Consider the following 52,500-nt stretch of genomic DNA (forward strand, 5'->3'; position numbering starts at 1 on the left):
TGACCCAGTCTTCTGTCCAAGTGTTGTATACTGGCATGTTGTGGTGTTTGCCATTCCAATGGTGCGTGGAGGTAAGATGAGTTTTAATATCAATCACAAGGCAGATATTGGTAATATTGGTAAACGCACGTGTAGCTGGAGGCAGAAAATGTGGCTCTTGGGATAGCATGAAAAACGTAGAATTGTAAGCTATCATTGACAGTCGCATGTAGCGAACAACGGACCAGCGAGGAGCACCAGGTGACTCGCATTTAAAGCTCTCTGATTAGCAATCAGAGGCACGTGGGTCTCGACATTACTAATCAGAGGCAGGTGCGTACAATCAAGGCTCCTAGCAACTAAACGTAACCAAGGAGCCCTGAAAACAGAAACTAAATCACAAACATAGAACTAGAGGCTAACCTAAGGAATCATTAGAACAAAAACAAGAGAGTACATGGCACAATTATAAATGTTTCCAAAATGTACCTCGAACAAAAAGCAGCTGCCTCGTGGACAAGTAAGTACTGATTTTAAATTATGGTTTTTTTCATTATTGAATCTTCTGACCAGCGTGAGAAAGCTACTGGTATTTTTTTCTTTTCTTTGAGGAAGCAGCCAAATTGGACAGAAGACTGGAACCATGGTGACGGTTTCCGGGACAACAGTATGCCACACGGTTAGCAACACTGCTAGACATTTACGTCATAATATGACGGCTATTTTTAAAAGACATCAAACTGTATTTTATATGGCTGCCGTTATTTTTAGTTTAACCTGTTTGTTGCTGTCATGTTTTTTAGTGACTTTGAAGAAGTTTTAGATCATAGTTTCATTAACTTTTCTGCTGTTTTTGTGTGTGTTAAAAGTGTGCTTTTGTCATAGATTGCTTGTTTTCTGTCTTCCAAAAACACATTTTATGTATTAGTTGTCATTACATTTAAAAGCAAATATATCATATCAGAGGCGGACTTACCTATGTCATGGCTGTCTTGAGTTTGAAATAATTTCTACAACTCTTATTTTTTTGTGATAGAGTGATTGGAACACATACTTGTTGGTTCCAAAAAAAACATTCAGGGAGTTTTTTTTGTTAATGAATTTATTATGGTTCTACTGAAAATGTGACCAAATCTTCTGGGTCAAAAGTATACATCTTGCAATGTTAATATTTGCTTACATGTCCCTTGGCAAGTTTCACTGCAATAAGGCGCTTTTGGTAGCCATCCACAAGCTTCTGGTTGAATTTTTGACCACTCCTCTTGACAAAATTGGTGCAGTTCAGCTAAATGTGTTGGTTTTCTGACATGGACTTGTTTCTTCAGCATTGTCCACACGTTTAAGTCAGGACTTTGGGAAGGCCATTCTAAATTAATTCTAGCCTGATTTAGCCATTCCTTTACCACTTTTTTAGTGTGTTTGGGGTCATTGTCCTGTTGTAACACCCAACTGCGCCCAAGACCCAACCTCTGGGCTTTTTCATTGTCCCATTTACTCTCTGTAAAGCACCAGTTCCATTGGCAGCAAAACAGGCCCAGAGCATGATACTTCCACCACCATGCTTGACGGTAGGTATGGTGTTCCTGAGATTAAAGGCCTCACCTTTTTCTCCTCCAAACATATTGCTGGGTATTGTGGCCAAACAGCTCAATTTTTGTTAATCTGACATCACATGGACAAAGATAAGACCTTCTGGGGGAAAGTTATATGGTCAGATGAAACAAAAATGTGTCTTTAACAATTTTGACAAAATAATAGTATGAGAAATGACACAATATGTTACTGCATACGTCAGCAGATTAAATTAGGAGCCTTTGTTTGTTTACTTACTACTAAAAGACAAGTTGTCTTGTATGTTCACTATTTTATTTAAGGACAAACTTGCAATAAAAAACATGTTTAATGTACCATAAGATTTTTTGTTAAAATAAAGCCAATAACACAATTTTTCGTGGTCCCCTTTATTTAGAAAAGTATTGAAAAGTACCGCAAAGTATCAAAATAATTTTGGTACCGGTACCAAAACATTGGTATGGGGACAACAATAGCTCATAGACTGGGAGGGGTCAGAACTAGTCGAGATGCTGGCCCCAAAACCCCAACTATTAATACTGTAACAAGAAGAATGTCCATTGAATAGAATTTTGTGGACCCCTTTATATAGAAAAGTATCAAAATAAGTTGGTACCCGTACCGGTACCAAAATATTGGTATCGGGACAACACACATTTATTTATATACACTACCATTCAAAAGTTTGGGGTCCTTCAAAAATAAGGACAAGCACTGTACTTTTCAATGAAGATAACTTTAATCTAGTCTTAACTTTAAAGAAATACACTCTATACATTGCTAAAGTGGTAAATGACTTTTCTAGCTGCAAATGTGTGGTTTTTGGTGCAATATCTACATAGGTGTATAGAGGCCCATTTCCAGCAACTATCACTCCAGTGTTCTAATGGTACAATGTGTTTGCTCATTGGCTCAGAAGGCTAATTGATGATTAGAAAACCCTTGTGCAATCATGTTCACACATCTGAAAACAGTTTAGCTCGTTACAGAAGCTACAAAACTGACCTTCCTTTGAGCAGATTGAGTTTCTGGAGCATCACATTTGTGGGGTCAATTAAACGCTCAAAATGGCCAGAAAAAGAGAACTTTCATCTGAAATTCGACAGTCTATTGTTGATCTTAGAAATGAAGGCTATTCCACAAAATTGTTTGGGTGACCCCAAACTTTTGAACGGTAGTGTATATATATATATATATATGAATATGTAGACAGCCTTTATAAGATAATAATTGGCTGAACAGCATACCAAGCCACAAACTAGTATTCATGCAAGATACTGACTGTGTTGAATTTCTCCCGCATTATACCAAAGCATTGTTTAATAATGTGCACTGTGACCCCTGTGAAATGAGTTCTCAGGAATGTGAAAGGCATACATAGTGTATGCACCTAAAGTGAAAGCAACTGAGTCCGTTTTTGGATGGGGAATAAATGATTGACATTCTCTTTTCTCCACCGCTTTTATTGGGTTGTCTGAGGGTGGAAACGGATCGTGAATCAGAAGTGACAACATTGTTTTTTCCTCATGGTTGCCAGGCACAAACGTTGAGATGTGCACGCATCTGTCATCAGCCCACATCTGAAAGTGTGTTCACTAACCTGTTAAGACTCCATTTTTGCCATGAGAAAAATCAAGTAAAAAAAATGGCAATATTAAATGCGAGAAAATGAATAGCATGCAATTATAGTACCACATAGAAATGTTCAAAGATGTACTTAATGGATACATGCATTGTCAAGTTCAGTGCTTTTAATTAGGGTTGTAGAAAGAGTTATGACAACTGCTGTGTTGAGATATACACAGCAAAAATAACCAAACGCATAAAACGAACAGTTGGAAAGATTCTCGCTTCGTCTGCATAAAAATATGTTTAAATAAATAAACAATGTGTTAGAATATTATAGGATATATACACTTCATTCCACACATTTGCCTTGAACTTCATTAGACTTCAATTGAAGTACACACACACGTCATTTGCGGCCTTTTCTCTGCCTGCCCTAAAGTCAATAATCCAAAATGTATTGACTTTGGACTGACTCGCGACTGCACGACACCAAGGCCGCGGAACAGAGACACGCGGCAAGCTTACACACACACACATGCATCCACAAAAAATATACGCCAAACACACATACCCCACCCCCCTCCAACGCCCTTGACGCGAATCCCTTAGGGGTGATGGACGTATGGGCAGCGCCTGAAGAGCTGCAGCCTGCCACCGTGGCCCCCACACCCTCCCCTCTGTTGCTAGTCTCGAGATGTACCTTGTAATATGTATATGTACTTTGCTATGGAGGTTTTTTCCCACTCCAGACTGGGGGGCCCAGTCTAGATTGTATTTTTTTACTCATCCTTCCCCAGCGTTGACCTTTTTCCCATCTTTTACGGGACGCCTTGTGGCGACCCATCAGCGTTCCGGCTCTGTAACCCTGTACACTGTTTGTTTGTCTAATCTTGAACGGGTTTGTGCTGAAAACAAAGTTTTGTTGTACTTGTGCAATGACAATAAAGACCTACCTACCTACCTGCCTGCTGTCACTATGTATTGTTTTGGAGACTGTGGATAATGCATATGTTTAAGAGCTATTTCTTTATTCATAATCATGTTTGAATCAGCTCATATTTTTTTCCTTAATTTTACTCTGTATACTAGTTTCTCTTTGTCTTCAGATTGCCTATTTAGACAGGGTCGTAAACCATCAGGAATGTGAACACAACCCCCAAGTCTCTCTTCTTATCAGAGTTGAGAGGAGGGGGGGGGGGGAGATGGGGGCTTTCTTTGTGTGAAAAGAGTTGCTTTTTCCTGTGGAATTCCAGATCAACTTGGGCTGCGCATTCGTATGTGTTGTTCGAGGCTGGTCTCTATTCTCAAATATTTGACAATTTATTACAAAATACCTATACTGTGCTGGGTGGTACCTCTGAGTCAGTTTATATGTCATCTGAGGAACTTGGGACTGACCAGCGTTTTACATCCCACTTGGAGGAACATCTGGTCAAACGCAACAATTCATTGATGTGTGTTTTGCTATGGCTAATCCATTAAAAAGAATAATGTCTACAAACGTGTACCCCCAAGAAACCTCAAACTGTCTTCAATAGCTAAATAATTGTACAAAGGTCAAAGTCTTGAAAAAGAGAAACTAACCACAGATATTAATATTTTAATTTAATATAATAATTTTAATTAGCTACTCATTCTTTTGATTAAAAAGTATTATTTTCGATAGCTTTGGACTCGCCGCCACCGTCGTAGACCTTGGACAATGGATTCATTGACCTAATGGACTTATCTGCCCTTTTCCTAGTGAAGAATTCTTCATCGGACTTACCCAAAAGAAGTACGGTTGAGAGTGTCCTTACCAGCTCAATCCCGGTCTGGTATGGAAACTGCACTGCTAAGGACAGGAAGACACTCCAGCGAGTGATTGAAACTGCTCAGTACATAGGAGCAGCCTTCCCCTCACTACCGGACATGTACTCTACCAGGGCCACCAGGAGAGCACACAACATCATAAAGGACAGTACACAACCCCAGCACAGTCTCTTCAGCCTCCTACCATCAGGCAGACGATACAGGAGCCTGAAATCCAGGACTACGAGACTGGCAAACAGTTTCTACCCACAGGCCATCAGGCTTGTGAATGCTAACTTGTGAATGCTAGCTTCCCCCCTCCCCCATTTTACTTTTATCTTTTTGAACAAAAGACACTACCATGACCACGCCCGAACTGTGAACCATCACTGTAGACACTTTTCACCTTTGATCACTAAAGACACTTTTAACTGCTGTTGTGACCCAAGGTCACCTCCATATTTATACTGTTGACTGTCAATCAGAATGTGCAATAATGTAATGTTACTTACTGTGCCTTGTATATACATTTTTATTTTTATTTTTATTTTAGCTAAGTACCGTGTGACTTGTTGAAGGGTGGACTAGCAAAGTAAGATTTTCATTGTACGGCAAACTGTCTGTTTAACTGTGCATATGACAATAAACAATCTTGAATCTTGAATCTTTTGACAGAAACTTGTTCGTGGAGACGCCCGCTTTTAATGCTTATGCACGCACTCGACAGACTTTTGCGGGAGTGAGACCAACGCTGTAACATTTACCTGTGATCTGTTTTTTATAAATGCTTGTGAAATCTTCCAGAAGACCAGACTTCTGACTCGTCAACAAAACAACGCGAATAGGAGCTGTAACACATGTAAGGAATATAAAAAGTATTTGTTCTAAATGTAATTATTATTATTATTATTTTTCAGTTCCTTGCTGTTTCACATCTGACAACGGCCTATTTTAGTCCGGAGGTTGAGTCTTGGGCGCAGTTGCGTGTTCCAACAGGACGATGACCCCAAACACACGTCAAAAGTGTCCTGAAGAATTTGGAGGTAATCTTCCTTTTTCATTGTCCCATTTACTCTCTGTAAAGCACCAGTTCCATTGGCAGCAAAACAGGCCCAGAGCATAATACTGCCATCACCATGCTTGACAGTAGGCCTGGTGTTCCTGGGATTAAAGGCCTTACCTATTCTCCCCCAAACATATTGCTGGGTATTGTGGCCAAACAGCTAAATTTTTGTTTCATCTGACATCACATAAGACCTTCTGGAGGAAAGTTATGTTATGTGGAACTGGTGAACAGTGAAACTTGCCAAGGGACATGTAACCAAATATTAACATTGCTGTATGTATACTTTTGACCCAGCAGATTTGGTCACATTTTCAGTAGACCCATAATAAATTCATAAAAGAACCAAAATTCATGAATGTTTTTGTGACCAACAAGTATGTGCTCCAATCCACAAAAAAAAAGAGTTGTACAAGTTATTGGAAATTCAAGACAGCCATGACATTATGTTCTTTACAAGTGTATGTCAACTTTTGACCACGACTGTATTTTAAGGGGAAGCATCGCTCCTCTTGCAGTCTTAGACCATCATCACTGTCCCAAGCAGGTCTCCAAAGTGAACAGCCTCTGGCATGTCGGCAAGTCAGATCCGTAACTTCGGGACATGATTGGCTCCGAGCGGGCGGGGTGCAAAGTGGGTCTGGGTGCGTGCCACTGTTGGAAGAGCCGCTGCCTGCTCCCACCAGCCACCAAAACCACAGTGCGTGTGATGTGGCCACGCTGGGGGCCACGCCTCGGTCTTACCGTCAACACCGGCCCATTCTCGTGAAATTGTCACTTTACATAAAATTGCTACTTTATTTTCATGATGTTAAGACCATATTCAAGTAGTTCTTTGGCTTTAATATTTTAAGGTTTTAAAATGTAATGGCTTTTTAAGGCACCAAGGGCAGCAAAATATGCCACTTAAATGAACATTGTAAATGCTAACTTCTCTATTAATTAATTTATACATGTTTCTATTTTAATTCATCTTTTTTTAGCACTGCATAATGTTTTTATTATGGTACAGTGTTTTTTTTATTTTTTTTATGTAACATTATTGTATCACAAACACTAGTGCTCAAACAACAGGAGCGTCCAGCCAAGTCGAACACTAATGATGCAGGGGGATGCGAGGTTGCTATGGCAACAGCCGTGATGCTATTCTCCTGATTGCTAGCCAGTCGAGTCAGCTCTTATTTTAAATTCAAATTCAAACGTATTGTCTTGGAGTGAGTGTATTCTGACCCAGTGCATTTCAAACCAAGCACTACACGGATTAGACTCACACCCGTATCTCTCTCTCTCTCACACACACACACACAGACACACACAGACACACACAGACACACACATCTGCATGCATGTAGACACATTGACAGGTCATACAGAGCATCAGTGATTAGACCCAAATGGACTGACAGCATCTGTTTGTGATGCCATCTGCTGCAGGCTGACATTGTCTCCAGTGAACAGACTGAAGGAACATGTCAGGTGAGTGTTGCGTAACACGGCTGCTGCTTTGGGCACAAACATGCACGCTCACTTCTTTGTCCTATAAAAATAGTCTCGGAAGCCGCATCTTACTTACTTCTTGATATATACCCTCTTATTTTTTCTCAGCCGATTAGCTATGGTAATTGGATCCAGTGACTGATGCAGCATTTGTCTCTTTTTCATTATGTAGTTTATATTCATTGCACATTTCAAATCACATTTTGTCAGTCATTAACTTGCAAATAATCGTGATTAATCGCAGACAGATATGTTGTTGTTTTTTTATCTTTAATAAGTATGCCTTAGACCAGGGTAGTCAAACTCGTTTTCATTGAGGGGCCACATCGCAGTTAGGGTTGCCCTCAAAGGGCTGCATTTAACAATGAGTAATATATGAATAAACATGTATATATATAATGCATTATCAATACATATTTTTACATGAGCCGCAAACAAAAAAAATATTAAAATTTTACTTTAAAAACTGGCAGCTCAGTCACCAGAATTTTACAGTAAAAGCAGTGGTTTTTTTACAGCACATAAAAAATTTTAATAAATAAAATGGAATGGAAAAACAATACCACTGTTTTAAGCGGTAAAATTCAAGCAACAGAGCTGCTAGTTTTTGTTTTTTTTATCGTAAAATCTTGTTGTTTTAATGTTTTTTGTTTTTGTTTTTTTTGTGTTTACTGTATATGGAAAAAACAGTACCAACGTTGATTTAACGGTAAAAAAAAACCTCAGTCGGCACAATTCAACCGTAAAATCTATTGTCAATTTTACAGTCTACAATTTGATTGATAATTTGTTTTGAAATTAAAGTCAAGCAGATATTTAAGTACATTTATAATAAATACTTTATTTATCTTTATTTATAAAGATAAATACATGACAAAGCCCATTCAACAGTTTAGTAATGTAACGCTTTTTAAAAAAAAAAAAAAAAAAAAGGGAGACAAAGCCCATTCAACAGTTTAGTAACGTAACGCTTTTTAAAAAAAAACAAAAAAATAAATAAAAATCCTTGACCGTGATTTTCATCACCAGGGCACGCCTTTGAGGTGACAAATTGGGAGTAAAAGATTGATGCTTTGCAACTTGAGGTGCAGGGAATATACTGTGTAAGCACTTTCAAGTGTGTTGCATGCATTTCGGGGAAGGAGGACAACATTCTCTCACCAGCAGCAGCAGAGTTCCACTATCTAGTCAGATAGTGCTGACGCCACCTTAATCACTCGTCTTGAGAACTGTGTGGGCATTAAGGGCGCCGCCCTCAACTGGTTCCGGTCGTACCTAACCGACAGGAGTTTTTGTGTAAAAATAGACAGTTTTATGTCTTCCACAGCTCCTTTACCACATGGGGTTCCCCAGGGCTCAATCCTTGCCCCAATCTTATTTGCGCTTTACCTTCTCCCCCTTGGTTCTATATTTAGGAAGTACGATATTGCATTTCATTTTTATGCCGATGATTGCCAGATTTATTTTCCCGTGGCACAAAATAACACGGTTCAACGTCTTATTGACATCGACATCAAAGCCTGGCTTTCAGCTAACTTCCTGAGCCTAAATGAAGACAAAACAGAAGTTATGTTGTTCGGTCCAAGTCGCTCTCCCTCCCCCAACGTTGACCTCGGCACTCTGACCCCGTATCTCAGCGACTGTGTCACAAACCTGGGGGTAAAGTTCGACTCAGATTTTAAATTCGAAAAACAAATCAGCAGCGTCGTTCAAAAAAGCTTTTATCAATTACGCCAAATAGCGAAAGTGAAACCGCTTCTATCAGGACATGATCTCGAGAAATTAATCCACGCCTTTATCTCGACTCGTCTTGACTACTGCAATGCCCTGTATGTAGGCATTAGCCAGGCCTCCCTCGCCCGCCTGCAGCTCGTGCAGAACTCTGCTGCTCGTCTGCTAACACAGACCGGCAGACGTGAGCACATCACCCCTATATTAGCGTCCCTTCACTGGCTCCCTGTGCGTTACCAAATCAATTTTAAACTCCTTTTATTTGTTTTTAAATGTCTAAACAACCTCGCGCCAACATATCTCTCCGACCTCCTTCAGCCTTACTGGCCCACCCGATCCCTAAGCTCAGCCGATCAGCTGCTACTGACGGTCCGAGACACAAGGCTGAAGCTTAGAGGTGACAGAGCTTTCGCCGTTGCTGCTCCCAAGCTCTGGAACGACCTACCTCTTAGTGTTAGACAAGCCTCCTCTCTTCCTGTTTTTAAATCTCTCTTAAAAACATACTTTTATTCCATGGCTTTTAACACTGAGTGATATCCATCCTGCAATGGCGCCCCATAGTACACCTGCTGTGAACCTGTTTTTATGTTTTATTTATTTTATTTATTTTATTTATTTAATTTATTTATTTATTTATTTATTTATTTATTTTTTATTGTGTTCTGTGTGTGTTGTGTTGTGTTTGCTCGGTTCTCGTATTATCTTTTAACCTGCCCATTGTACCGCACTTTGGCTACCCCTGTGGTAAATTTTAAATGTGCTTTATAAATAAAGTTGATTTGATTTGATTTGATTTATTTTAACAAAAAATATTTTTTGGAAAACATGATAATAGAATATTTAGATTTTGATAATATTGAATTTGAAAAGATATGCAATTGTATGCAGTACGTGATTTTAATGTCAAAAGGGAAAGAACACATTTATTTAGTAAGAAAAGATTCAGCATTTTATTAACGCATATTATTTCCAGGCTTTCGCGGGCCACATAAAATAATGCGGCGGGCCAGTTTTGGCCCCCGGGCCTTGAGTTTGACACCTATGCCTTTAGATTGATATTTTTAAAATTTTAATACTATCAACATGGGACTAAAAAAATTTGCTTTCTTTAAACATTCTGATTTGTTAAACATCTCAACACAAAATGGCCACAAACACTCTTTTACAGACATGCACAGACACACTGTCTCTCATACGAACAAACTCACTCTCTCACTTAGGGCTGGGCGATAAAACGATACCAATATATCGTTGTGTTGACAATCCTTTTCTGCCTTGATAGCTGAGGGGATTGAAATCAGAGGAAGGCTACATTTGAAAAAAAAAAAATGTGTACATTATATATTTTTTTCTCCTGTTCCTTATTTTAGATAGGTTATAAACATTTGTATAATTATCGATATCGAGGGATATAAACTAGAGATGCTTTAAAATGTAGTATCGGAAATTATCGGTATCGTTTTTTTTATTATCGGCATCGGTTTTTTTTTTTTTTTTTATTTATTTATTTTTCCTCAGTCTTCATGACATGCGACTGGTTTGATTTTATTTTATTAATCAGTCCCAGCATCGGGGCTGTTGCCACCCATTTGGCAATTGCTGTGGAAAATAGGGATGTACAGATCGATCGGCCAACGATCAGTATCAGCCCATTTTCGTACATGAGCGTCGTTGCCAATTGATGCCCTTCAATGCCGATTATCACGTTAAGCGCACATCATGAAAATAACAGTGTCGTTGAAGGAAATTAGCGTTAACTCGTTATTATCTGGTTAAGTTTGACGGCCCTAATTAGAGTAAGTACAGAATAGCGATATAAACACATTCTCCTGATGTTGCTATAGGACTCCTTTTCTTTCTGGGGGCATGGTATCGTTAGCCTCTCGTTTGGCATTTGAACAGCCTGGTGGGTGGAATTGTCCCACATAGCTGTATTTTCATTGGTTCATTTGGCAGGACGTACTTCTGTAGATCTACGCTGCTTGAAGCGTCTCCCAGAAAGATACAATTGTATTTCATAATCAGTCAATCCAGGTTTATCTATATAGCCCTTAATCACAGGAGCCTTGAGGGGCTGCACGAACCACAATGACATCACTGATCTGAACCCACATCGGGGCAGGGAAAAAACTCCAAACCCAAAATGGGAAAAAACAGAAACCTTTGATGTACTTGGATGTGTTTGGTGCCCCAAAACCACTTACTTGTATTTGTTGTATCTTCTTTTGAAAGTTGCATTCATCTATTACTCTTTTTGGTCTTGATGCACTCCATGTTGTAGCATAAGTCCTTAATTGTAATGGAAATGGAAGATTTTATAATAATATTAAGTGAATAAACTACTTTCAGGGGCAAAGTTTTATCCATTATAACACTTTTGAACGCCTTAATGAATGGAGGGGGTACTGGAAGGTGTTTGCAAAGCACTACTGTGGTATTGCATAATGTAAAAATATTGATTTATCAGGTCAATAATGTGGTAAAGTAAGTTCCATTTTTGGTTCTATGGCAGGGGTGTCAAACTCATTTTAGATCGGGGGCCACATGGAGAAAAATCTACTCCCAAGTGGGCCGGACTGGCATGATAACTTAAAAACAAAGACAACTTCAGATTGTTTTTTTTTGTTTAAAAATAGAACAAGCACATTCTGAAAATGTACAAATCATGATGTTGTTGGGGTTTTTTTTACACTTACATGTTGCGGTTAATAGTACTCTATCTTTATTTGTCGTTATTTATATTTTCTGAATAAATTTTGTGATAATGTTCATCAGTCAACTCATTGGTGTTAATTTTCAATCTATCAAGATAAAAAAATTATATCAAAATAAAATTAGAGTATGTTATTTATGTAGTTTGATCATTTCCCTCGACTGATGCATTAACATCATGTGGTTTATTTTGTACATATGTAGCATAATCTACAAAGATACAAAGAATTGCTATTGTGACATCTAGTGGACACATTTAGAACAGCAGTTTCTTTCATGCAAAGTTTCAGGTACATTTTTATACTTAACAAACTCATCCCCCGGGCCAGATAAAACCTGTTCGCGGGCTTGATCCGGCCATTGGGCCGTATGTATGACACCCCTATTCTATGGTCATCATCACACTTTTCCTTATCCATGTATCCTTCTGTGGCTGCAAAACGAAAAACAATAGCAGAATTGTGGATAGGGCTGCAATGGTTAATCGATTAATTCCTTTAGAATAAGATTGGGCTGTCAACCTTAAAGTGTTAATTCATGTGATTCGTAAAAATAAATGATAGCGTTACCAAACATGAATGATGATTAATCACTTCCAGAAGACGCCCACATTTGTTACAAAGACTGAGATCACGATGAGAGGCGGCCAATTTTACTTCAAAACACAACTTTGGATGAAACTAAGGCAGCTTGTTGGTATTGCAGCGACAAACGTTTTAAAGCATCTTAAAGCGAAACACGTATTTGAGGGTGGCGCTGACAGTATGGTCAAACCTCTTAGCGACTTCTTTTGTACACAACTACTAGCGACAAATATAATGACTTTTCCCGGTGATATTGGAAACTTTTTTGTGTCTAGGACGGGTGCTGCTGGTCAGCTGGTGCTGCTGCGCCGATAGCTACGTGCTATCATGAATGCTGGCTATATGGACAAGAAGTAGAGGAGTATGCTACGCTGGCAAAGTTTACTGATTCAACGTTGTCAACAAAAGTAGCACAGTTAAGTTAAACATATGTCTTTGACCAAGTCCTGCAGAAGATGTCATTCATATCAGCACTGCTGATCTGACATACACTATATTGCCAAAAGTATTTGGCCACCCATCCAAATGATCAGAATCAGGTGTGCTAATCACTTGGCCCGGCCACAGGTGTATAAAATCAAGCACTTAGGCATGGAGACTGTTTCTACAAACATTTGTGAAAGAATGGGCCGCTCTCAGTGATTTCCAGCGTGGAACTGTCATAGGATGCCACCTGTGCAACAAATCCAGTCGTGAAATTTCCTCACTCCTAAATATTCCAAACTCAACTGTCTGCTTTTTTACAAGAAAAATGGAAGAGTTTGAGAACAACAGCAACTCAGCCACCAAGTGGTAGGCCACGTAAACTGACAGAGAGTGGTCAGCGGATGCTGAAGCGCATAGTGCAAAGACTTTCTGCACAGTCAGTTGCTACAGAGCTCCAAACTTCATGTGACCTTCCAATTAGCCCACGTACAGTACGCAGAGAGCTTCGTGGAATGGGTTTCCATGGCCGAGCAGCTGCATTTAAGCCATACATCACCAAGTCCAATGCAAAGTGTCGGATGCAGTGGTGTAAAGCATGTCGCTACTGGACTCTAGAGACACCTTCTCTGGAGTGATGAATCGCGCATTTCCATCTGGCAATCTGATGGACGAGTCTGGGTGGAGGAGGAATTATGGTGGGGTTGTTTTTCAGGAGGTTGTGATTGGCCCCTTAGTTCCAGTGAAAGGAAGTTTGAATGCTCCAGGATACCAAAACATTTTGGACAATTCCATGTTCCCAACCTTGCGGGAACAGTTTGGAGCGGGCCCCTTCCTCTTCCAACATGAAGCAAGGTCCATAAAGACATGCATGACCAAGTCTGGTGTGGATGAACTTGACTGGCCTGCACAGAGTCTTGACCTGAACCCGATAGAACACCTTTGGGATGAATTAGAACGGAGACTGAGAGCCAGGCCTTCTCCACCAACATCAGTGTGTGACCTCACCAATGCACTTTTGGAAGAATGGTCGACAATTCCTATAAACACACTCCGCAACCTTGCGGACAGCCTTCCCAGAAGAGGTGAAGCTGTAAAAGCTGCACGAGGTGGACCGACATCATATTGAACCCTACGGGTTAGGAATGGAATGGCACTTCAAGTTTATATGTGAGTCAAGGCAGGTGGCCAAATACTTTTGGCAATATAGTGTATCTTGAAGAGGCACAATTACAGCAAGGATAAACCAACTGTACTACACAAACAAGAGCATCAACTTGCAACTACAGACTGAATGTGGATGTATTTTACTTCCTGGAGACAGTTGGACATCTGTAAGTCATCACAACGAGCTGGGGTCACATTGCACCAAAACAAGAGATCAGCATTGTCATCTGAACAAGGTAAACACACTTGTTTGTTTCAACAACTACTTAAACTAAAGAAGAGTAAATGGTGCACACTGTTAAGTTGTTTATGAGTGTGTTTACTACATTACCGATTAGTAACTTTACCTTGTTTGCAAAAGTATTGCAAACTGCAAATGCTTTCAAAATGTGCACTTCATTTTGATTTTACTCATTTTAAACAAATCAATGACTTGCATTCAGTAAAACATTTAAAAACGCTCTTGTATGACATTCTGACTACTAAATTGCTTTTGTACCCAAATATTGGGGTATTTCCTCCAGCAAATTGTATTAATGCAAGCATATAATAACCAGTGATTAATCATGATTAATCTGATTTGAAAAACTAATCACTCGAAAAAAAGCTTTGATTTATATTCTGTTGCTTTGATTGCTTGAGTGTAACTAATATAAATTAATAAAATTCAAACCACACGGCAAAGCTCGGAACTTTAAGGATGCGAACATGGTTTCCGGCCGGCCACTATAATAGAGCGAACATGAGAGCGGTGGTGTGTGTGGCTGGCGGCAAACAGCAGATAGTTTTTTTTAGGGGAGGAGAATTTTTAGTAGAGCACACATGTTAAAAGTTTCAAGTTTAATTTTCAATGTTGTTGATTTGCATGTATTAAAGGAAAGTCATGGGTAGCAGAAAAATGTTGGTGTAGTTCAAGTAGTTTCTCCAAAATATACATTAAGGCTAAAAAGTGTGGTTTATCTGATTACTCGATTAATTGTTCTAATCGGTAGTTGACTGGATTACTAAAATAATCGATAGCTGCAGCCCTAATTGTGGAGATGCTCAATGTGACATCATGCGAGTTTTGAGACACCTTTTTCCAGAGAACCTTGATTGAACTCCCAATTGTACGACTTTTGATACATACAGGTTTCAAGATGTTATCCTTCCAAGCCATTAAAGGCACTTCCTCCCTTATCTTCTTCCCTGAGTGGCCAGTTTGTCTGTTTCCCGCCGTTCTGTCTGCATTGATATCATGGTAAAAACAATTATGTTAAGAGAAACCACACAGAGAGCTGCAAGGTGCAGAAAATTGGTCTCTCCGGATTCAAAGTTCAGCTTTATGGCTATATGTTCACTTAGGGGACCCTTCGTACGGACTTATAGTACGTGTTTAAAATGCTGAACTTTTGTTCTACATGATACGGATGTGCAGTATCGTGTGTGTTTTTAGGCTAACCTTGGTTTAATTTGAATGTCATTGCTCAGTCTCACAAACGGTCAGATACGAGAACTTCACGGGATTTGCACGAAATCTTGAACATTTCTCACGTCATAACTTCCATGTATGGCATCTTGCTTGATTCAGAGGGATGTAAGAATTGTGTTCACTCATCAATGGGAAAATGTTTGTTTTGTTTTTTTCCGGGTGAGCTAAAGACCTGGGGCCGTACTTATCAAGCTTCTTAGAGTGCCATTTTACACTTAAGTCCTGAGAATTTGCGAAATTTAGTCCTACTCTCAAACTTAAGAATAAAAGCTTTTTATCAACGTTCTTAAGTCTAAGAATCACTCCTACTCTCCACGATATTTAAGAGACCTTCAGAGGTGTCTTAAGTGGTTAGGAGTTGCCAGCAGGGGATGGCACTGAGGCGAGAGAGACGTGCGCGAACATTCAGGGAGCGGAACGTTGTTCTGGATTTGTTTGATGACGAGCAGCTGATCAAACGGTATCGTTTAGACAGAGCGGGTATTATTTTTGTCACAGATTTAATACTTTTCGATTCCATGTTGATTTCTGCATGTGGCTGCAGTGGGCTAGTATATATAGAGCCACCCACACCAGTTTCAAATTAGTTGCCTAATTAATGAATTGGAAAGAAAATGTTATGACAGTAGCGTATGTGTATGGCCGTGAGGTGAGTGACGTCAGTGAGTGTGTGGGCGAGAAAAGAGAAGAGAGGGAGCGGTAGCGTGAGTGCCGGCGGGGACTAGTTTGTTTTGTATTATTTTGTAGTTTATTGTCAAAATATACACTCCCATTGTCCACTTAAATATTTCCAAGATATTTCTTTATTCTTAGACAACGGATTCCCTTCCGTGATTGGTCATTTCTATGGACACAGAAATGACGTCACCTAAAATTCCATTTACGGCACATAGTAATGTCGTAATTCAGCTCTGAGTGTGACACTTAAGATTCAGTCCTACACTTCGCTGAAAGTGTGAGTAAGACGCTTGATAACTAACTTTTAAGTGCAGCTTTCAGCGAATAATTTATTTACTCTTCAGTCAACTCTTAGCAGACTTCTTAGGAGTAATTCTGAGAAGCTTGATAAGTACGGCCCCTGGCTTACAGTCACGGCTGTTTTATGAACAAAGCACGGTTCGACGCTGCGTTATCTTAATCAATTCATCCAATTATATCCACTGTTAACTTTGTTGACTAATATATTTATCCGTTCGATTTCATCAATTACTTTTTTTACCCTACCAAAAACGACACAAAACGTAACTGTCAAAGAAAATGCACGTTGATAAGCTGTGACGGAATGATTAACACTTTTGTCAATGTCACAAAAATGTTGACAAAAACGATATCCACTCCTGCGTAATTTTGTCGTGTCTTATCAATATATCCGACTCAGCTTTTTTAGCTGTGCACGGAATAGTGGGTGCGACGGGTGAGTTACAGAAGCGATCCAATCAGATCTTGGGATCCGGCCAAGAGGAGAAGAGTGCAGATTTGCCTTGTACTATACACAACCTTGACATGTATGAAATATAGGATTGCCAGTGTTGGGTTAGTTACTGAAAACCAGTAACTAGTTACAGTTACTAGTTACTTTATTTCAAAAGTAACTCAGTTACTAACTCAGTTACTAACACCAAAAAGTAATGCGTTACTGGGAAAAGTCACTAATTAGTTACTTTTTTTTTCTTCTTCTTTTTTTTTTTAAAGCTCCCATTATTGCCCTTTTAGCCTTCATTTCAGTACTGTTATTGCACTGGAGAATAATACAATCTGTTGATCAACTTGACATGCATTTGCATCTCTGAACTCTGTTAACCAATGTGGTCTACATACAACACACAAAGACACAGATATGTTTCAAAGGGCCAATTTATTTCAGGCCAGAACAAATTGACAAAACTATTTTAAATAGCTGCAACATAACATACATAAGTAACAAACAGCATAATTTTTTTTAATTTTTTTTTACAGCATAACAACAACATAGCTGTAAACCTGGCTTCACCTAAGGAAGGCACACGTGACATACACAAAGCCTAACCAGGCAGATTTGAATTGTTGTTTTGGGCAGTAGACGGGATCTTTGATCCAAGACACAACTTAAATTTAACTAAAATGTTATTTTCTTTGCGCTCGACAAAAAAAAAAAAGTGAGAATATCTCCATGTTAAGACACTCGACTGCGGCTCCATTGTTAGTAAACACAGACACAGACACAGACACACCCACACCCAGACACACACAGAGCACGCTTCCGGCTTGTGACAGAAGAAGATTCAAAAGGACGACACTTCAGCGCTCCAATAAAACACACTCAGATCTTCTGTTTCTAGCCGATACTACATAAAAAATAACGTAAAATAACGCAGTAACGCATCATGTAGTAACGGTAACTACCGTATTTTTCGGACTATAAGTCGCTCCGGTGTATACGTCGCACCGGCCGAAAATGCACAATAAAGAAGGAAAAAAACATATATAAGTCGCACTGGAGTATAAGTCGCATTTTTGGGGGAAATTTATTTGATAAAATCCAACACCAAGAATAGACATTTGAAAGGCAATTTAAAATAAATAAAGAATAGTGAACAACAGGCTGAATAAGTGTACGTTATATGACGCATAAATAACTAACTGAGAACGTGCCTGGTATGTTAACGTAACATATTATGGTAAGAGTCATTCAAATAACTATAACATATAGAACATGCTATACGTTTACCAAACAATCTGTCACTCCCGATCGCTAAATCCCATGAAATCTTGCCATTTTAGTTCAGCCCTTTTCAGTTTTTATAAGTTACCGCCAATGTTGATGTGATCCATTTTAATAGGTACGGCATATAGCAGATAGCATACTATGACCCACAATGCACTTCTGCCATGACCCTCCCCCGCCAAATTCTTATTGGTTGACGTGTGAGTGACGATTGCTGACGTGTGTGTGACGATTGCTGCCATTTGCTTCGTCTCTTACGCGAATGAGATAAATAATATTATTTGATATTTTACGGTAATGTGTTAATAATTTCCCACATAAATCGCTCCGGAGTACATGTGGAACCCACGGCCAAACTATAAAAAAAACTGTGATTTATAATCCGAAAAGTACGGTACTGAATATAAAAAATAACGCGTTAGATTACTAGTTACCGCCGAAACTAACGGCGTTACACTAACGCGTTTGTAACGCGTTAGTCCCAACACTGCAACGATAAATCATTTTGTTTCATTACCTGGTATTAGGCTATCAGTTTTTTAACTTATAAATGATGTTTTCAAATGTATTAACTTAGTTTGTATCTACTTATTTATTGATGATGTCCGTCCATTACCTGACCGCTTCTATGTTAGCTACCTCTCTTTGTTTATAATGTATATTTTCTGCTGGATCTACTCTCTATTTTATGCTGCCCTTTTTTCGCTGCAGCTGTTACATATACTGTAATGGGGCGGTATAGCTCTGTTGGTAGAGTGGCCATGCTAGCAACTTGAGGGTTCCAGGTTCGATCCCCACTTCCGCCATCCTAGTCACTGCTGTTGTGTCCTTGGGCAAGACACTTTACCCACACTGGTTTAAATGTAACTTAGATATTGGGTTTCACTATGTAAAAGCGCTTTGAGTCACTAGAGAAAAGCGCTATATAAATATAATTCACTTCATTTCATATTGTACATGGTAAGTGTTATATATTGTATATATTATATAAAAATATAATATGATATATATCAGTATATATCATATACTGCAGGGGTGTCCAAAGTGCGGCCCGCAGGTAATTTTTTAACGGCCCCACGGCACATTATAAAAATACGATGAAAAAAAAAAAAAAAAAACATAAAAAGTGGTAAAAAATATTCCACTTTGAGATATTTTGGGAGAAAAATGTTGCATATTTTTTGGTTGCCATTTAAAAAACTAAGCTTTTTAAAGAAGGGCCTAAAACGAACAAACAAAAAACATAAACAACAATAAAACTTATAATTGACGGATAGATCTGAAGTAAATCTTGAGACTATTGTGTTAAAAGTTAAAAAAAAATGTTGGATTTATTTTTTTAAACTTTACTGAGCAGTACCCTTTTGGATCCCCAATAATTTTAGTGGGACTTTTTTTTTTTTAAGTGTCAATGCTCAAAAAAGTAATGAATTAAAATCAATGTTGTTATGAGTTATTGACCTTTTTAAGACTCCAATTATTATATAATCTCAAATATTCCACTTTAAAATTTTATTGGGGGAAAATATTGCATATTTGGTGTTTTTTTCCATAAAAAAACACGGTTTTCCTTGACAAAAATGGCATACAACTTAAATCTTTAAAAGCGTTATATTGACAGATAGACCTAATGTTGATCTAGAGATTTAAACCTTGAATAATAATAATAATAATAATACTAAATAATGACACATTTGTAATATTTTTTTGACCAAAACCTTTTGGGGTCCCCGGGATCAAGTCTGAGTGGAGGCCTAAATCTATCTTTTTTATACATATATTGTATTGGTTTTTAAAATAAAAATATCAAAATGGCCCCCGCTTGCTTTGATTTTTCAGTGTGCGGCCCTCAGTGGAAAAAGTTTGGACACCCCTGATATACTGTATATATAATATGTAAATATTACATATATGTTATATTTTATATTGCTACTATGGTACATTTTTAGTCTACTTTATACCTGCATTATCCTTTCCATCCTTACACTTTCCATCCTTTGTAACTGAGCTACTGTGTGGAACAATTTCCCTTGTGGATCATTAAAGTTTGTCTAAGTCTATGATCTCATGTTAAAAGTGCAATTGCAATGTTTTGATTGATTGATTGAGACTTTTATTAGTAGGTTGCACAGTGAAGTACATATTCCGTACAAAAGAGGGTGTTAGTTTAGGGTTGTAGCTGCCTGGAGGTGAACTTTTATTGCGGTTTTGAAGGAGGATAGAGATGCCCTTTCTTTTATACCTGTTGGGAGCGCATTCCACATTGATGTGGCATAGAAAGAGAATGAGTTAAGATTGTTGATGATTGCATTTATAACAAAAAGGGATGTAAATCATCAGAAAAATCGTTGAGATTTACTATCTTTCCTAAAATATGCAATGAGACAGATTACTCAATTAAATTATTCAATCAATAGCGGCAGCCCTGATGAAGTATGAATAAAATAAGTACGTATGAAATGAGCAAATTAGGCCTTTTTAAATGAAACCGTGATTTTGATAAAAGAGGTGGAAAAATCTACGTTATTTTTATATTAATTGCAATTTTTTTCCCAAAGCATTATGATTAATTATGTAGCCCGCTCCACTGTGTTGTGACTCGCTAGACAGAACAATGCTGTGACTGATACGACCATGAAATATCCCAACTACTGCCGTTTCAACACACAAATAAAAGGGGGGGTTAACGTTCGCTTTATTGTGTATAGTACAGGGACTCCATTATAGTGTGAACCCAGTGACACACCTAAGGGACCTCTGCCTCCCATGTAATCAACACAAATGGCCTTGGGGAATGTTTCTGCCACATAACTGTAATATCACACCATTACGAGCGTGTGAGTAAACATCATATTTGGGAATAAAGAAATAATGTCATACATTGTCGTCGTTTGGTTTTAGAGATTTTCATAATGCATGGGCAGCTTGGATGTACAGGAAGTGATTTGAATCCATACATTTACGTTACAAGACCCGGTCTAATGTGGTGAATTCAAGTTTATCTGACAAAAAAAAAACCCATCTATTTCTATTCGAAATAAATTATAGTGGAAGCTTCTTGATTTGAATCAAATTGCCGTAGGACTTACTTTTTTTTTTTTTTTGAATGGACATGGTCATTAAGCAACGTAATTATGCATCATTAGTGTTTCCGTCGTGCACGGATTATTACTTAGGGTTGAAGGATTGCTGCTGTCATGCATGCCAATCTTCATAGCTTCAAACTTGAACACATTCTACAATTTAATAAAATAAGGTATGCTTCCAATGGAGTTAGTTTTATGGTTGTCAGGATTATATTATATATATAGCAAAGCCAATTAAATTAAACAAAATCTAAACTAATTAAAGTATGACTTAATGTAAACATTTCCCAACTACAACGTGAACTAATTTAATTGAACCTGTTTATCTATATATTTTATGGCCATCTAGATGCGGTGGGCAGGATCTGATTGGTTGAAATGCAATGCAAGCCACGCCCACAGTGAGGTTTCACTATGCTTCCGTGCTACAGCATCATGAAATAAAATATATATAAAATAAATGAGTAAATATGTAATCACATTATGAATAAAAACTAATAAATACCAAATAAATAGATTTAATACAATTATTTCAGATACTTCACAAAGGCACACACACGGCTGTATGATAAAATGAACGAATGAAGAGTGTCGTCTGGAAAACGTCTCAAAAGTCTTAGGCTTAGAGGCTTAGGGAGATTTATTGCCATTTGTACAGGTACCATATGTCAGAAATGTTGGTGCGTTTCTCTTTGAGTCAAGCTTTACGAGAACACTTTAAAGATCAAATAAATGTCTCATTACAGTACATAGTTCCAGATTGATGAGGCTTTTTTTGTTTCAGCAGGAGTAATGAAGAGAAAAGCACTTTGATGGGTGTTGTTTCCTTGTTTGTAAACCAGGCATGTGGTTCCGAGAATACTGTAGTACAGATTCAGTCTTCCACAATGAGCAGGGAGAGACGAAGCACTAATAACCATCAGCTAATATTAGTTCAGGTAATTTACTTTATTAGTTTTCAGCGCGAGGGGGAACGTACATTTGCAGCACGGCTTTATAGGTAGGCAATTCAACATATTGTAGCATATGATTGCTTTTGGTTAAGATGCGTGCATATCAACTGGTGCACAACTGGAAACCATGAGACATTTTTTTCTGTTTGGTTGTACAATCTACATGTTGATGCAAAGGTTTTAGGAAAAACACTGTGAGTAAAGTCCCATCTTTATTCGAGCGTGAAAAGAAAACACTCAATTTGCTGTAGTTAGCATGTGAAGAGTAGGAACCTTTGTCCCTTGAAGTAAAGTCTGAGTTGGGCTGCAACGATTATTGTTTAAATTGATTAGAAACAGCTTTATTTTATAATTTGTTGCATCCATTAATCGTTTAATGAGTGCAAATAATACAAATTAGAGATGTCCGATAATGGCTTTTTTGCCGATATTCCGATATTGTCCAACTCTTAATTACCGATTCCGATATTAACCGATACCGATATATACAGTCGTGGAATTAACACATTATTATGCCTAATTTGTTGTGATGCCCCGCTGGCTGCATTTAACAATGTATGGGGGGTTGAGGTTGCGGGGGGGGGGGGGGGGAGTTGGAGGTAGCGTTGGATGTATATTGTAGCGTCCCGGAAGAGTTAGTGCTGCAAGGGGTTCTGGGTATTTGTTCTGTTGTGTTTATGTTGTGTTACGGTGCGGATGTTCTCCCAAAATGTGTTTGTCATTCTTGTTTGGTGTGGCGCATATTTGTAACAGTGTTAAAGTTGTTTATACGGTCACCCTCAGTGTGACCTGTATGGCTGTTGACCAAGTATGCTTTGCATTCACTTGTGTGTGTAAAAAGCCGTAGATATTATGTGACTGGGCCGGCACGCAAAGGCAGTGCCTTTAAGGTTTATTGGCGCTCTGTACTTCTCCCTACGTCCGTGTACACAGCGGAGTTTTAAAAAATCAAAAATATTACTTTTCGAAACCGATACTGATCATTTTGAAACCGATACCGATAATTTCCGATATTACATTTTAAAGCATTTATCGGCCGATAATATTGGCAGTCGGATATTATCGGACATCTCTAATAAAAATGTATTATTTTGGACTTACTGGATTGCGGAACTTTAAATACGCAGGCTTAGTTTCAGCCACCACTGCAATGGAGCGCACATTAGAGCCGTGGTGTGTTGGTGCCATAATCTGAGTGGCGGCAAACAGCGGAGAGTTTTTAAAATTTTTATTATTTATTGCACACACTAGGGCTGGGCGATATGGATGAAAGAGTATATCTCGATATAATTTTACTTAAACTCGAGATTCGATATATATCTGGATATATTTTTCGGTGAAAGTATACATATAAAGATATTCATTTTTGAGCGATATTCAGTGAAATTGAAGTGAATGACAACTGTACTCTAAACAGTCAGTTGCACTTTTATTAACCCAGTTAGTCAAGATTGGTGTTAACAGTACAGAAAATAAACTGTTTAAGTAGCACAGAATTACGTAACATAAATAAAAAAGACAAATATTATTTCTACGTGAAATAAATAGCATAGCTGTGCAAATAATACAAAATACATCAAACTCATTAAAAAAAATACATTTCAGGCAGGCACTTTGTCCGCCCTATCTTGCCTCTGATTGGCCAGTCCCTAACCAATCGTGACTCATCATAGTAAACAGCCAACCAATCATGGATGTTCTTATACGTGCAAGCACGTCTTGGAAGGAGGAAGGGGAGGGGTTTAGTAGCCCATGGAGAACAAGGAACACAACAAATAAGCGGCGTTTGGTCATTTTAACGTAAAATAAATGTTATCGATATTACGATATTTTCTTAATTCATATCTTGTTTAAAAACGTATCGATATATCTTACAAACTTGATGTATCGCCCATCCCTAGCACACATGTTAAACATGCAATTTCAATGTTGATAATGTGCAATAAAAAAAATTTTTAAAGCAAAAAAAAACTATTTTCCCTAAAATATGTTGAAGTTGTAAAGTGTGATTTGTCCGATTAATCGAACAAACTAATCAATAGACTAATACTAACTTGATAGCTGCAGCCCTAGTCTGAGTATTGTATCATTTTTACATCATAAAAGTAACAGTAGTTAACTTATTTTTACACTTGTATGACTGCTATTAATGTTAAAATTAAACTGTCTACACCCTGACGGTAATTTAGATCAAACTTTTACCAAGTTTTGAACAAATGACGTGCATTCAAGCACAACATTTAAAAAATGTTTCCTGTATGATGTTCTGACAATATAATTGCATTTGTGTCCAATATCGGCCTCCTTTTTAAAGTTAATTCAACTGTTGCATGCAAATAATTTACTGTGTTTAATCACGATTATTTTAAATGCATAAGTGTGATTAAGCTGTAATTGCAGCGCATTCAAGCGATCGCAACTGTTTGGTTTGTTTTAGAAGACATGAATTGATTAACGTGGACCCCGACTTAAACGAGTTGAAAAATGTATTCGGGTGTTACCATTTAGTGGTCAATTGTACGGAATATGTACTGTACTGTGCAATCTACTAATAAAAGTTTCAATCAATCAAAGAACGTTTCGCCTCTCTTCCGAGTAGGCTTCATCAATTCATGCTCATAGACTTAGATTGTTTCTATGCTTCAGAGCAGTTTCTTTTCTTACTATGATAGAGCAAAACCACACCCACCTGGCGTTGGAGTATAAATATTTGGGGGTTTTGCACCAGCCGCTAGACTAGATCCGACCAATTTAAATCTAAGACTAGATCTGACCAATCTAAGTCTAAGGCTAGATCTGACCAATCTAAGTCTAAGGCTAGATCTGACCAATCTAAGTTTAAGGCTAGATCTGACCAATCTAAATCTAAGGCTAGATCTGACCAATCTAAGTCCAAGACTAGATCTGACCAATCTACACTACCGTTCAAAAGTTTGGGGTCACATTGAAATGTCCTTATTTTTGAAGTAAAAGCACTGTACTTTTCAATGAAGATAACTTTAAACTAATCTTAACTTTAAAGAAATACACTCTATACATTGCTAATGTGGTAAATGACTATTCTAGCTGCAAATGTCTGGTTTTTAGTGCAATATCTACATAGGTGTATAGAGGCCCATTTCCAGCAACTATCACTCCAGTGTTCTAATGGTACAATGTGTTTGCTCATTGGCTCAGAAGGCTAATTGATGATTAGAAACCCCTTGTGCAATCATGTTCACACATCTGAAAACAGTTTAGCTCGTTACAGAAGCTACAAAACTGACCTTCCTTTGAGCAGATTGAGTTTCTGGAGCATCACATTTGTGGGGTCAATTAAACGCTCAAAATGGCCAGAAAAAGAGAACTTTCATCTGAAACTCGACAGTCTATTCTTGTTCTTAGAAATGAAGGCTATTTCACAAAATTGTTTGGGTGACCCCAAACTTTTGAACGGTAGTGTATGTCTAAGACTAGATCTGAGCAATCTATGTCTAAGACTAGATCTGACCAATCTATATCTAAGACTATATCTGACTAATCTAAGTCAAAGACTAGATTTGACCAATCAAAGACTAAGACTAAATCTGACCAATCTAAGTTTAAGACTAGATCTGACCCATCTATGTCTAAGACTAGATCTGACCAATCTAAGTCTAAGACTAGATCTGACCAATCTAAGTCTAAGACTAGATCTGACCAATCTATGTCTAAGACTACACCTGACCAACCTATGTCTAAGACTAGACCTGGCCAATATAAGCCTAAGACTAAATCTGGCCAATCTAAATCTAAGACTACATCTGGCCAATCTAAGTCTAAGACTATATCTGACCAATCGAAGTCTCTGAGCATGAAATGATTAAGCCTACTCGGATGAACGGGCAAAATGTCTTCTAAGACAAACCAAACAGTCCAGTTGTGATCGATTGAATGCCCTGATATCACAATGACCTGGATGAATGAAAACATTCATAGACATGCAATTAATCTGATTAAAAATGTTGACTTGACACCATTTAATGTTACTTTTTTGCCCCTAAACCTTTTGTTTTCTTTACTTAAATCATGCTCCTCATGGAATAATTATCTTTAAAAAATTGTTTTATCTCATTAAACATTTTTTAAAACCTATAAAGGAAAAACTCTATGAGAATGCACACCCTCCAGATAAACTGTAAGAATATTTTGGGAACATTTGAATTTAAATTCATCTTTTACATTCCCTTCGATGTTAATCCCCACAGAGCCAATAAAGTCCGCCATAAAACCATGCACTGCTATAAAATTGAATGGAGATCAGCTCCTGCACTTTTCTACTGAAGTGTCTGTAAATTTATGGGGTCATGTAAATGACTTGTTGCCCTTATAAACCTGCACGTAAAATATATTAGGTTGAATAGCAAATGTGGTATTCGGACCCCTCTGCAAACCACTTCCATACAAATGATCTGACTTGGTTGGCTTTAAAACTCAAGTTCAACATTCACATTTTAATCGGTAGAACATTATTATGCTTGCATCTGACTTAACTGCCAGTGCAGGTTGCCACTAGCAACAGCACCCTCGCGAGGACCACCAGAATAAAATGGCAGAACCCAGACAGAAACATACCTCATATCGTGTCGTTTCTCTTATCTTTACTCCCTTAAGTCAACAGAAGCGGTGGTAAAGCGTAACGTTTTTTTTAATTTATAATGCAAAGGAAATCTAATGCAGGGGACTATGGCAGCGGATGTTCTGAATTTGGGAGTAGACGTCCTGCTTAGGTTTGGCTCAATAACCCAAATGGACTTTCTTTCCTATAATATAGAGTGGTGGCTGCTCTTTGATGTCCTGATATTGATAAATTACTGCCATTACTACTGATCACAAGAGTGTTGCATTTTAGTATTTTTAGCTGAGACACAATGCATCCATCTATAGTGCTCGCATCTCACTGAGGTCCCTGTCAGTCTTAAAGCAGGATTATTATTGCCACATTCTTAAAACTGGGTGAGAAGGTTTGGTCTAAGCCCTGGAAATAGAGGAATCTAGAACTTTTACACCACGACGAGCTTTACGGTATTCCCTCTGTTACAGCTAATGTTGCCAACTCTTCGGTAAGAAAAGTAGCTATTAGCTATTGGTTACTATGACGCCATCATCTCATTTGCATAATGAATTGCAATGGATGCTGTAGGAGAGCGGACTAAGACTTTGTTTACACTAAGGTTATCCAGGGTCAATCACACCTAATAATACCTGGGATTTATATAGCGCTTTTCTAAGTACCCAAAGTCGCTTTACATGTAGAACCCATCATTCATTCACACCTGGTGGTGGTAAGCTACTTTCATAGCCAAAGCTGCCCTGGGGTAGCTTGACGGAAGCGTGGCTGAAATTTGCCCCAACGGCCCCTCCGACCACCACCTATCATTCATCATTCAACCTAACCTTATCCGTGTCCACACACAACAATGCCACCGTTTAAGACCCCCACTCCGTCCGCCGGCAATTTGGCAACACTGGTTACAGCTCTGACACTACCTCAAATAGTGGAAAATTGTCGGGCTTATAGACAACAGCTAGGAGAAATAACGCTGAAAAAAAAGCAGCAAAGGAGCTTGTGCATTTCGATCTAAAAACAAACTTGTTTTTAAACCCTTTCTGCAAACATTCAGGCAAAATCACTCATCCATCCATCCATTTTCTACCACTTGTCCCTTTCGGGGTTGCGGGGGGGTGCTGGAGCCTCTCTCAGCTGCATTCGGGCGGAAAGCGGGGTACACCCTGGACAAGTCGCCACCTCATCGCAGGGCCAACACAGATATCATTCACATTCATACACTAGGGCAGGGGTCACCAACCTTTTTGAAAGCAAGAGCTACTTCTTGGGTAGTGATTAATGCGAAGGGCTACCAGTTTGATACACACTTCAATAAATTGCTCAATTTACCTTTAACTCTGTTATTATTAATAATTAATGATATTTACACTTAATTGAACGGTTTAGAAGAGGAGAAAACAAGAAAAAAATGACAATAAAATTTTGAAACATAGTTTATCTTCAATTTCGAATCTTTAAAATTCTAAATTCAACCGAAAAAAAAGACAAAAACTTTAAAAAATAATTTATGGAACATCATTAGTAATTTTTCCTGATTAAGATTAATTTTAGAATTTTGATGACATGTTTTAAATAGGTTAAAATCCAATCTACACTTTGTTAGAATATATAACAAATTGGACCAAGCTATATTTCTAACAAAGACAAATCATTATTTCTTCTAGATTTTCCAGAACAAAAATTTTGAAATGAATTCAAGAGACTTTGAAATAAGATTTAAATTTGATTCTACAGATTTTCTAGATTTGCCAGAATAATTTTTTTGAATTTTAATCATAAGAAATATTTCACAAATATAAAATGAAGAATTAAATTACAATTTATTTATTATTCTTTACAATAAAAAACATACATTTACTTGAACATTGATTTAAATTGTCAGGAAAGAAGAGGAAGGAATTTAAAAGGTAAAAAGGTATATGTGTTTAAAAATCCTAAAATCATTTTTAAGGTTGTATTTTTTCTCTAAATTTGTCTTTCTGAAAGTTATAAGAAGCAAAGTAAAACAATTAATGAATTTATTTAAACAAGTGAAGACCAAGTCTTTAAAATATTTTCTTGGATTTTCAAATTCTATTTGAGTTTTGTCTCTCTTAGAATTAAAAATGTCGGGCAAAGCGAGACCAGCTTGCTAGTAAATAAATACAATTTAAAAAATAGAGGCAGCTCACTGGTAAGTGCTGCTATTTGAGCTATTTTTAGAACAGGCCAGCGGGCTACTCATCTGGTCCTTACGGGCTACCTGGTGCCCGCGGGCACCGCGTTGGTGACCCCTGCACTAGGGCCACTTTAGTGTTCCCAATCAACCTATCCCCAGGTGCATGTTTTTGGAGGTGGGAGGAAGCCGGAGTACCCGGAGGGAACCCACGCAGAACTCCACACAGAAAGTTCCCGAGCCCGGGATTGAACTCAGGACCTTCGTATTGTGAGGCACATGCACTAACCTCTGTACCACCGTGATGTCCAAAATCACTCATGTAGATCTTTTTTTTTAGGATGGTTCTGTAGCTATCCCCTGTATTATAATAGCTGTTGAGATATTACTGTCTGCACCACAGCTGAGGCTCAGCTGACTGAGCCATCGACGTGCCAAGACTGGTGCTGTGGGGCATTTGCCATTAAAAAAAAAAAAAGAGGTCGCATTTGGGTGCACAGACTGAGGCTATTTTAGCAACTTCTAGTTGCTTAACCTGCAGTATGTTCCGGTGGATGGGCTGATGCAATTGTAAAAGAGGATTTTGGAGGCTTTCGGACTGAGAGATCCGAATGGCAGCACAGGGATTAACGTGGTGTTTTCATCAGCGCAGCTGTGCAAAGGACCTTTCACTCTGGGCACACAGATTGTAAGAAGGCTCCGGAGCAGTCTTTTATTACAGACCACAATGGAGTCCACTTTCATTTACACACTGTCCAGACAAAGGTGGTGACCTCATGTACTACTGATTATTTACAGGCTCGGTGGCAAAAGTTCAATTCCTTGAACATTTTGTTGATGGTGTCTATAATTCTTATGAACTTGCAGAAGAGATTATTAAACCGGCCCGTGAACCGTCAGCCACCAAAAACCGACTGGAACAGACAGGAAGCTGATAATGAAATCAATACAGATGTTTTCTCAGTCAGTGACATAATAGGAGCTGGTGTTATGAAAGACTTCTAAGCGGCTTGGTTGGTAAAAATAGAGCGTGCCTGCTTTCACAGACCTTCTAAAATATCGCATCACCCCTGCGTGCTCCCTTCCTCTTCTCTATATTAAGAAGGTCTAGTTGTGTTAATCTAAAATTTGGACTACAACCGGTAGTCAGTGGTTTGCATGTTGGCCTCACAGATTCCAATTTCTGTTTGGGCTTCTCAAAATGTCCCCTGTGCATGTGTCCTTCCTCCCACATTCCAAAATCATGCACTTAGGGACGGGTACCTTTCACATTTGAATCGATACCATGCAGTACTCAACTGTACCAATTTTCAATACTTTTATGTGTGTTCAACTGTGTCAGTAAATGTTAATTGATGAATTTGTTATTATTATTATTATTTTTTAAACATACACTATATTGCCAAAAGTATTTGGCCACCCATCCAAATGATCAGAAGCAGGTGTCCTAATCACTTGGCTCGGCCACAGGTGTATAAATCAAGCACTTAGGCGTAGAGACTGTTTCTACAAACTTTTGTGAAAAAATGGGCCGCTCTCAGGAGCTCAGTGATTTCCAGCGTGGAACTGTCATAGGATGCCACCTGTGCAACAAATCCAGTCGTGAAATGTCCTCGCTCCTAAATATTAGAGTCTGGTGTGGATGAACTTGACTGGCCTGCACAGAGTCCTGACCTGAACCCGATAGAACACCTTTGGGATGAATTAGAACGGAGACTGACAGCTAGGCCTTCTCGACCAACATCAGTATGTGACCTCACCAATACGCTTTTGGAAGAATGGTCGAAAACCCCTATAGACACACTCCGCAACCTTGTGGACAGCCTTCCCAGAAGAGTTGAAGCTGTAATAGCTGCAAAGGGTGGACTGACATCATATTGAACCCTATGGGTTAGGAATGGGATGGCACTTCAAGTTCATTTGTGAGTCAAGGCAGGTGGCCAAATACTTTTGTCAATATAGTGTATAACACTGATCGCTGCTGGCAAGTTGTTATCTTGCTCAGTGTCTCATTGCATGCAATGTACTGTACTGTATTATATAGTAGTTGCAATTCCAAGGCGTTAGATGGCAGTAGTGTATAGACTACAATGCGTTGCTTTAGCCTGGAAGTAGTCTTTGCTATTAAACTTAATGTGCCAGTCTTTTTTTGTCGTTGAAACTGTAAGTATTTTATTTATTACACACCAGCTGTTTGATTATAACATGCATAGTTTTGATTAACAAATTAATTACCAATTGAAATTGCTGTGTAAAATTGTTTATGCTAATCTTTCGCATGTCTATGGCAAGTTTAATGTATTTTAGCATCAAGCTAGCACATTTTGAAAAGTAAAACCTCACTGTACTTTTAAGCACCATCTTTTTATTTTGATGGCCTGGAAAATTGTAACATTACCAGCTGAATCCGCCGACCACTTATTTCCCGGCCAAGTGCTTGAGGCGGTGTCTGCAATTGTACGTGGCGTAGTACGAATATACTCCGGCCGTGCTTTTTATAAGTACCGAATTTGGTGCCCATCCTTATATGCATGTGAGGTTCAATGGATACCCTAAAGCAGGGGTGTCCAAAGTGCGGCCCGGGGGCCATTTGCGGCCCGCAGGTCATTTTTTAACGGCCCCGCGGCACATTCTAAAAATACAATTAAAAAAATTAAAAACATAAAAGGTGTTACAAAACAGCAAACAGGTGAAATGTAACAAGAACATGTTGCAATTTAACTCTAATAACACAAAGCTGCCATGCAGGCTGTTTCTTTCTTTAAAAAATAATAATGAATCAAAATCAATGTCATTATGAATTATTGACCTATTCAAAGCTCCAATTACGTCACATTAAATATTCCACTTTGGAATATTTTTTTGGGAAAATATTTTGTGTCTGCCATATAAAAAACTAAGCTGTTTTGTTTAAAGAAGGGCCTAAAACGAACAAACAAAAAACATAAACAACAACAAAAGTTATAATTGACGGATAGATCTGAAGTTGATCTTGAGACTATTGTGTTAAAAGTTAAAAAAAAAAAAGAAAAAAGTATGATTTATTTTTTAATACTTTACTGAGCAGGACCCTTCTAGATCCCCAATAATTTTAGTGGGACTTTTTTTTTAAGTGTCTATTTAAGTTGCTCAAAAATAATAATGAATTCATGTTGTTATGAGTTATGCTATGAACTCCAATTATTATATAATCTCAAATATTCCACTTTAAAATGTTATTGGGGGAAAATATTGCATATTTTGTGTTTTTTCCATTAAAAAAAACTGGGTTTTCTTTGACAAAAAGAGTATACAACTTGAATCTTGAAAAAACACTTTATATTGACAGATCTGGAGATTTAGACCTTGAATAATAATAATACTACTAAATAATGACACATGTTTTATATTTTTTTTACCTAAACCCTTTGGGGTCCCCAGGATCAAGCCTGAGTGGAGGCCTAAATGTATATTTTTTTGTACATATATTGTATTGTTTTTTAAAATAAAAAATATAAAAATGGCCCCGGCTTGCTTTGATATTTCAGTGTGCGGCCCTCAATGGAAAAAGTTTGGACAGCCCTGCCCTATAGTGTCCATACAGTACGTGTAAATGGTTGTTTGTCTACATGTGACCTGTGATTGGCTGGGAATCGGGCCTCTTGTGTATGTGTGCTATGGCTATGAGGTTTTTTCCCCCCTTGGCATCAGTCTGGACCCCTCCAAGGGCCCAGGCTTTGACTGAATATTTTGCTTTTGTTTTTTTTCTCACCCCTCCTCTCCCCTACATTTACCTGTTTCTCACCTTTTTTGTAAGGGGCACCGGAAGTTGGCTTTCTGTCTCCCTGTAATGTTTGTCTGCTCTTGAATGGGATTGTGCTAAAAATCTTAATTTCCCCTTGGGGATTAATAAAGTACTTCTGATTCTGATTTTGATTCTGATTGCCCGAAGTCAGTTCGAAAAGGCTCCTGCTCGCTTGTGACCCTAATTAGGACAAGTCTTATAGAACATGAATAGTTGGATATAACCCCAGAGAGTAACAACAAACAATGAATGTGAAATCACAGCAGGTAGTGGTAGCCTGTTATGACACCTATTGTGCGTTGATATTCCAATATTAACATGTTCTGCTGAGCATGTTTGTGACACCAAACGTGAGAAAAATAATTTCCTCACTTGGTTGTTCCACTTTTGAGAGAAACATTACTCACATGTTAACTTTTAAAGTTTGCATGACGTCGTTAATAAAATATCTCGCATTCTAAAACAAAAGCTGTGGAAGCTGTAAGATAAATTAGTTTTTCCTTTGCGAATAGGCTACCCAGCACAGGGCTGCCAAGCCTCACGCTTTGAGTGTGAGAGTCACGCAATTAAACCCCTTCTCACACCCCAAGCCACACTCGACATTTCTCCCGCTTATATTTCCCCATTCACTACTCTATATTTTTTTATATTAATACACTTTTTTCCCGGCAAGATTTTGTAGTTTGTTTACTGATTGATTGACGAAAACAACCGATCCCAGACCAATCCATAAATGATTGTGCCGAAATCTAGCCAACCACAAAAGGCACCACGCAATGTAAACCAATCAGAAGAAAGCTAAGGCGGGTCTTGAAGCCTCTATCTTTCACTCACACCTCAGTGCAGTGTTTTCAACTTGCCGACTTTATCGCTAAATCTAGTATCTTTCCAACTCCTCTTAGGCCCCTTCTACACTAAGCCGGCTAAGGTTATCCAGGGTTAATCCCACCTAACCTTATCCACCTTGCAAGCTAGTACGTATTCGCGGAAAATGCACATGTCATAGTCACCTCCAGTGTTGCTTTGTGTGCAAGTTGTTAAATGTAACTTATCTGAACAATATCCAGTGTTGTGGTATGTCAATTAACTAGAATCCAGTATGCTGTGGGGCCCTATTGTAGTGAATCACACCTGAGCCATCATAAACTAATCATATTTTTAATGGACATGTGAAAGTAAACAATGTGATGAAGAACATTTTACATCAATCAATCTAGGGATCTAGATATCAGGTCAGGACACTCCTCACTCTTTTGTCTTCACCTCCATTGTCCATTCGTTTTTGGTGACTTTATATACTCTGGACCTAGACGTTGAGTCCGCGACATACATGGAGGACAATAACTGATACAGTCTGCTTTGCCAGTCCAAAAGCATTCGCCGTTTTCCGCAGTCTTCCCTCGACGGCCAGGTAATACAAAACACATGCTACCTTTTTTATAATCACATCCATGGGAGCCCGCATTCTCTTTGTCTCTCCTTCGACAAATGGACGAAGTTTTTCGGTAAGTAGAATCACAGCTGACCTGGACATGCGAAAGTTTTCTTGCCGTCTGAGAAGTGTTGTATCCCAAATAGCTGCAATCGCTTTCTCTTAAGGTATTCATGTGTGATTTCCACAAGCGTCTGTACAGACGGAAGGAGAAACACAGTCATGTCTGGATGACTCGCCTCCATATTTGCAGTGGTTAGCTCCGAGTTACAAAACCGCTTTATTATGAAGCTGGCTGTGGCGCGTTCTTTCTGACGTCACTTCCTGTGTGGGGCGCGGTCTTTCTCGTGCCACTTCCTCTCCGAACTCAGTTTGTAAACGATCAATGAGTCCACACAAAGCTAAGAGCCAGAGATTCAAGAAATAGACGGTGCACTTACCCGTGTAAAAGATTATCCAAGGAGGGGAAACTTAAACGATGATTTAGTGTGGCCGAAACAGGGCTTAGGCTAAATAATTATTTGTTTAAGGGGTAATCCGGCTTAGTGTAGACATAGCCTTAGTGACTTTCTTTCTAAAAAGCGACGAGCGACAAGTCTAACCACTTTTTTGGATGTTTTAGAGACATGAAAGTGCGTATCACTCTAATGTCCTCAAAGTACAAGCGGCAGCTGAGCCCTTTCCTCACAGGCGGTTCCTCTATTTACTAAATATCTGCTCTTGGACAGCTTGTACTAAAAACACACTTTGTCATACTTTTAGGTGCAATGACAATAAAGTCCGATCCATTCCAGTCTGAACAAATAGGAGATGCAGACCCACTCTGCAAAGCTGCTGCTGTTTCAACCTTGGTTTGCAGAGTGAGATTAATGTAAATGCTGTCATGCTTCAACCTTGTCGTTTATGTAATGGTCAGTCAATAGATTTGGTTTGTTCGTGAATATCACAAGCCTTTAGTCTTTTGATCAAATTTGATACTCTAACATTTAACGATGTAAAACAAAAAAATTACGACTAAGCTAAGAATCAACAAAAGAAAATTACAATTCCCAATTCTAAACATAATTTGCCGTTTTTAACCCACTTTTTTATGTCTCCCACCATGTTATACCTCTCCTGTAGCGTCCATTGTAATCGATTATGCAAATGAGCCAATGATGTTATTTATAGCGACTTCGAGCAACTTTTATGACAGCCAATAGCTACTTTCCTTACTGGGGAGTTGGCAACACTTGAAGATGAAGAGAGATCAGAAGAGATTGAGGACAGTGAGGATGGACAGAGATGTAGAAAAGATACAAATTGAGAGCACAGATGCAGAGGATGAGACAAAGGAGCCAGCTGAGAAAACAGTGGAGATGATTTTAATTTTAACTTCTGGTTAATTAAGACCAGGATTAGGAGGACACAGTGTGGGTAGAGCTGTTGGAGGTCAGAGGATCAAGTCTTAAGTATATATCGATGTTAAAACCGGCCAAATCGGTGTTAAAAAAAGGTAAAAAAAATGTTCAAACGCCTCATGCCACGAAAGTCTCACTCTTGTCATTTTCGGAAACTTGGCAGCCCTGCTAGAATGATGCTGCTGTTGGCATGTCCGTATAATCTCGGGGCCTTCAATCGAACAAAACTGTACTGTTCAGTTTGTCTTGGAAGCAGACTTCATCAGCTCGTGCTCATGGTAGGGTTGTACGGTATACCGATACTAGTATAGTATCACGATACTAATGAATCATATTCGGTACTAGACCGCCTCTGAAAATTAACGGTCCACTACCCACCATCTACACCTAACATCCACTGTAATGATACTAAGTACAGTAGCGTATCTAGTCGATACTACTATGATTACGTCGATATTTTTTGGCATCACAACATCTTCTTTTGTTTTTTGTCTTGTTTATGTTATGTTTATAAACTCAGGAAATATGTCCCTGGACACATGAGGACTTTGAATATTACCAATGTATGATCCAGTAACTACTTGGTATCGGATTGATACCCAAATTTGTGGTATCATCCAAAAATAATGTAAAGTATCAAACAACAGAAGAATAAGTGATTATTACATTTTAACAGAAGTGTAGATAGAACATGTTAAAAGAGAAAGTAAGCAGATATTAACAGTAAATGAACAAGTAGATTAATAATTCATTTTCTACCACTTGTCCTTAATAATTAAAAAAAAAATAGAATGATAAATGACACAATATGTTACTGCATACATCAGGAGCTAAATTAGGAGTCTTTGTTTGCTTGCTTACTAATACACGACAAGTTGTCTTGTATGTTCACTATTTTATTTAAGAACAAACTTGCAATAAGAAACATATGTTTAATGTACCCTAAAAAATGTTGTGAAAATACAGCCAATAATGCAATTTTTTGTGGTCCCCTTTTTTTTTAGAAAAGTACCGAAAAGTATTGAAATATTGAAACCGGTACCAAAATATTAGTATCGGGCTCATAGACTTGGAGGGGTCATAACTAGTCGAGATGCTGGTGCCAAAGCCCCAACTATTTATACTGTTACAAGAAGAGTGTCCAGTGAATAGAGGTGGAAAAAATGATGGATTATCCGATGCATAACTATTAGAACGTGGGCAATTCACAGATCGATGGACAAATGTCCAAACATCGATTACTTACGTATGTTAAATAAAGTAATACAGACAGTTCTAAAATGCGGAATTTATTGCTAATGTTCTGTAAACGTTTGCTCTAGGTTTGGTTCTAACCAACCTCAGGAGAACCATTAGCAAACAATATCTTATGTTATGTGTTAGCTGGGTTAGCGTGGACACGCATAGAAGGGGAGAGGAGAGGACGAGCCATGCTAACAGCAGCGCTAAGCTAGCTTGGATGTGACGTAGTTAAACAAGAAAATAATAAATGCTTTGTACATTTCAACAGAAGGCTAATAGGAACTGTGTTACAGCAGAGAGTAACCAGCTAAAAAGAGGAAATTAGCAAGTATATTAATAAGTCAGGAGAGACAATAATAACAGTAAAGTCCGGCCGCCGGTGAGTAGATAGGCGACACACATCTTTGAGCCACATTGGGAATAGATTTTCCTCCATGCGGCCCCTGAGCTAAAATTACTTTGACACCCCTGGATTAGTGGCTTAATGTCCATCCATCCATCCATCCATTTTCTACCGCTTATTCCCTTCGGGGCCGTGGGGGGCGCTGGAGCCTATCTCAGCTACAATCGGGCGGAAGGCGGGGTACACCCTGGACAAGTCGCCACCTCATCGCAGGGCCAACACAGCTAGACAGACAACATTCACACTCACATTCACACACTAGGGCCAATTTAGTGTTGCCAATCAACCTATCCCCAGGTGCATGTCTTTGGAGGTGGGAGGAAGCCGGAGTACCAGGAGGAAACCCACGCAGTCACGGGGAGAACATGCAAACTGTCTTCTACGACAATCTGAACGGTCTTGCGATTGATTTATTGCCCTGAGAATACAAACATCCATAGACATGTGAGTGTAATGTGAGCACTGTAGCGGACATAGCTATGCTAATGTAGCGAATACGTAACAAGTGGCTAAACTACACAATAGTGCTTCTCGGAAACAGGTGTAGACAAACGCAAAACACTAAAATTATAAGATTATGAAATGATTCAAAGATCATCAGGACTCCTCTTCCTCCTATCCAGGAGATCGTAAAAAGCCGCTGCCTGACCAGGGCTCAGAAAATCTGCAAAGACTCCTCCCACCCCCACCAAGGACTGTTTTCAGTGCTGGACTCTAGAAAGAGGTTCCGCAGCCTCCGAAGCAGAACCTCCAGGTTCTGTAACAGCTTCTTCCCTCAGGCCGTAAGACTCTTGAACGCATCATAATTAAATTATCCCCTCAACTCCCCCCAAAATGGATTAACTCGCTGGAATAAAAAAGACAATATAACATACATCCACAAACGTGGACGCATGTGAAAAAGTGCAATTTAGTGTTCTGTACAGTAATCTATTTATTTATTGATATATATTTATATACATTTATTTATTTTATATGTATATTTATATATTATTTATATTTATATATTTATTTATATATGAACGTTATTGCTTTTTTATCCTGCACTACCATGAGCTTATGTAACGAAATGTCGTTCTTATCTGTGCTGTAAAGTTCAAATTTGAATGACAATAAAAAGGAAGTCTAAGTCTAAGTCTAGTCCAGGGGTCGGCAACCCAAAATGTTGAAAGAGCCATATTGGACCAAAAATACAAAAAAAAATCTGTCTGGAGCCGCAAAAAATTAAAAGCCATATTACATGTGTCATGAGATATAAATTTAATTAAGAGGACTTAAATGAAACTAAATGAGCTCAAATATAGCTACAAATGAGGCATAATGATGCAATATGTACATATCGCTAGCCTAAATAGCATGTTAGCATCGATTAGCTTGCAGTCATGCAGTGACTAAATATGTCTGATTAGCACTCCACACAAGTCAATAACATCAACAAAACTCACCTTTGTGCACTCACGCACGACGTTAAAAGTGTGGTGGACAAAATGAGACAGAAAAAGTGGCATAAAACACGTCCTAGAAAGTCGGAGAAATTTATACATGTAAACAAACTATACGGTGAGTTCAAGGACCGCCAAAATAAGTAGGAAAAAACGGCGCTCGCCAAATACTCGAATGAGTGAAGCATATTTAATATAAACAGTGTGATTTATAACAATTAGGGAGGTTTGTGTCATGTTTGTCCTCCTACAGAAACCATACTAAAACAAAAAAATACATTTTTTCCCCTCATCTTTTTCCATTCTTCATACATTTTTGAAAAATCTCCAGAGAGCCACTAGGGTGGCGCTAAAGAGCCGCATGCGGCTCTAGAGCCGCGGGTTGCCGACCCCCGGTCTAGTCTATAAACTGTCTAGCATCAAGGCTAAATTTTGTCCAATACACTAGTGGGGTACCTATTTAAAACTGCTATGTTCTTCTTTACAATAATGACTTAAATTTGCCATTAGGTTCCTTGCTAGAAAAAAGATTGACTGGCAATCTGTACCTTGTTTTCTTACAATTATGTAAGGAACAGAAAGCGATAGGTGAGTGTACCGTCCATAAAGCCTCCTAGACAGGCTTTCCCCGGCTTCTCCTCGCTGGACAGCGGCACCAGTTAAGCCCGTCTAGATCCAAGCATCAGCGGGAGATTCCAGCCAGTTAAGCCAGGACAAGTGAGCCCACTCTTCAAACCCGAGCCGCCTCTACACCACAGACTTTACCTCCCACAAGCAGGAAAGCTGTTTTGGAGGGATGTCTCAAGGCCGGCTTGTTGTTGTAAGGAAAAAGGCGAGATTGTGTTACAATAAATCTCCCTGACTCGGGCGGCTGCATCTATCACCTGTAGCACCTGCAATATCCATGTCCTTGAGAGTGGTTTGTCAACAAGATTACACCAAAAAGGCAGGGCCTCATTTTAATCCGACATGTGGTAAGCACTGGAATTTTATTTTCCCATACTCACGTTTGACAGCACCAATAAATGCGTTTAAGGTGAAAAAAGATATTGTGTTATATATTACAGTATACACGTATTTGTTTTGTTTTTTGCAAAAAAAATAAAATGTTGTAAATCATTAGAAAATGGAAAGGAAAACAAAGCTTTTTGTCTACGTGGTCATTGATGTATGGTCACAGTGTTTCCCATACCTTACCTTAGCTTACGAGGTTAATTAGTTCTGTGACAGAGCTCATTATCCAAAATACTGTTATTTTAAATCAAACTGTCATGGCCCGGGGGCACCCCAGTGCGCATTCATCTGTGCGCTGCGCTGGGCGCACCTCCAAGAGCGCGGCAGGTGTGCTCTTGGAGGCACTCAACACACCCGTCGCTGATGAGCTTCCTGCCTTCTTAAGACAGTGCAAATCTGCGTTCCGGGCCAGAACGTAGCTACTTGTTCCCGAACATTAAGCCGTCTTATCAAGCTCTATGCTCTCTCTCTCTCTCTCCTTGTGTTCTTTCCCCGTCATCATCATTGTGTCCCGTGTCGCATTCCTCCGTCCCCTGATTGCGAGCTGTGTGTCTCGTCTCCCTGTGTTCCCCTCTGGTTCCCTGGCTGCCACTTTTAGATCTCGACCTCCCGCCTGGACATGGACCTTTGACGCCTCTCTCCTGCCCTTGACCTCACGCCTGCTCACGGACCTCCAAGCCTGCCTTTCCCCTCTTGGACTTCCGCCTATCACTCAACACGCACCTTCAACAACTCCCGGTAACACTCAACACATCATCACTACGCATAGTCGCACACATATACATTTTGGTTTAGTGACACGCCTCATTGCATATTGTGTGTGTGTGTATATATATATATATATATATATATATATATATATATATATATATATATATATATATATATATATATATATATATATATATATATATATATATATATACACTACCGTTCAAAAGTTTGGGGTCACCCAAACAATTTTGTGGACTAGCCTTCATTTCTAAGAACAAGAATAGACTGTTGAGTTTCAGATGAAAGTTCTCTTTTTCTGGCCATTTTGAGCGTTTAATTGACCCCACAAATGTGATGCTCCAGAAACTCAATCTGCTCAAAGGAAGGTCAGTTTTGTAGCTTCTGTAACGAGCTAAACTGTTTTCAGATGTGTGAACATGATTGCACAAGGGTTTTCTAATCATCAATTAGCCTTCTGAGCCAATGAGCAAACACATTGTACCATTAGAACACTGGAGTGATAGTTGCTGGAAATGGGCCTCTATACACCTATGTAGATATTGCACCAAAAACCAGACATTTGCAGCTAGAATAGTCATTTACCACATTAGCAATGTATAGAGTGTATTTCTTTAAAGTTAAGACTAGTTTAAAGTTATCTTCATTGAAAAGTACAGTGCTTTTCCTTCAAAAATAAGGACATTTCAATGTGACCCCAAACTTTTGAACGGTAGTGTATATGTAATATAGAGCTAAAACAACATCCCTGCTGTCTGGGCCGTCTTCTTCCCCTGTACACCCGTAACACAAAGTTTCCTATTGGAGTGAATAAAATGCAATTAATCCCTGTGAGGCCCCGGAAAATCGCTAAATTTTTAACATGTAACATGCTCTCTGATAAGAAAACTTAACTTCTAGATAACGAATATTGTATCAAAAACCATACAATAGAATGTACTACAAACAACTGCAGAAGTTTTATGGAGTAATAATGTACAGCAATTACCTTGTAGAACTGACTTCTATAGTATCCCCTTCCAGCTGCTTCTCCATCAAACACATCATTAACATATTCTCCATATTCTCATAAAAAAAAAATGTTAACACCTTTGCTGGCGTTATTTTAGCTTTTATTTACTAATTCGGGGCTATGCCCGTACGGCTTTGTCAAGTCGGCTACACGCACACCTCCGCCGAGTTTTTCCATCATTTCTTTCTTTATTTCAATGAATACCATCTGTTTCTTCTTCTAAATTCTCAGCACTCTTTTTCACACTCACTTTCTTCAATCTAACAGTTGGAAAAACAAAGTTATGTCTCGCTAACTATTAGCTAATACTAGCGAGTGAGACACTGCATGTTTTGACCGGACCTTAGAGGGTTCACTGTGACATTTGCGATGCCAACTAGCAGTGGGGAGGCTCATAGAGCAATTTTTGTTTGCAACCTCAAGCATAACAATTAGCTTGAAAGTTTAAAAAAAAAGTGTTATTTTAAAAAACTTGTTAGCTGGGGCGCCGGTGTTTTATTTTTTTTAACACACCTTCTAAGCACTTGGTCTGCCAGAGAATAAGAAGATGTAGCAGGAGGGCTTGTGTTGCAACTTAGGGCCTGATTTACTAAAAGGTTGCACATACTCAAACATGTGCAAACCTGATAGCACACGCAAAACTGATTTACTAAACATTTTGCCTATCGTTCACAATCATTATGAGAGACATGATGAAGGATTGATTTGTTTCTTTAATGCATTCTAACTCTTAAATGAACGGAAATAATACAGGGAGGTCCTCTTATCCGCCCATAAAACCCAATAAAAAAACATCCAAAAAGTGTCAACAATACTCCATTTACATTGCGTTACTTGAATTTTAACCAAGTATTACTGATATTGTTATTATAGGTGCTAACACAGACAAACTATTTATAGCGGCGCCATGATCACAAGCTTGTGTGCCTGGTTCCTCATTTCCTTGCTCATCAAACTTCATTGTAGATCACCTGGATAGTAGAAGAATGAGGACGTATTTGCACTATATTAATTTATATTATTATGTGTTGTCAACTTTGTACTTTTTTTTTTTTAAATGTATTATTATTTTTTTATGTCATTGCCTGAAATAAATAAATAAATGAAAAAAAAATAAAAATGAAAAAATGAAATGAATGAGGACGTATTCCGACAAGTTGCAAACTTTGACAGCCAATTTAGAACCGGAAATGGCGAGAACGACCCGAAAAGACCCTTGGTTCCACCCCCTTTTTCTTTGCTAGGATTATGAGTCATTCTTCATCGAAAAAAGAATATATACACATCCGAGCATTTGGCAGCAGACATTGTATGGTAAGTGATTTATTTAATATTTAGAATGCATTAAAAAAATACATCCGTCGTCATGTCTCATAATAATTATGAACAATAGGCATAATTCCCAAAAAAGTGCAGTTCCCCTTTAAATGAGCTGAATAAGGTGTGCAATACATATTGCGCCTCTGTCTTCATTGAAAATGAATATATATATATATATATATATATATATATATATATATATATATATATATATATATATATATATATATATATATATATATATATATATATATATATATATATATATATATGCTGATCATCAATGCCCCCTCAACACTGGGAGGAGAAAATGGAAATGCATTATACAGCACACGCAATGTGATTTGTCAACACTCATCACCATTTCGGGAGCACTATTCTACGTTTTAATTAGCACATTTCAAAAAGATGCGCAAACTGACACAGTTCCACACAGGGCTGTGAGAGAGGAGTGACAGCAAATCCATCGCCCTACGTGTACGTTTTAACATATTTGGACGGTCAGAGATAAAAAAAATATTACACACCAACGTCCTTTTATAATTTCATAGCTGCTGGATGACTTAGGGGCTGGTTAAAACAAATTGAATTGACCCGTTTTGGTGTCATTTTATATATTTTGTTCACATATAATGCATGTTACTAACATCCTACAAGACCCAAAACCAGTGAAGTTGGCATGTTGTGTGATTCGTAAATAAAAACAGAATACAATGATTCGCAAATCCTTTTCAACTTATATTCAATTGAAAACACTGCAGACAAGATATTTAATGTTCCAACTGAGAAACTTAATTTTATTTTGCAAATAATCATTAACTTAGAATTTAATGGCAGCAACACATTGCACAGGGGCATTTTTACCACTGTGTTACATGGCCTTTCCTTTTAACAACACTCAGTGAATTTTTGAAGCTTTTCAAGTGGAATTTTTCCCATTCTTGCTTGATAGACAGCTTAAGTTGTGTCTCCATTGTGATATTTTAGGCTTCATATTGCGCCACACCTTTTCAATGGGAGACAGGTCTGGACTACAGGCAGGCCAGTCCATCTTAGATTAACTCGGGCCCAGCGAAGCCGGCGGTGTTTCGGGGTGTTGTTGATAAATGGCTTTCGCTTTGAGCAGTAGAGTTTTAACTTGCACTTACAGATGTAGCGACAAACTGTAGTTACTGACAGTGGTTTTTTGAAGTGTTTCTGAACCCATGTGGTGATATCCTTTACACACGGATGTCCCTTTTTGATGCAGTAACACCTGAGGGATCGAAGGTCCGTAATATCATCACTTACGTGCAGTGATTTCTCCAGATCCTCTGAATCGTTTGATGATATTACGGACCTTAGATGGTGAAATCCCTAAATTCCTTGCAATAGCTCATTGAGAAATGTTGTTCTTAAACTGTTCGACAATTTTCTCACGCATTTGTTCACAAAGTGGTGACCCTCGCCCCATAGTACCACATAAGATATGTTTCAATTGCTGATGTGGGTTAATTGATTTTTAAATGCGCCAGAAAATAACCCGTTTTGTACACTGTTGAGGTGATTCAATGCTCAGTAGGGCTTAAATGTGTTTCTGTATAGTATTTCTCCAGCAATGGTCATGTGGTGACATCAATTATGGTATTTTGAGAGGTAATCATTGAAGTCGGACATCACTGAAGGCCTAGGTGGGAAACGCACGGCCCGCCACTGATTTTCAATATGCAAAATAATCAACCATTTCCATCAACCAGTGTTTTTTTTTCTCCCCACATTTACACTTGTTCTTGAGCTTTTCAAATCATCAGCCTGAAACAGAAGGGAAACACAATGCGGTTGGACAGGTAACAGGTGAACCCTGGTAACAAAAACAAGGGCAGGTTAGTTGAGACCAATCAAAAGGAGGCTCAAAGAAACAAAGCTTAAAACATCACTGATAATCAATCTAAAAAGGGATGTATTGCACTAGACTGTCGCTTTTTAATTATACATTTCCTGTTTCCTGTCATCTTGGTGTTCATTATGTCGGATTCCTCTCTGGTAGTCTTCAGGCTGCCAATAATTAATTAGAGCAGGCTGATGACAAAAAAAAAAAACAGGCTAATTTTTATTCGAATGTTGTCATTGTTTCAAGCTCTGGCCCAGCCATGAAGATATACTCTCATCAATAATGCAAAGAGACTGACGGCAAACGCTGCCGACAGGACCTGAAATCAAACGGGAGCAGGTAGAAAATTGGAAATGCCGTCCGAAAAGACGAACAACCTGTCTTTACTGCTTTTCATATAAGTGTCGTTTTATTACGCGACTGATTCTATTTCAAGTGAGTGGTGTTGAGGGAAAGCCGGCAATTAGTGCTGATAGATTAGATCCCTTGTGTTGTCAACACACAGGCAAAAGTGAGGAAAGAAACAGCTCCGGGTCGTCTGCACCTCTAAGCAGTAGACGGCACACAAGATGAGGACCGAAGAGGTTAACGTGATGTTGATGAGGTATTTTCCCTGCCGGAGGCCTAGAGCCACGGCCGTGTTGAATAAAACAAGGTACTACTTCCATGCCTTCATGCATGGTGTAGCAGCCTTTGCTGTAACTACACATTGAGATAAGCAGACTTTTGGAGTTGACAATGAACGCTAACGATGGCACTACCTCCTTTCTACTGGCTACACGACAATGAACGCTAACGATGGCACTATCTCCTTTCTACTGGCTACGCGACAATCAGACACAGATGATGAGGTACTGTAGTAGCAGGTGGTGTACACTTACTGTTGACACTTCATTCGAATAGACTCCTTTATAGGTGTCAAACGATTAAACATTTCAATTGTATTAAAGGCCTACTGAAATGATTTTTTTTATTTAAACGGGGATAGCAGAGCCATTCTATGTGTCATACTTGATCATTTCGCGATATTGCCATATTTTTGCTGAAAGGATTTAGTAGAGAACATCGACGATAAAGTTCGCAACTTTTGGTCGCTGATAAAGAAAAGCCTTGCCTGTACCGGAAGTAGCGTGACGTCGCAGGTTGAAAGGCTCCTCACATTTCCCCATTGTTTACACCAGCAGCGAGAGCGATTCGGACCGAGAAAGCGACGATTACCCCATTAATTTGAGCGAGGATGAAAGATTTGTGGATGAGGAACGTGAGAGTGAAGGACTAGAGTGCAGTGCAGGACGTATCATTTTTCGCTCTGACCGTAACTTAGGTACAAGCTGGCTCATTGGATTCCACACTTTCTCCTTTTTCTATTGTGGATCACAGATTTGTATTTTAAACCACCTCGGATACTATATCCTCTTGAAAATGAGAGTCGAGAACGCGAAATGGACATTCACAGTGACTTTTATCTCCACGACAATACATCGGCGAAGCACTTTAGCTACGGAGCTTACGTGATAGCATCGGCTTAACTGCAGATAGAAACAAAATAAATAAACCCCTGACTGGAAGGATAGACAGAAAATCAACAATACTATTAAACCATGGACCTGTAACTACACGGTTAATGCTTTCCAGCCTGGCGAAGCTTAACAATGCTGTGGCTAACGACGCCATTGAAGCTAACTTAGCTACGGGACCTCACAGAGCTATGCTAAAAACATTAGCTATCCACCTACGCCAGCCAGCCCTCATCTGCTCATCAACACCCGTGCTCACCTGCGTTCCAGCAATCGACGGAGCGACGAAGGACTTCACCCGATCATCAATGCGGTCGGCGGCTAGCATCGGATAGCGCGTCTGCTATCCAAGTCAAAGTCCTCCTGGTTGTGTTGCTGCAGCCAGCCGCTAATACACCGATCCCACCTACAGCTTTCTTCTTTGCAGTCTTCATTGTTCATTAAACAAATTGCAAAAGATTCACCAACACAGATGTCCAGAATACTGTGGAATTTTGCCATGAAAACAGAGCTTTTTGTATTGGATACAATGGTGTCCGAATACTTCCGTTTCAACCATTGACGTCACGCACATACGTCATCATACATAGACGTTTTCAACCGGAAGTTTCGCGGGAAATTTAAAATTGCACTTTATAAGTTAACCCGGCCGTATTGGCATGTGTTGCAATGTTAAGATTTCATCATTGATATATAATCTATCAGACTGCGTGGTCTGTAGTAGTGGCTTTCAGTAGGCCTTTAATAACACTGTTGCTGTGAATTTCGTGAATCATGAGTCAATAAAAAAATCTATATTAATGAATTTTGCATGAGTACAGACATTCAAGCACTTAACATGTTTTATTAAACACCATTAACATATTCAAGTTAACAACGAGCCTGCCTGTTTTATAAACAAACATTAACTTATCAACATGCTATTTTTGGATGAAAGACTCCATCCTGCAGAATCTGCATAATACGTTGTCAGGTTGATTGTTTTGTCAAGTTTTTTTTTCCCCCTCTAATTTCCCATCAAAAGGCCAACGTGCTCTTTAGACTCTTACATAGAGACTTGTTTTGGTTGTGCAGCTTGTCACTAACGCATCAATTACCTATTTGCATGAGTGTTGTCCGAGACCTTTTAGGGATTTTGAGTCATTCTTTGCTGCAGATGGGTTAATTGTGTTAAAATTAGTGCTGTCAAATAGGGCTGCAGCTATTGATTATTTCAGTAATCGAGTAATCTATCGATTAGTTTGCTTGAGTAATCGAGTAAAACGCACTTATAGTTTCAATGTGTATTTTAGGGAAAATAGTTGAAATAAACAACCATTTTTCTGCTTGCCATAACCTTAGCTTTTTTTTTTTCTAATAAATGCAAATCATTAACGTTGAAATTGCGCTTTTAACATGTGTGCACTAATTGAATAATGAAAATAAAAACTCTCAGATCACGGCACCCACACAACACCAGTATTATGTGCAGCGGCTGGATTTTTGTATTAATTACACTCATTAAACGATTAATCATTGCAGCCCTACTGTCAAACTATTATTTCTATTTCAAATCAAATTAATCACACTTTTTAGTTTTGATTAATCGCAGGTAATCACAGTAAATTACTTTCATCCATATTTTAAATTGACCTTATAAAAGACGCCAACATTTTGACACAATGTAATTGTATTGTCCGAAAGTCATACAGGAATAATTTTTTTGTGTTTTATTTGGAATGCGCATCATTTATTTACTCAAAACTTGTTAACAGTTTTATCTAAAGTTAAAGGCAATGGGTCCCATTTCACTGTTATTCTTAAAGGGGCCCCACTATGCAAAACCATGTGTTCTAACCCACCTGCTTATGTGTATTTGGGATCTGCATAAGTTCTGAAAATGTTGAATCAAAACCGTGGAGGAATTGCAGACATATTTATAAAACAATCTTGCCTTCCTTTCTACTTTGGAATTTGTGACTTTTTCCAGACCTGTGATGTCTGCGGATATCTCTATACATGGTGAAGGCTAACCCAGAAGTCTTTGCGTGAGTCTGCCATTCTGTTTGCTGTTCGAGCTTTTGTTGTCCGAACTTTTAACTTTTATGATTCGTGGCAATGCACCTCCCACACTGAAGAAGTCTATTTTCGTGTCTGCAAAGCACTTCAACGAGTCCTGCTTCAGAAACCTGTGCCACCATGAAGATGGATTTTCCAATAAACCACGTTTAATAGCGGGTACGGTGATTACTATTTAAAGCAATGGAGGAGACAATGAAACGGTAAGTAATAAGAGTAGGTTAGAAATGTGTTAAAGATACTTTAGTAAATTTAGCTCGATTTTTTGTGTAGCTAGCTTAGCAATATAATGTAAGAGAACTGCGTCACCTTCCTCTGGTAAAACAAAGAATGATTTCCCTAAAAACTAGTTGTAATTAAAACAGTGCCTTCTGTGTTTGGCAATGGACAAGTAGGTTATATAATCCGTTATTACGTTTGCGATGTCGCATGTAGCGCAGCTGAGTGTTACGTGTACAGGAGGAAGGAGACAGCACAGACAGGAGGGATGTCGTTTAGCTCTAGGTTTACTAATATATATACTTAATATATATATAATTAATAAATGAAGTGTGTGTACTAATCCAAAATGTGTGTGGTGTGTGACTATGTGTAGAGATTAGCTGTTGTGTGTTACCGGAGTGTTGAACGAGAGGCACGGACGTCCAATAGGGGCGAGGCAGGCTCGTAGGTCCGTGAGCACAGGCAGGAAGTCGGGGGCGATAGCGAGGCATCAAAAGTCTGTGTCCAGGCGGGGGGTTGAGATCCAAGAGGCAGTCAGGGAAGCAGAGGGAACACGGGGAGACGAGACACACACCTTGTGACGCGGGAACGGAGGTCTGCTGTTGGATCGACAAGGAGGACACGAGACAAGTGAAACATGGCGGGGGGGAAGAAACACAGAGAGATTATGCATAGTAGTGATGGGTCCGGCAACACCGATGCATCGGCGCATGCATCGAGCTCATAGAGCAAAACCCTGTGTCGGTGCGCGTACCGCTTTTAGAAAGCCACGTGACCGATATGCGAACTGTGTCGCACTGACGCCTCCTCTGTGCCCTGTGAGCGGGTCTTTTCTACAGCCGTAGAAATAATAACTAAGAAGAGAAATCGTCTAAAATTGAATACGTTGGAAAAACTGTTTTTTTTTAAATAAAAATGTGTAAAAAATAATAATAATTTCTCAGTCCACAAGCATCCTCATTCACAACACATTCTCTTAGATTTCCATGTTATGATACATGTTCACATTATTTATTGACTGTATCTTAAAAAGACAAAAAATATATTTTTATTTAAATGAAGTTATGAAATAATCCTAAATGTAATACAATGACTTGGTTTATATTATTGTATATACTAGGTCATAAAATCAGTGTCAGTTGAATCGGTCCATAGGTTGCCTGTAGGGATTTTTAATGTCCAGCAGATGTCAGTATTTAGTGACACAGTATCGACACAGTATCAATACAGTTTTGCAATGTGTCGAAACGCTTCATGAGGCCTCATCAACCCATCACTAATGCATAGAGCTTGATTACGAGTCCTTACTGTACAAAACAGGAAACTATGTTCTGGCGCGGGATAGCAGGTTGTGCCGGCTTATGAAGGCAGGTCTCATCATCAGCTTCAGGTGTGTTGATTGCCGGCGATTGATTGCAGCTGCTTGCTGCAGCCGGACTGGCATGTGCCTGGCACGCTCTTGCAGGTGCGCCCAGCAGAGCGCACAGATGAATGCGCATTGGAATGCGCCCGGGCCGTGACACTGACAGCCTTTAGCCTCTGCTTTAGCAGCAAAGTTATTTACACAATATAGAACAGACAAGCCTTCTATTGTCAATTTATTGACATGTGTACGTCCACGATCTAGCATTAGAAATTACAGACTCGGTAGAAGTTTAACTTTAGTCAGCGTATAGTTCCGGACCTGTACGTCATCGTGGCTTCGTTCCACTCATCGTCTCCTTTCTTGCTGACGACAACAAAACACTGTTAGCCACTGATCTCGCTATGTCATCTGGGACGTTGGGTTGTGACGGCCTATGTCCATAGTGCACAAGAAAGCTAAAAAAAAACGACAAAATATTTCCAGGCAAGTGCTTACCGGGTGTCAAGGAGCGTGGTGAGGAGAAGGTCATTCGCATCTAACAACTCCGCCCTTTAAAACGAACCGTTTTAAAAGGGAAGAAAAAAATGACTTGGAAATAGCTCTGCTGACAAAAAAATCATGATATGACTCCTTTAACACTGTCGAACGTCACAGTCAAAACAGTAATGGTGTAACACAGCACTCTTGTATACGTTGTGCTTGTCACAATTCCCAGTAAAATGTACTCTATTGCTACTCTATCCAGCAAAAAGGCTGTCGCCACCTGCTGGCCTGGGATACACACTACAGGGTTTTTAAGCAATGTTGCTAATTATTGTGAACAGTGTGTGTTTTGACAACATTATCGGCAGTTAGGCCAAACAAAGTTTGCTGAACGATAGATTGTTGCACAAATTATTGACTATAAATGATAATATTGTCCGTATTATTTTGAGAACAAAATAAGCACTAATGTAATGTTGATGTACAGTATTAATAATAATGCAAGTAACCCTTTCAAATGCGATAAACTTGTAATTGGAGGCCCAGGAACTTTTAATTGTCCTAAATAATAACAAACATAAAAATAGAAATTGACTCCCCGTCCCTGTTAGCAAAAATTGCACTTTATTACATAGAGAATATCTTGAAGTGCAGTGTTTTGTTTGTTTTGTTGTCTTTTTTTTGTTGTCACCATCACTTTCAAACAAATTTGGCATACTGGGAGTGTTGACCATCTATGAAGGTTAATTTGTGTCTTTTTTACAAATGCTTTTTTTTTTTTTTACACTGAATTTATGTAACTGAATTGTGTCCATGCCCATGTTGAAACTTTTGAGGACAAAAATAAAAACGTAAGTAGGTCGTTGTGTTGATATATTATATCCTGTAATTCAAGATACTCACAAAGTCCAAGAAATGCAACAAAGTGGAGAATGATCACTGAATAGTGTCGAACGTGACATGATAAATGTTGCATATTGCAGGTAATGTAACAAAGAATTCAATCATTTTACATTTGTATAGAAAATTATCACTTTTCATTATGATTGTTGTTTTTTTTTGTAGTTTCCAAATTGCTAGAAAGGCCGTTGAATGGTTGGCACTTGGTTTGTTCATATTCTCAACACACCCTCTGCGATTTTATGTATTCCCTCCGTTTATGGGCAATGTGCATGGTTTGCCTCGTTTTAAATTAACTGCTGATTTCCCATTGCTGGAAACAGGTTCACAGTTTAATGAACAAGTTAGGATTCAGCTCTGCCCAGACATTAAGGATGCGCAACATCCGGCCTCTCCTCTCTGCCCTACATCAGTCATCATTAGGGCCTGGCGTCCAGGTGACATTTCTAATTGCCCCGTAAAAACTTCAATGAGATGACAACTTTAAATTACATTTTATATGTTGAAGATTTGTGTGTACAAAACCCAAAACCAGGGAAGTTGGCATGTTGTGTAAATGGTAAATAAAAACAGAATACAATGATTTGCAAATCATTTTCAACCTATATTCACTTGAATAGACTGCAAAGACAAGATACCTAACATTCGAACTGGTAAACATTGTTATTTTTTGCAAATATCAGCTCATTTGGAATTTGATGCCTGCAACATGTTTCAAAAAAGCTGGCACAAGTGGCAAAAAAGACTGAGAAAGTTGAGGATTGCTCATCAAACACTTATTTGGAACATACCACAGGTGAACCGGCTAATTGGGAACAGGCGGGTGCCATGATTGGGTATAAAAGCAGCTTCCATGAAATGCTCAGTCATTCACAAACAAGGATGGGGCGAGGGTCACCCCTTTGAACAACATTTCTCAATGAGATATTGCAAGGAATTTAGGGATTTCACCATCTACGGTCCGTAATATCATCAAAAGTTTCAGAGAATCTGGAGAAATCACTGCATGTAAACGGCAAGGCTGTGACTTTCAATCCCTCAGGCGGTACTGCATCAAAAACCGACATCGGTGTGTAAAGGATATTCCCACATGGGCTCAGGAACACTCCAGAAAACCACTGTCAGTAACTACAGTTGGTCGCTACATCTGTAAGTGCAAGTTAACACTCTACTATGCAAAGCCAAAGCCATTAATCAACAACACCCAGAAACGCAGACGGCTTCGCTGGGCCCGGGCTCATCTAAGATGGACTGGTGC

The 52,500-nt window shown here is 38.8% G+C and overlaps 1 long non-coding RNA gene across 1 annotated transcript; it reads left to right on the plus strand.

Moving 5' to 3' along the window:
* Positions 1 to 5,854: 5,854 nt before the first annotated feature.
* Positions 5,855 to 40,497, plus strand: LOC133664425 (uncharacterized). Its single transcript, XR_009828581.1, has 3 exons — positions 5,855 to 5,954; positions 7,409 to 7,450; positions 40,361 to 40,497. It is a non-coding gene; the product is annotated as an uncharacterized LOC133664425 (long non-coding RNA).
* Positions 40,498 to 52,500: the final 12,003 nt, after the last annotated feature.

The sequence above is a fragment of the Entelurus aequoreus genome, linkage group LG14 (genome assembly GCF_033978785.1).
Source record: "Entelurus aequoreus isolate RoL-2023_Sb linkage group LG14, RoL_Eaeq_v1.1, whole genome shotgun sequence".
Lineage (NCBI taxonomy): Eukaryota > Metazoa > Chordata > Actinopteri > Syngnathiformes > Syngnathidae > Entelurus > Entelurus aequoreus.